Consider the following 68,094-nt stretch of genomic DNA (forward strand, 5'->3'; position numbering starts at 1 on the left):
GATAGGGATGGTTGAAGGGGCTGGAGGAGGTTACAGAGATAGGGAAGGGGTGTAGGGGCTGGAGGAGGTTACAGAGAAGGGAGTGTTGTAGGGGCTGGAGGAGGTTACAGAGATAGGGAGGGGTGTAGGGGTTGGAGGAGGTTACAGAGATAGGGATGGTTGAATGGGCTGGAGGAGGGTACAGAGATAGGGAGGGGTGTAGGGGCTGGAGGAGGTTACAGAGATAGGCATGGGTGTAGGGGCTGGAGGAGGTTACAGAGATAGGGATGTTTGAAGGGGCTGGAGGAGGTTACAGAGATAGGGACGGTTGTAGAGGCTGGAGGAGTTTACAGAGATAGGGATGTTGGAAGGGGCTGGAGGAGGTTACAGAGATAGGGAGGGGTGTAGGGGCTGGAGGAGGTTACAGAGATAGGGATGGCTGAAGGGGCTGGAGGAGGTTAGAGAGATAGGGAGGCTTGTAGGGGCTGGAGGAGGGTACAGAGATAGGGAGGGGTGTAGGGGCTGGTGGAGGTTACAGAGATAGGGAGTGTTGTAGGGGCTGGAGGAGGTTACAGAGATAGGGAGGGGTGTAGGGGCTGGAGGAGGTTACTAAGAGGGATGGTTGAAGGGGCTGGAGGAGGGTACAGAGATCTGGAGGGTTGTAGGGGCTGGAGGAGGTTACAGAGATAGGGAGGGGTGTAGGGGCTGGTGGAGGTTACAGAGAGGGATGGTTGAAGGGGCTGGAGGAGGTTACAGAGATAGGGAGGGGTGTAGGGGCTGGAGGAGGTTACAGAGATAGGGAGGGATGTAGGCAGTAGAGGAGGTTACAGAGATAGGGATGGTTGAAGGTGCTGGAGGAGGTTACAGAGATAGGGAAGGGGTGTAGGGGCTGGAGGAGGTTACAGAGATAGGGAGGGGTGTAGGGGCTGGAGGAGGTTACAGAGATAGGGATGTTTGAAGGGGCTGGAGGAGGTTACAGAGATAGGGAGGGTTGTAGGGGCTGGAGGAGGTTACAGAGATAGGGAGGGGTGTAGGGGCTGGAGGAGGTTACAGAGATAGGGATGGCTGAAGGGGCTGGAGCAGGTTACAGAGATAGGGAGGCTTGTAGGGGCTGGAGGAGGGTACAGAGATAGGGAGGGTTGCAGAGGCTGGAGGAGTTTACAGAGATAAGGGAGGGTTGTAGGGGCTGGAGGAGGTTACAGAGATAGGGAGGGGTGTAGGGGCTGGAGGAGGTTACAGAGATAGGGAAGGGGTGTAAGGGCTGGAGGAGGTTACAGAGATAGGGAGGGGTGTAGGCAGTGGAAGAGGTTACAGAGATAGGGATGGTTGAAGGGGCTGGAGGTGGTTACAGAGATAGGGAAGGGGTGTAGGGGCTGGAGGTGGTTACAGAGAAGGGAGTGTTGTAGGGGCTGGAGGAGGTTACAGAAATAGGGAGGGGTGTAGGGGCTGGAGGAGGTTACAGAGATAGGGAGGGGTGTAGGGGCTGGAGGAGGTTACAGAGATAGGGAGGGTTGTAGGGGCTGGAGGAGGTTACAGAGATAGGGAGGGGTGTAGGGGCTGGAGGAGTTTACAGAGATAGGGAGGGGTGTAGGGGCTGGATGAGGTTACAGAGATAGGGAGGGCTGTAGGGGCTGGAGGAGGTTACAGAGATAGGGAGGGTTGTAGGGCTGGAGGAGGTTACAGAGATAGGGAGGGGTGTAGGGGCTGGAGGAGTTTACAGAGATAGGGAAGGGGTGTAGGGGCTGGAGGAGGGTATAGAGATAGGGAGGGGTGTAGGGGTTGGAGGAGGTTACAGAGATAGGGATGGTTGAAGGGGCTGGAGGAGGGTACAGAGATAGGGAGGGGTGTAGGGGCTGGAGGAGGTTACAGAGATAGGGATGGGTGTCGGGGCTGGAGGAGGTTACAGAGATAGGGATGGTTGAAAGGGCTGGAGGAGATTACAGAGATAGGGAGGGTTGTAGGGGCTGGAGGAGGTTACAGAGATAGGGAGGGGTGTAGGGGCTGGAGGAGGTTACAGAGATAGGGAGGGTTGTAGGGGCTGGAGGAGGTTACAGAGATAGGGAGGGGTGTAGTGGCTGGAGGAGTTTACAGAGATAGGGAAGGGGTGTAGGGGCTGGAGGTGGTACAGAGATAGGGAGGGGTGTAGGGGTTGGAGGAGGTTACAGAGATAGGGAGGGTTGTAGGGGCTGGAGGAGGTTACAGAGATAGGGAGGGGTGTAGGGGCTGGAGGAGGTTACAGAGAGGGATGGTTGAAGGGGCTGGAGGAGGTTACAGAGATAGGGAGGGGTGTAGGGGCTGGAGGAGGTTACAGAGATAGGGAGGGATGTAGGCAGTGGAGGAGGTTACAGAGATAGGGATGGTTGAAGGTGCTGGAGGAGGTTACAGAGATAGGGAAGGGGTGTAGGGGCTGGAGGAGGTTACAGAGAAGGGAATGTTGTAGGGGCTGGAGGAGGTTATAGAGATAGGAAGGGGTGTAGGGCCTGGAGGAGATTACAGAGATAGGGAGGGGTGTCGGGGTTGGAGGAGGTTACAGAGATAGGGATGGTTGAAGGGGCTGGAGGAGGGTACAGAGATAGGGAGGGGTGTAGGGGCTGGAGGAGGTTACAGAGATAGGGAGGGGTGTAGTGGCTGGAGGAGGTTACAGAGATAGGGATGTTTGAAGGGGCTGGAGGAGTTTACAGAGATAGGGAGGGCTGTAGGGGCTGGAGGAGGTTACAGAGATAGGGAGGGGTGTAGGGGCTGGAGGAGGTTACAGAGATAGGGATGGCTGAAGGGGCTGGAGGAGGTTACAGAGATAGGGAGGCTTGTAGGGGCTGGAGGAGGGTACAGAGATAGGGAGGGGTGTAGCGGCTGGAGGAGGTTACAGAGATAGGGATGGGTGTAGGGGCTGGAGGAGGTTACAGAGATAGGGATGGTTGAAGGGGCTGGAGGAGGTTACAGAGATAGGGAGAGTTGTAGGGGCTGGAGGAGGTTACAGAGATAGGTAGGGGTGTAGGGGCTGGAGGAGGTTACAGAGATAGGGAGGGTTGTAGGGGCTGGAGGAGGTTACAGACATAGGGAGAGTTGTAGGGGCTGGTGGAGGTTACAGAGATAGGGAGGGGTGTAGGGGCTGGAAGAGGTTACAGAGAAGGGAGTATTGTAGGGGCTGGAGGAGGTTATAGAGATAGGGATAGTTGAAGGGGCTGGAGGAGGGTACAGAGATAGGGAGGGGTGTAGGGGCTGGAGGAGGTTACAGAGATAGGGAGGGGTGTAGGGGCTGGAGGAGGTTACAGATATAGGGATGTTTGAAGGGGCTGTAGGAGGTTACAGAAATAGGGAGGGTTGTAGGGGCTGGAGGAGGTTACAGAGATAGGGAGGGGTGTAGGGGCTGGAGGAGGTTACAGAGATAGGGATGGCTGAAGGGGCTGGAGGAGGTTACAGAGATAGGGAGGCTTGTAGGGGCTGGAGGAGGGTACAGAGATAGGGAGGGGTGTAGGGGCTGGAGGAGGTTACAGAGATAGGGATGGGTGTAGGGGCTGGAGGAGGTTACAGAGATAGGGATGGTTGAAGGGGCTGGAGGAGGTTACAGAGATAGGGAGAGTTGTAGGGGCTGGAGGAGGTTACAGAGATAGGGAGGGGTGTAGGGGCTGGAGGAGGTTACAGAGATAGGGAGGGTTGTAGGGGCTGGAGGAGGTTACAGAGATAGGGAGGGGTGTAGGGGCTGGAGGAGTTTACAGAGATAGGGTAGGGGTGTAGGGGCTGGAGGAGGGTACAGAGATAGGGAGGGGTGTAGTGGCTGGAGGAGGTTACAGAGAGGGATGGTTGAAGGGGCCGGAGGAGGTTACAGAGATAGGGAGGCTTGTAGGGGCTGGAGGAGGGTACAGAGATAGGGATGGGTGTAGGGGCTGGAGGAGGTTACAGAGATAGGGATGGGTGTAGGGGCTGGAGGAGGTTACAGAGATAGGGATGGTTGAAGGGGCTGGAGGAGGTTACAGAGATAGGGAGAGTTGTAGGGGCTGGAGGAGGTTAAAGAGATAGGGAGGGGTGTAGGGGCTGGAGGAGGTTACAGAGATAGGGAGGGTTGTAGGGGCTGGAGGAGGTTACAGAGATAGGGAGGGGTGTAGGGGCTGGAGGAGTTTACAGAGATAGGGAAGGGGTGTAGGGGCTGGAGGAGGGTACAGAGATAGGGAGGGGTGTAGGGGCTGGAGGAGGTTACAGAGAGGGATGGTTGAAGGGTCCGGAGGAGGTTACAGAGATAGGGAGGGTTGTAGGGGCTGGAGGAGGTTACAGAGATAGGGAGGGATGTAGGCAGTGGAGGAGGTTACAGAGATAGGGATGGTTGAAGGGGCTGGAGGTGGTTACAGAGATAGGGAAGGGGTGTAGGGGCTGGAAGAGGTTACAGAGAAGGGAGTATTGTAGGGGCTGGAGCAGGTTATAGAGATAGGGAGGGGTTTAGGGGTTGGAGGAGGTTACAGAGATAGGGATGGTTGAAGGGGCTGGAGGAGGGTACAGAGATAGGGAGGGGTGTAGGGGCTGGAGGAGGTTACAGAGATAGGGATGGGTGTAGGGGTTGGAGGAGGTTACAGAGATAGGGATGTTTGAAGGGGCTGGAGGAGGTTACAGAGATAGGGAGGGTTGTAGGGGCTGGAGGAGTTTACAGAGATAGGGATGTTTGAAGGGGCTGGAGGAGGTTACAGAGATAGGGAGGGGTGTAGGGGCTGGAGGAGGTTACAGAGATAGGGATGGCTGAAGGGGCTGGAGGAGTTTACAAAGACAGGGAGCGTTGAAGTGGCTGGAGGAGGTTACAGAGATAGGGAGGGGAGGAGGAGGACACAGAGAGATTTGAAAACAAGGTTGCATATTTTAAAATGGAGGGTTTTCCGGATCGGGAGCCAGTGTGGGTCAGCGAGCACGTGGTGGGGGTCGGGGTGATGGATGAACGGGACTTGGTGCATGTTCGAACACGGGGACAGCAGAGTTTTGGATGGGCTGAAGTTTATGGAGAGTAGAATGTGGGACAGTAGTCAGGAATGCGTTGGAATAGTCGAGTCTGGAGGTAACAGAGGGGTGGATGTGGGTTTCTGCAGTCGATGAGCTCAGGCAGCGGCAAAGTCAGGTGACACTATGGAGATGGAGGTGGTTTTGCAGATGTACAATGTCGGACATCTGAGGTAACAAGACTTTGCTTTACCTTCTATAGTTTGAACCTGAGGTGGATGACAGCAGCTGTGTTCCAGTTATCAGTTGTCAGGACCATTCTCTTCTTTGTCTTACTGGTGCTGTGGACAGATGAGAAGTACGATTATGGAGATGTAAGTATTCCTTCAAACCCCCAAGACAGACCGTCCCTCTCTATAGAGTCCCTGCTTACTCCCAGGACAGGTACAGCACGGGGTTAGATACAGAGTAAAGCTCCCTCTACACTGTCCCCATCAAACACTCTCAGGACAGGTACAGCACGGGGTTAGATATAGAGTAAAGCTCCCTCTACACTGTCCCCATCAAACACTCCCAGGACAGGTACAGCACGGGGTTAGATACAGAGTAAAGCTCCTTCTACACTGTCCCCATCAAACACTCCCAGGACAAGCACAGCATTGGGTTAGATACTGAGTGAAGCTCATTCTCCACTATCTCCATCAAACACTGACAGGGCAGGTACAGCACAGAGTTAAATTTCACATAGTCATGAAGCAAGGAAGCGGATGTAAGGTTGATTTTGTGAAGGCTATGTGTATAAAGAATGGCGAGATGAAGCAGTTCTATTGGTGGAAGAGGACTGAGGATGACTGCGCAACAGCAATCCATCATTCTCACTGTCCTCAGGTTCATAAAACACCTCAGATAAGAGCCCATCAGAGAGAATGTGCACCCAGCCACCTAGCAGAGGGTTATAGAAGAGACAATATGAAAGAGAGGAGGGTGTGGCTGGTGAAGAGAGAGAGTAGAGAGGGATAGAGTGTCAGAGGGGGGGGTCTCAAAGCAGAGGGCAGCTGACCCAGAACAAACAAATAGTAAAAACTGGGAATGGAGAGCACTGGTCTGAACTGGTCTTGTATACCTTAAAATGGAACACCAGTAAAAACTGGGAATGAAGAGCGCTGGTCTGAACTGGTCTTGTATACCTTAAAATGGAACACCAGTAAAAACTGGGAATGGAGAGCGCTGGTCTGAACTGGTCTTGTATACCTTAAAATGGAACACCAGTAAAAACTGGGAATGGAGAGCACTGCTCTGAACTGGTCTTGTATACCTTAAAATGGAACACCAGTAAAAACTGGGAATGAAGAGTGCTGGTCCGAACTGGTCTTGTATACCTTAAAATTGAACACGGGCAAAAACTGGGAAATAAGAGTACTGGTCCGAACTGGTCTTGTATACCTTAAAATGGCACACCACTAAATACTGGGAAAGAAGAGCACTGGTCCGAACTGGTCTTTTACACCCTGAAATGGAACTCCAGTAAAAGCTGGGAAATAAGACTACTGGTCCGAACTGATTTTCTATAAGGCATGCCACCCACTGGAAGTGGTTTTGGGCCAAGGATCTGAAATCGCAGACCGCAGGGACACAGGGAGATGGTGGAGCTGGTCATCTGGGGCAAGCTGGTCCCAGGATTGTTCAAGGCCAATGAGATGGAAGGTGGTTCCAAGGGAATGGGGTGCGGTGGGGAGGGGGCTACTGCATGGGTGAACATGTGATGTGACGTTTCTCTAACATTTGCAGGTCGCTTTCATCAACCCCAACTCCTATGTCAACATCATCATTGGTGTGTCCACGTTCCTCTCATTCTATGGCTACCTCTTGTACTACAAGGCCACAAAGAGTTCGCTTCGTGGCTACAGCCTCCAGGGGAAGTTCATCTGCATCATTGTGGTCCTGGTGCTGTTCGGACTGCAGAGTGGCATTCTGGAGACCATGGGGGCCCTCAACGTAATCCCCTGTTTCCCTCCCTTCTCGGTTGACATGCGCTCTCAGAGTAAGTCCACCGTCAACGCTGGCTTTGATCTTCAAGGGAAACCAGGCTGAGGAATGAATGTGTTGGGAGGGTGGTGGCTGGGGGGAGGGTTGTGGGGTGCAATGATTCACCATCACTGCACCCCCCCCCCCCCCACCCCCCCCAAAGGACAGGGTTGTGTTGGATTTGGTTCGTTTGAGTTAGGCTGTGATGGATTTGGTTGGGTTGGGTTGGGTTGTGCTGGATTTGGTTCGTTTGCGTTGGGCTGTGATGGATTTGGTTGGGTTGGGTTGGGTTGTGCTGGATTTGGTTCGTTTGGGTTGGGCTGTGATGGATTTGGTTGGGTTGGGTTGGGTTGTGCTGGATTTGGTTCGTTTGGGTTGGGCTGTGATGGATTTGGTTGGGTTGGGTTGTGTTGAGTTTGGGTTGGGCTGTGTTACATTTGGTTGGTTTGGGTTGTGTTGTGTTGGGTTGGTTTGATTTGGGTTGGGTTGTGTTGAGTTGGGTTACATTTGATTGAGTTGCGTTGAGTTGGGCTGTGTTGGATTTGGTTGGGTTGGGTTGGTTTGGGTTGGAATGGTTGGAATTTGTTGGTTTGGGTTGTGTTAGGTTGAGTTGGGTTTGCTTGTGTTGGTTTGGGTTATGTTGGATTTGGTTGCATTGTGTTGGTTTGGGTTGTGTTGGATTTGGTTAGATTGTGTTGGGTTGGGTTGGGCTTTGTTGGGTTGGTTTGAGTTGTGTTGGATTGTACTGAGTTGGGTTATGTGGGTTTGGTTTAAGTTGACCCCTTGATAGACTGAGTACATAGTCTGTGAGAAGAATAGTTTGAGAAGCCTAAAGCACTTATCCTCTTTCCTATTCCATCTGTAACTCTCTGCTCCTGTGTCTCTCGCAGTAATTTTCAGTTACGCAGTCATCGTCGAGATGTTCTTCATCAGCATGCTGGCTCGCTACTGCTTTAGAAAAGTGGAGCCGTGCGGAAACCCTGGTGATGATGTGCCCAAGCCCACGTCACACAAGTCCATACAGACAGATGATGCTGAGCTTGGCAGCAGTGACTGTGGCTTCTTAGACCCCGATGGGTTCTCCCTGGGAATGGGCCCAGCTTACAACAGTGACACAGAGGACACCCTGTGCAGGATTGAACATGCCCCATTGGATAGGTTTGACTTCAAGATGGATAAGCAACTGCTTGCGGACAACATATTTGTCTCGGTGCCTCTGAGCAAAAAGATAAATCCAACAGAGGAACTGAGCACCACTTGGAATGAATCCCGAGTTGTTAGCTCTGGAGCTGTTGAAATGAACAATGTGCAGGTGAAGGCACAGATTAACTATCAGGATCCCTGTAAAGATGTGACTATGGTCTAAAGCTGATGCCTGATGTAATATGTATATAAAGGATGTGTGGCTATTATGTGTCTGTCACAGGCATCACATTGTGATACAGACACTTAAACAATTCTACATATTCACCGCAGGGCACGTGGCCCCTTTCTGTGCTATAGTTCTGCGAATTTAAGACAAAAAGTTCCCAGAGAGAAAGCAAGAGTTTGTGCCTTAGTTCCCAACGAACTGCAATCTGAAGTTGACCTCAGTGACGTACCAGGGGGATGCATTCACCTGGATTCCTAGCAAGCTTATTGTTTAAGGTTAGCTGCTAAAGCAGACCATGGGCAATGCTGTGGGAGGGCCGGGGAAAAATAGCTCATTCAACCAGGGCCTCGCCTTCGACTCAGTGGAGCCCCTAGGGGCGACAGAGAGTAAAATATTCATGCAAACATCTCGCCTTAGACCTCAGTGGAGATCGCAGAGCGTGGCTGCGGTGATTCCTTCCCAGGAGCGAAAGCAGTTGAAGTCTGGCCACACTTGAGTGAAGCGGATGAGCGAGTGGTATTCCACACACGAAAGCTGATTGCGCTCCTAGGAACAGGAAGAGGTCACTCAACCTCTCGAGCATTTTCCAGCCATTCCATTAAATCACAGATGACCTGTACCTCAACTCTATTTACCTACCTTAGCTCCATGACCCCGATAACCCCTTACCGAACAAAAAATCTACCAACCCCAGCATTACGACCAGAGCCGGTGTTAATTGTTGCGCAATCCTAATCCCTGACTTGGCTTACGGGCTGCACCTTTATTTGTGTTCTGAAAATGAAAAGAATTCGCACTGATCTCAGCAGCAAGAAGTTCAGTAACACTTTTGGGATTTTAAATCTTAAAAAGTATAAGTTTTATTCACAAGAATAAAGGAAAACTTAAGCGTACAAGATTACAGTTACACAGTTAAAAATTAGTCTTACAAAACATTACCCCCCAAAAACTCTCTACTTGGTCAGACCTACAAGTGAACACCTTCCAGCCGACACTCCTAAACGATGTTTAACTATAAAAATCCAGTAATATTACCCAAGGCAAACATGACCTATAACTTTCTTCCACTCTGCTGTGGAAATCCAATTTTCAGAATAAAACTGCTTTTCGCAGCCCAAGATTTTTCTGGATTGACTGGATGGCTGTTTCAAGCCTGCATCTTCTCCCAGCCCACAGCCACAGCTCAGCAGCTATATCTCACAGCTCAACAACTAAAGCTCCCAGCTACAGTAACTCTAAAATACCTTTTTCCCCTTTCATCTCAGGTTCCATTGTTTTCACACCTCTTTGAAACTCAAATCCTTCCAAACATAAGATCTTTCATGTTTCCATCTTGCCTTTGCTTTCAGGTCAACAAAATATAACATCCCCACTTCTATTTACCTATGGAACTCCTACAAGATGCAAACATGTTTCTTGTCATCTCTGACTTCCCTTTGATATTCAGACAATTGTTCAACGTATCTAAAATTGTAAATGTTAGATCTAACCTATTCACTTGTACCTCAAACCTAACACCTCAATCCTTTTCATGTTTTAACCGCCACCTCCAGACAAGCTCCCTCCTATTAATCTCTGCCCAGTTTAATTAAATCATAAACACACGCACACCCTTCTTCACAGAATAACACAATATCCCCCAAAAATGTATTAAAAAATCCATTTCTCACACCCGGTCTACACCATTTGGATTGAGTCAGCATCCACAGTCTGCTGGGAGACAGGAAGTTCAAGATTTACACTGAAGTACCCTTTGCCTTCCTGACATCTTGAATAGTAGGCTTGAGGGGGTTAGATTGGATGTATAAACTGGTGTCAATAATGGAGATTGGTGTCAGGTTTGTAACCGTACTGAATAAATGTCTTGTTTTTTAAGAGGAAACTTGATGGGTGATCTGAATTTTTCACCAGGCTAGCACTCCATCAATTCTGGCACACTCGCTCCTGGCTTGGCCGTTGTAACTGTTTGCACTGGAGTTTGTAATGGGCAGGGTGGGGAAGTGACCAGGAAGAGAGGGCAGAAGGAAGATTTTTAACATCCTGTAGATACCGATCAATAAAATGCAGATGGCTGCCCAGAGGTGACGCGCGGAGTTCCTGCACCTTCAGTAAAAATAAATTCCATTACTTTCCCACAGCCAAATTATAATCTTTTGCGACCATTTTTATCTTTCAAATACACCACAAAACTTTCGGAATATGTTTTCTTTATACATTCACAGGGTGTGGGCGTGGCAAGGCCAGAATTTGTTGCCCATCCCCAATTGCATCCGCCCTCACGCCTTCTCCTCCCTCCCAGAAACATGATAGGGTCCCCCTTGTCCTCACTTATCACCCCACCAGCCTCCGCATTCAAAGGATCACCCTCCGCCATTTCCGCCAACTCCAGCATGATGCCACCACCAAACACATCTTCCCTTCACCCCCCCTATCGGCATTCCGTAGGGATCGCTCCCTCCGGGACACCCTGGTCCACTCCTCCATCACCCCCTACTCCTCAACCCCCTCCTATGGCACCACCCCATGCCCACGCAAAAGATGCAACACCTGTCCCTTCACTTCCTCTCTCCTCACCGTCCAAGGGCCCAAACACTCCTTTCAATTGAAGCAGCATTTCACTTGCATTTCCCCCAACTTAGTCTACTGCATTCGTTGCTCCCAATGTGGTCTCCTCTACATTGGAGAGACCAAACATAAACTGGGCGACCGCTTTGCAGAACACCTGCAGTCTGTCCGCAAGAATGACCCAAACCTCCCTGTCGCTTGCCATTTTAACACTCCACCCTGCTCTCTTGCCCACATGTCTGTCCTTGGCTTGCTGCATTGTTCCAGTGAAGCCCAACGCAAACTGCAGGAACAACATCTCATCTTCCGACTAGGCACTTTACAGCCTTCCGGACTGAATATTGAATTCAACAACTTTAGGTCGTGCGCTCCCTCCCCCATCCCCCCCCCTTTCTGTTTCCCCCTTCCTTTTTTTTCCAATAAATTATATAGATTTTTCTTTTCCCACCTATTTCCATTATTTTTAAATACTTTAAAATCTTCTATGCTCTCCCCACCCCCACTAGAGCTATACCTTGAGTGCCCTACCATCCATTCTTAATTAGCACATTCGTTTAGATAATATCACCAACTTTAACACCTATGTGTTCTTTTGCTGTTGACATCTTTTAATGATCTGCTTCTATCACTGCTTGTTTGTCCCTACAACCACACCAACCCCCTCCACTTCTCTCTCTCCACCCCCCCAACACACCTTAAACCAGCTTATATTTCAACTCTTTCTTGGACTCGAACTCAAGTTCTGTCGAAGCGTCAACTCTTTTCTTCTCCGCCGATGCTGCCAGACCTGCTGGGCTTTTCCAGCTAATTCTGTTTTTGTTTTGGATTTCCAGCACCCGCAGTTTTTTTGTTTTTGCCCTTGAACTTGCTCGGGGCCATCTCAGAAGGGCAGTTAAGAGTCAGCCACGTAGGATCGGGACTCACACGTAAGCCAGGTAACTGGGTGAGGAGAGCAGATTTCCTTCCCTAAGGGGCATTATTTTTCTACGACAACTGATGATAGTTTGATGGTCGCTATTCTATTCTAGATTCGTAATTGAATATAAATTTCACCAGCTGCAGTGGTGGGATTGGAACCCACGCTCCCTGGGCCTATACATTACTAGTCTAGTGACATTGCCACTACACCACCATTATGTCACCCCCCAATAGGCTGGGAAAGAGGGGAAATAATTACATATTGCAGGTTAAAATAGCTTTTAACAAAAATAAAACATTTGTAAAAATAACATAAAATATTAGTTTTATTTCATAAGTGCTGTGCACCCCCACCCCAATTATCCTCCCCATTACCTGAGTCAGGCTTCTAGGGTGGGGGCGGTAACTAAGGCCGCGCTTCCCCTTGGCAACCGGGAGGGGGCGGGGCCAGCCGGCAAACCGAGCCCGTTCCCTGAGCCGTTTCCGGTGAGGGAAAGAAGCCGGTGAGAAGGCATGATTTCCCCTGAGGGCAAGGTGGCACGTGACTGGGCACTGCCCACTTAAGGGCACGTGACAAGGGTGCGGTCTCCGTACGCGCAGCCGCAGTTCTGCCCGAGGCTGTCAGCCGGAGCGGCGAAGCTTCGCCGTGGGGCCCTCAGGCCCGATCTGGATTGGGGGAAAAAGGTGAGGTTTTTTTTTCAATTAAAATGTATTTATTAACATAAAATCGCAACGTTTCTATTCACCGAAACCGAAAAAGAATGCACGGCTCTCGTTTATTACCATTATCTTTGAAGCCGGGGCGCGGCCCGCCAATTAGCTGGCCGCACTGGTTTGATGGACGTGCGGCTGGACCAATCAGTGCCGTTGGGGGTATGCCCGTCGGTGGCGGTTACCAATCAACTGGCCTTCTCCACTTGATGGGCACGCTGCTGGACCAAATGGCGGCGCCGCGAGAGCAGGCCAATCAAAGGAGGAGAAGGGGCGGGACATTCGCCGGACATAGACTGAAAATGCGGAAGTGCCTCTTCCTTGACCACTACATTGTTGTGAGTGATACAGGAAGTGGGAACCTGGTTATGTTGATGTAATGAATTATTTAATCAGTTATTTAGTTTATCATTTTTTCCCCCATTTTTCTTTAACTTTTAAATCCAAAATATCTCTGAACACCCTGGGGAGGTTACCATTGACCAGAAACTGAACTGGACCCAGCCATATGAATACTGTGGCTACAAGAGCAGGTCAGAGGCTGGGAATCCTGTGGAGAGTAACTGACCTCCTGACTCCCCAAAGTCTGTCCACCATCTACAAGGCACAAGTCAGAAGTGTGATGGAATACCCCCCACTTGCCTGGACGAGTGCAGCTCCCACAACACTCAATAAGCTCGACACCATCCAAGACAAAGCAGCCCAGCTTGATTGGCACCCCGTCCACAAACATTCCCTCCCTCCACCACCGACGCACAGGGGCAGCAGTGTGTGTACCATCTACAAGATGCACTGCAGCAACTCGCCAAGGCTCCTTCGACAGCGCCGCCCAAACACACGACCACTACCATCTAAAAGGACCAGGGCAACAGACACACGGGAACACCAGGACTTGGAAGTTCCCCTCCGAACCCCGCACTATTCTGACTTTGGAATATATAGCGGCTGTTCCTTCACTGTCGCTGGGTCAAAATCCTGGAACCCACCCTCCCTAACAGTGCTGTGGGTGTACCTACACCACACGGACTTCAGTGATTCAAGAAGGCAGCTCACCACCACCTTCTCAAGGGGGCAACTAGGCCTAGCCAGTGATGCCCACATCCCAGGAATGAATTTAAAAAATCATGATCGTCATGTGCACTCAGCCTGGAGACAGCCCCTTGGCTCATAGTAATGTTCGTAAAGCTCTCTGTCCTGCAGGATGACCAGCTGCCCCCGCGATTTTCCGTGGCTTTCCCGTAACCTGGCCTTTTGTCTCATGGCTTCACTGGAAGCGATTTGTCACGGAATTCATCTGCGTTGGCTGCTCTGTCTGGGGAGGCTTCGGCCCATCTTCGATTTGCATGTCCCTCTGACGGTGTTTTAGATTTTGCCCGTACACACCCTTGGGAGTGTCTTGATTTGCGCTCAGGAGTAATCAGCGTGTGATGGGAGGAGGGGGCAGGGGACCGTGACTGAGCCTGCTGTTACAAATGCAATCAGTCCGCCCACCCCACCCCACCCCCCCGAGAGGCCCTAGCAAGCCACTCAGTTGTTTTCAAGAAGGCAACTCACCAACACCTGCTTAGGGGCAATTCAGGATGGGCAGTAAACGCTGGCCTAGCCAGTGATGCCCACGTCCGCTAAATGAATCAATCAATTGATTTTTTTGCCCTGTCGATAAACAAAACAGTCAGTTGGAGAATTGCACAGGTTTGGAGAGTTTGAGGGCCTGCAAATGTCTTTCAAAAGCCCTTTGAGAGTTTTGGGGCTCCTCACGGGCTTCAACTCTAGTCTAGAAAGTGAGAGAAGGCAGCATTGCACCCCCCCACCCCCCCCACTTCCAGGGCATGGGTTGGAACGTGCAGCCTGCTGTACTTGTGGTGACTGGATTGCAGTGTCCTTGAGACTGCGTTCTGAATCTGTGCTGAACGAGCTGCACCCAGCTGCTGCGTTTAGCCTCAGGACCATCCCACCAGGGTTGGGGAGGGGGATGAATGAGCCAGACTTCATCCACCCATTGACCTTTGCTTTAAGCTGAAAGAAAGATGCCAATTACTCCTCTGCCTTTCACCAGCATAGGAGGACCTCGCAGCCAATGAAGTACCTCTGCAGTTCTGTTGAAATGTAGGAAATGCAGCAGCCAATTTGTGCACAGCAAGCTCCCATGAACATCAATGTGATAATGACCCAGATCACCTGTTTTTCAGTGATGTTGGTTGAGGAATAAATATTGGCCATAGGACACTGGGGTGAACTCCCCGCCCACAGCCCGCACTTCTTCCAATAGTGGCCGTGGGATCTTTTACATTGACCTGAAAGGGCAGCTGGGGTCTCAGTCCCACTGACCCTCCGACAGTGCGGCGCCCCTTCGGCACTGACCCTCCGACAGTGCGGCGCCCCCTCGGCACTGACCCTCCGACAGTGCGGCGCCCCCTCGGCACTGACCCTCCGACAGTGCGGCTCCCCCTCGGCACTGACCCTCCGACAGTGCGGCTCCCCCTCGGCACTGACCCTCCGACAGTGCGGCGCCCCCTCGGCACTGACCCTCCGACAGTGCGGCGCCCCCTCGGCACTGACCCTCCGACAGTGCGGCGCCCCCTCGGCACTGACCCTCCGACAGTGCGGCGCCCCCTCGGCACTGACCCTCCGACAGTGCGGCGCCCCCTCGGCACTGACCCTCCGACAGTGCGGCGCCCCCTCGGCACTGACCCTCCGACAGTGCGGCGCCCCCTCGGCACTGACCCTCCGACAGTGCGGCGCCCCCTCGGCACTGACCCTCCGACAGTGCGGCGCCCCCTCGGCACTGACCCTCCGACAGTGCGGCGCCCCCTCGGCACTGACCCCTCCGACTCGAGTGTGACCCATGGAGCCATTTCACAGTGAATAATTACAGATATACCGTCCACCTCTCCACTGTTGCCCTGTGGCTATGCAAGTGGGCGCTCTGATCATCTGCGACCAGAGACCCAATGAAGATCCTGGGATTTTTCCAGGATCACAGTCAGGCGGGACTGAACAATTCCCAACTTGCCCTTTAAATTGTGCCAGATGCCGGGGGGAGGGGGGACACCTTTCCTGTGGAATGTGATTGTGGCTCTCTGTTAGCTTTTTGTTCCTCTCTCTTGCAGATGGTCCTGTGCTTCTGCAGAGGCCCCACAACTCCCTGAAGACTTGCCAGTGCCTGTGGGATGGCAGCTGTCTGGCAGCAGGTGTTAGCTGTGGATGCCAGGTGAGGTTTTGGCCATGCCAGCTTGGCAGTGTGTGTGGTGGGGGGGTGGGCGTTGGAAATAAGGGCCCCCGTCTGATGTGGTAAACCGGGTGTGCGCTTCGCAGGCCCCCACCCCCTCCACCGAGGCTCAACAACGTCTCATTCATGCCCCCAACCCCCAATCTCTCCACTACTTCCTCCGTGCTCTGCGGCATCTCAGTCTCCCATAGGGAAGTGTGACCCTGCTTTAACAGAGGCCAGTCAGGCCCATTGTGGCACTTTGAAAGTGCTCCCGGCCTCTGTCTCTCAAGAAACAGGAGCGTGAGTGGGCCGTTCGGCCCGTCAAGCCTGCTTCCCCATTCAGTACGATCTTGGGCTTCAACTCCCACTTTCCCGCCCTCTGCCCCATATCCCTCGATTCCCCGAGATACCAAAAATCCGTCTATCCCGGCCTTAAATGTCTTCAACGATGGAGCATCCACAACCCTCTGGGGGAGGGAATTCCAGAGATTCACAACCCTTTGAGTGAAGAAACTTCTCCTCATCTCAGTCCTGAACGATTGGCCCCCTTATCCTGAAACTGTGCCCCCTCTCGCCTTGTGTTTTAGATCCCCCCCGCTGAGCAGTGGAAACAATCTCTCCGCGCCCGCCCTGTCAAACCCCTTCAGAATCTTGTACGTCCCAATGTGATCGCCTCTCATTCTGCTAAACTCCAGAGAACATCGGCCCAGTTTACTCAGCCTCTCATCATAGGGCAACCCCCTCATCGCAGGGACCAATCGAGTGAACCTTCGCTGTACCCGCCTCTGATGCGAGTCTATCTTTCCTTAAATGTGGAGACCAAAACTGCGCACAGTTATTCCTGATGTGGTCTCACCAAAACCCTGTGCAATTGGCCCGGTAGCCCTGAAAGTATTCTACCCTTGAGGGTTTGAATTTAATCTCACCAGTAGATGCTTTGTCTTCACTCTGTTGACCTCAGTACTGACCCTCCGACAGTGCGGCGCTCCCTCGGCACTGACCCTCTGACAGTGCGGCGCTCCCTCAGCACTGACCCTCCGACAGTGCGGCGCTCCCTCAGCACTGACCCTCCGACAGTGCAGCGCTCCCTCAGCACTGACCCTCCGACAGTGCGGCGCTCCCTCAGCACTGACCCTCCGACAGCGCGGCGCTCCCTCAGCACTGACCCTCCGACAGTGCGGCGCTCCCTCAGCACTGACCCTCCGACAGCGCGGCGCTCCTTCAGCGCTGACCCTCCGACAGTGCGGCGCTCCCTCAGCGCTGACCCTCCGACAGTGTGGCGCTCCCTCAGCACTGACCCTCCGACCGTGCGGCGCTCCCTCCGCACTGACTCTCCGACAGCACGGCACTCCCTCGGCACTGATCCTCCAACAGTGCTGCGCTCCCTCGGCACTGACCTTCCGACAGCGTGGCGTTCCCTCAGCACTGACCCTCCGACCGTGCGGCGCTCCCTCCGCACTGACTCTCCGACAGTGCGGCACTCCCTCGGCACTGACCCTCCAACAGTGCAGCTCTCCCGCGGCACTGACCCTCCGACAGTGCGGCGCTCCCTCGGCATTGACCCTCCAACAGTGCAGCTCTCCCGCGGCACTGACATTCTGACAGTGCGGCGCTCCCTCAGCACTGACCCTCCGACAGTGCGGCGCTCCCTCGGCACTGACCCTCCGACAGTGCGGCACTCCCTCGGCACTGACCCTCCGACAGTGCGGCGCTCCCTCGGCACTGATCCTCCCACAGCGCGGCACTCCCTCAGCACTGACCCTCCGACAGCACGGCGCTCCCTCAGCACTGACCCTCCGACAGTGCGGCGCTCCCTCAGCGCTGACCCTCCGACAGTGCGGCGCTCCCTCGGCATTGACCCTCCGAGAGCGCGGAGCTCCCTCAGCACTTACCCTCCGACAGTGCGGCACTCCCTCGGCACTGACCCTCCAACAGTGCAGCTCTCCCGCGGCACTGACCCTCCGACAGTGCGGCGCTCCCTCAGCACTGACCCTCCGACAGCACGGCGCTCCCTCAGCACTGACCCTCCGACAGCACGGCGCTCCCTCAGCACTGACCCTCCGACAGTGCGGCACTCCCTCGGCACTGACCCTCCGACAGCGCGGCGCTCCCTCAGCACTGACCCTCCGACAGCACAGCGCTCCCTCAGCACTGACCCTCCGACAGCACGGCGCTCCCTCAGCACTGACCATCCGACAGCACGGCGCTCCCTCAGCACTGACCCTCCGACAGCGCGGCACTCCCTCGGCACTGACCCTCCGACAGTGCGGCACTCCCTCGGCACTGACCCTCCGACAGTGCGGCACTCCCTCAGCGCTGACCCTCCGACAGTGCGGCGCTCCCTCGGCACTGACCCTCCGACAGCGCGGCACTCCCTCGGCACTGACCCTCCGACAGCGCGGCACTCCCTCAGCACTGGCCCTCCGACAGCGCGGCGCTCCCTCAGCACTGACCCTCCGACAGTGCGGCGCTCCCTCGGCACTGACCCTCCGACAGTGCGGCACTCCCTCGGCACTGACCCTCCAACAGTGCAGCTCTCCCGCGGCACTGACCCTCCGACAGTGCGGCGCTCCCTCAGCACTGACCCTCCGACAACGCGGAGCTCCCTCAGCACTTACCCTCCGACAGTGCGGCGCTCCCTCGGCGCTGACCCTCCGACAGTGTGGCGCTCCCTCGGCATTGACCCTCCAACAGTGCAGCTCTCCCGCGGCACTGACCGTCTGACAGTGCGGCGCTCCCTCAGCACTGACCCCCCGACAGCGCGGAGCTCCCTCAGCGCTGACCCTCCGACAGTGCGGCGCTCCCTCGGCACTGACCCTCCGACAGTGCGACGCTCCCTCGGCACTGACCCTCCGACAGTGCAGTGCGCCCTTGGCATTGACCCTCCGACAGTGCGGCGCTCCCTCAGCACTGACCCTCCGACAGTGCGGCACTCCCTCGGCACTGACCCTCCAACAGTGCAGCTCTCCCTCGGCACTGACCCTCCGACAGTGCGGCGCTCCCTTGGCACTGACCCTCCGACAGTGCGGCGCTCCCTCAGCACTGACCCTCCGACAGTGCGGCGCTCCCTCAGCACTGACCCTCCGACAGTGTGGCGCTCCCTCAGTGCTGACCCTCCGACAGCGCGGCGCTCCCTCGGCATTGACCCTCCAACAGTGCGGCGCTCCCTCGGCATTGACCCTCCAACAGTGCAGCTCTCCCGCGGCACTGACACTCTGACAGTGCGGCGCTCCCTCAGCACTGACCCTCCGACAGTGCGGCGCTCCCTCGGCACTGACCCTCCGACAGTGCGGCGCTCCCTCGGCACTGATCCTCCCACAGCGCGGCGCTCCCTCAGCACTGACCCTCCGACAGCACGGCGCTCCCTCAGCACTGACCCTCCGACAGTGCGGCGCTCCCTCAGCGCTGACCCTCCGACAGTGCGGCGCTCCCTCGGCATTGACCCTCCGAGAGCGCGGAGCTCCCTCAGCACTTACCCTCCGACAGTGCGGCACTCCCTCGGCACTGACCCTCCAACAGTGCAGCTCTCCCGCGGCACTGACCCTCCGACAGCGCGGCGCTCCCTCAGCACTGACCCTCCGACAGCACGGCGCTCCCTCAGCACTGACCCTCCGACAGCACGGCGCTCCCTCGGCACTGACCCTCCGACAGTGCGGCACTCCCTCGGCACTGACCCTCCGACAGCGCGGCGCTCCCTCAGCACTGACCCTCCGACAGCACGGCGCTCCCTCAGCACTGACCCTCCGACAGCACGGCGCTCCCTCAGCACTGACCCTCCGACAGTGCGGCACTCCCTCGGCACTGACCCTCCGACAGTGCGGCGCTCCCTCAGCACTGACTGTCCGACAGCACGGCGCTCCCTCAGCACTGACCCTCCGACAGTGCGGCACTCCCTCGGCACTGACCCTCCGACAGTGCGGCGCTCCCTCAGCACTGACTCTCCGACAGCACGGCGCTCCCTCAGCACTGACCCTCCGACAGTGCGGCACTCCCTCGGCACTGACCCTCCGACAGTGCGGCACTCCCTCGGCACTGACCCTCCGACAGTGCGGCACTCCCTCGGCACTGACCCTCCGACAGTGCGGCGCTCCCTCAGTACTGACCCTCCGACAGCGCGGCGCTCCCTCAGCACTGACCCTCCGACAGTGCGGCGCTCCCTCAGCACTAACCCTCCGACAGTGCGGCGCTCCCTCAGCACTGACCCTCCGACAGTGCGGCACTCCCTTGGCACTGACCCTCCGACGGTGCGGCACTCCCTCGGCACTGACCCCCCGACAGTGCGGAGCTCCCTCAGCACTTACCCTCCGACAGTGCGGAGCTCCCTCAGCACTGACCCTCCGACAGCGCGGCGCTCCCTCAGCACTGACCCTCCGACAGTGCGGCGCTCCCTCAGCACTGACCCTCTGACAGTGCGGCGCTCCCTCAGCACTGACCCTCTGACAGTGCAGCGCTCCCTCAGCACTGACCCTCCGACAGTGCGGCGCTCCCTCAGCACTGAACCTCCGACTCAAGTGTGACACACACAGCCGTTTCACAGTGAATAATTACAGGTATACCATCCACCTCTCCACTGTTGCCCTGTGGCTATGCAAGTGAGCGCTCTGATCATCTGCGACCAGAGACCCGATGAAGATCCTGGGATTGTTTCAGGATCACAGTCAGGCGGGACTGAACAATTCCCAACTTGCCCTTTAAAATTGTGCCGGATGCCGGTGGGGGTGGGGGGAACACCTTTCCTCCGGAATGTGATTGTGGCTCTCTGTTAGCTTTTTGTTCCTCTCTCTTGCAGATGGTCCTGTGCTTCTGCAGAGGCCCCACAACTCCCTGAAGACTTGCCAGTGCCTGTGGGATCTCCCTTTCTCACTATCTCTCTCGCTTCCTGCTCTCCCTAGGTATAACGCGTACCGGACCTCCAACTTCCCGCAGTTCCGCACGCAGTACATCCGCCGGCGTAGCCAGCTGCTGCGGGAGAATGCCAAGGGCGGCTTCGACCCTCTCCTGCGGCGCCAGTACCTGAAGCTCCGCAGCCAGCTCCTGGCCCAGCGCTACGGGCCCCTGTCTGAGCAGAGCAGTTTCCGGACTTACAGTAACAGCATCCGGAGCAGCCGCACCACCCTGGACCGGATGGAGGTAATGGGGTGGGGGGGGGTGGGTGGGGGGTTGGGGGGGGCCCCGGGCGTTGGCGGAGAGTGGTGGGGGGGGGGGCAAGCCGAAACCGTTCACCTTGCGCGGGGTGTCACTCAGTCCCCGTGTGGGCCAGCAGCGCAGCTACATCCCTTCTCCCTCAGGCTGATTGCGGTTGGCGGGGGGGTGGTGTGAGGGTGCTGCCCTGTCTTCAGGAGAGGGAGAGAGAGAAGATCAGGTCTCGAGTGACCTCTGTGTGTGTCTGCGTGTGCGGGCGTGTCACGTGCGGACGCAGAATAAACGCGCACACGTGTGCTCACACGCGTGTATGTGTCCGCGTTTGTTCTGCGCTCGCTTATGCTTCAGAGACATGGACTGTCTACAGCAGGAGCCTCGACTCTCTGGAGAGTTACCAGCAGCAGGGCCATCGCTAGGTCCTCCGAATCCGGTGGCCAGAAAGGTGGTCCGACAACACCGTCCCCTGCTCAGCCATCGCCCCCAGCGTCGAGGTGTTAATCACTCAAAACCAGCTCCGCTGGGCGGGACATGTTAACCGTGCGCCCGACACTGGACTCCTGAAGCTACTGCTCCATATGGTTGTGGCGGGAGTCTCCCAGGAGGACAGTGAAAGCTCTTAGAGGGGTGCCCTCAAAGCATCCCCGAAGAGGTCAGACACCGCCTGCCGACTCGCTGGCTTGTGACTGACCGAAATGGGGAAGGTTCATTCAGGAGAGCGCAGACCGAACACATCAAGCGACTTCGCTGGGGACGTGCGGAGGTGAAGTGGAGGCATCAGAGGGAGTGCACAAACTTCCAGACAGCATATCTCCCCAACCCTTCAAGCACCACTGGCCTGCCTGTGGCAGAGCCTGCAGATCGCACATTGGACTCAAAACCCATTGAATTGGAGTGGGAGCAAGTCATCCTTGATACCTAGCTTTGTCTAAGAAGTGTGCGCACCTGTCTGCCTGTGCGTGCGTGTGCGCGCCTGTCTGCCTGTGCGTGCGTGTGCGCGCCTGTCTGCCTGTGCGTGCGTGTGCGCGCCTGTCTGCCTGTGCGTGCGTGTGCGCGCCTGTCTGCCTGTGCGTGCGTGTGCGCGCCTGTCTGCCTGTGCGTGCGTGTGCGCGCCTGCCTGCCTGTGCGTGCGTGTGCGCGCCTGTCTGCCTGTGCGTGCGTGTGCGCGCCTGTCTGCCTGTGCGTGCGTGTGCGCGCCTGTCTGCCTGTGCGTGCGTGTGCGCGCCTGTCTGCCTGTGCGTGCGTGTGCGCGCCTGTCTGCCTGTGCGTGCGTGTGCGCGCCTGTCTGCCTGTGCGTGCGTGTGCGCGCCTGTCTGCCTGTGCGTGCGTGTGCGCGCCTGTCTGCCTGTGCGTGCGTGTGCGCGCCTGTCTGCCTGTGCGTGCGTGTGCGCGCCTGTCTGCCTGTGCGTGCGTGTGCGCGCCTGTCTGCCTGTGCGTGCGTGTGCGCGCCTGTCTGCCTGTGCGTGCGTGTGCGCGCCTGTCTGCCTGTGCGTGCGTGTGCGCGCCTGTCTGCCTGTGCGTGCGTGTGCGCGCCTGTCTGCCTGTGCGCGCGTGTGCGCGCCTGTCTGCCTGTGCGCGCGCCTGTCTGCCTGTGCGCGCGTGTGCGCGCCTGTCTGCCTGTGCGCGCGTGTGCGCGCCTGTCTGCCTGTGCGCGCGTGTGCGCGCCTGTCTGCCTGTGCGCGCGTGCGCGCGCCTGTCTGCCTGTGCGCGCGTGCGCGCGCCTGTCTGCCTGTGCGCGCGTGCGCGCGCCTGTCTGCCTGTGCGCGCGTGCGCGCGCCTGTCTGCCTGTGCGCGCGTGCGCGCGCCTGTCTGCCTGTGCGCGCGTGCGCGCGCCTGTCTGCCTGTGCGCGCGTGCGCGCGCCTGTCTGCCTGTGCGCGCGTGCGCGCGCCTGTCTGCCTGTGCGCGCGTGCGCGCGCCTGTCTGCCTGTGCGCGCGCGCGCGCGCCTGTCTGCCTGTGCGCGCGCGCGCGCCTGTCTGCCTGTGCGCGCGCGCGCGCGCCTGCCTGCCTGCCTGCGCGCGCGCGCGCCTGCCTGCCTGCCTGCGCGCGCGCGCCTGCCTGCCTGCCTGTGCGCGCGCGCGCGCGCCTGCCTGCCTGCCTGTGCGCGCGCGCGCGCGCCTGCCTGCCTGCCTGTGCGCGCGCGCGCGCGCCTGCCTGCCTGCCTGTGCGCGCGCGCGCGCGCCTGCCTGCCTGCCTGTGCGCGCGCGCGCGCGCCTGCCTGCCTGCCTGTGCGCGCGCGCGCGCGCCTGCCTGCCTGCCTGTGCGCGCGCGCGCGCCTGCCTGCCTGCCTGCCTGTGCGCGCGCGCGCGCCTGCCTGCCTGCCTGTGCGCGCGCGCGCGCCTGCCTGCCTGCCTGTGCGCGCGCGCGCGCCTGCCTGCCTGCCTGTGCGCGCGCGCGCGCCTGCCTGCCTGCCTGTGCGCGCGCGCGGGCCTGCCTGCCTGCCTGTGCGCGCGCGCGCCTGCCTGCCTGCCTGTGCGCGCGCGCGCCTGTCTGCCTGCCTGTGCGCGCGCGCGCCTGTCTGCCTGCCTGTGTGTGTGCGCGCGCTCCTGTCTGCCTGTGTGTGTGTTTGTGTGTGCGCGCGCGCGCCTGTCTGCCTGCCTGTGTGTGTGCGCGCGCTCCTGTCTGCCTGTGTGTGTGTTTGTGTGTGCGCGCGCGCGCCTGTTTGCCTGTGTGTGTGTGTGTGCGCGCGCGCGCCTGTCTGCCTGTGTGTGTGTGTGCGCCTGTCTGCCTGTGTGTGTGCGCGCGCGCGTCTGTCTGCCTCTGTGTGCGCGCGCGCGTCTGTCTGCCTCTGTGTGCGCGCGCGCGTCTGTCTGCCTGTGTGTGCGCGCGCCTGTCTGCCTGGGAGCGCCCGCCTGCCATGTGTGTGCACGCGTCTGCCTGCCTGCGTGTGTGTGCCTCTCTCCCCGTGTGCCCGCCTGTGTGTGTGTGTGTGTGTATGTATGAGTGAGCGTCAGCCTGTGGGAATGCCTCCTGTAAAGTGCTAGACCTTGCTCGTCTGAGAGGCTCAAATTCCAATTCCAGCAGCAGTCTAGGTTGATGCAGGAGAAGTGCTGAACTGGGTCAGGAATTGGTGGGGAGCGTAACCTCAGTGGAAGCCAGCGCTTTCGGGCGAGGCGAGAACCAGAAAGGTCCGGCTCAGGGCAGGGTGTGGAAGTTGTGCTGTGCTTATGTTTTCATTGGTGTATCGCCTTGCCCCTCCAAACCACCGCAATTAATTTTTATCCCCTCCTTTCAGGAACCTGCACGCACCGTTCCGAGGCCGAACGGGCGGGTAAGTTCTGGGATCCCTGACGATGGTGTATTTGCTGGGAGCTGTGTGTGAGTGTATGAGTGAGTGTGTGCGTGCTTTTCTCTCTCTCCTCGTCTCTCAGCCACTTTTCGAAAATCACACCCACCCACCGCAATCTTGTAGCTGGGCAGCTCTACCCCTCCCTCCCATCAGGTGATTTCTCCCCTTTTACCCTCCCTCCCTCTCACCTCCTTTTGACCACCTGCTGGGTCCCTCCCCCGCCCCCTCCCCCCTGCCTCCTCTCCTCCCTACCCCACCCCTCCTCCTCAACCTCCCTCCCTCGCTCTGTTCGAACGCGGACCCGTCGATTCCTGAACCCTTGCCAGCCGCCTCCGACCGTCCCTCAAATCGACCCTCCCCGTCGGCGATCTCCAACCCCTTGGCCTTCCCCCAATCACTGCCTTGCCCTCGAAGAGCTCGAGGGTGGCCCGGAGCCGCTAAGCTTGCCTCTCCCTCCCCACGGCCGGGACACTCGGCCCCTTTGACGGCGAGGCAGGAGCGCGAAACTGACCGCGCGCCCACCTGACTCCCGGAATGGCTGTATTTTAGAATTTTAAGCTTTGGAAATTCTGTCCCCTGTGATTTATCCACTCCCCCCCCCCCACCCACTTCCTCTCCACCTCTCTCTCGTGTGTCTGTGCGCGCACGCAGCTCGGGTGTGTCCGTGTGAGACAATGTTTCTTTCACCGCCTCTTGTCCGGTTTCTCTTTTTAATAACTGGCCCAGGATTTTGAGGACGACCTACGCGCCCAGGGAGCGAGGGGGCACAGACGCTCGGTCAGCCGCGGGTCCTACCAGCTGCAGGCGCAGATGAATCGCGTGACATACGAGGATAAGTGAGTAACCGCTCCTCCTCCCCCCCCGCCCCACCCCACCTCCCCAACCCTTAACCGTCGGCGTCGCTTAAAGAGCGGAACGTTTCGTCGGCTTTCGGAAAACCCCCGAGGCAGGAGGGTCTCCACACCCCCCCCCCCCGCCCCCACAACTCCCCCTGCCCCCGGCCCCGCGGGAATGCGAATTTCACTGTCCCGTGTCCTTCTCCCTCGCAGGTCACCAGGCAGCGTGGTGCCCACCTCGGTGGCAGAAGCTAGCCGGGCCATGGCGGGTGACACCACCCTCAGCGAGAACTACGCCTTCGCAGGGATGTACCACATCTTCGACCAGCACGTGGACGAAGCAGGTGAGGGAGGGACGGGGCGCGGGCAGGGGTCCCCGCAGGGCTGGTTGTTTGGGGGGTTGGGGGGGGTGCGTTGCAGACGAAGAGAATCCGCTTGGTCGCCAGTGCCCGCCTCATCTCGGAGATGGGAACCCGTGGGCTCGAGGCTCTACCCCCCCCGCTGGATCTCCCCAATGCAAGCCCGATAACGCCCCTCGGAGGGTCAGCGCTGAGGGAGCGCCGCGCTGTCGGGGGGTCAGCGCTGAGGGAGTGCCGCACTGTCGGAGGGTCAGTGCTGAGGGAGAGCCGCGCTGTCGGAGGGTCAGTGCTGAGGGAGCGCCGCACTGTCGGAGGGTCAACACTGAGGGAGCGCCGCACTGTCGGAGGGTCAGTGCTGAGGGAGCGCCGCACTGTCGGAGGGTCAGTGCTGAGGGAGCGCCGCACTGTCGGAGGGTCAGTGCTGAGGGAGCGCCGCACTGTCGGAGGGTCAGTGCTGAGGGAGCGCCGCACTGTCGGAGGGTCAGTGCTGAGGGAGAGCCGCGCTGTCGGAGGGTCAGTGCTGAGGGAGCGCCGCACTGTCGGAGGGTCAGCACGGAGGGAGCGCCGCGCTGTCGGAGGGTCAGTGCTGAGGGAGCGCCACATTGTTGGAGGGTCAGTGCTGAGGGAGCGCTGCACTGTCGGAGGGTCAACGCTGAGGGAGCGCCGCGCTGTCGGAGGGTCAGTGCTGAGGGAGCGCCACATTGTTGGAGGGTCAGTGCTGAGGGAGCGCCACGCTGTCAGGGGGTCAGCGCTGAGGGAGCGCCGCGCTGTCGGGGGGTCAGTGCGTTTGGGAGGGGTTGGAGGTGCGTGGAAGCCGGGTGGGAGTTCTTCACGATGCCCTTGATTAAAGGAACCAGAGGGAGTGGCGGGGGGAGGTGGTGGGGGTGGGGGGGGGGGCGGATGTGGAGAATTTTATTCTTTTTGACCCAGCGAGTTGTTGTGATCTGGAAGGCGCTGCCTGAAAGGGCGGCGGAAGCAGATTCAATAGGGGGAATTGGAGAAATACCCGAAGGGGAAAGAAATTGCAGGGCAGTGGGGTAGAAGATCTGGGGTGTGGAATAGGTGTGGGACTAATTGGAAAGCTCTTTCAAGCAACTGGCACAGGCACGATGGGCTGAGTGGCCTCCTGCGCTGTGCGATTCCATCAATGTCTGACCTGAGCCCGCGAGCCTCCCCCTTCTCGTGCCCACCTTTTTAGTAAAGCCAATTGCGCTGCCCTGGTGCTGCCTTGTTGACCTGATCTTCTCGGCTTCCCGCTCAGTTCCGAAGGTGCAGTTCGCCAACGATGACAAGAACCGGCTGGCCTGCTGCTCCCTGGACGGGACCGTCTCCATCTTCCAGCTGGTGCCCACGCCGCCTGCGGTGCTGAGGGTGCTGCGGGGTCACAGCCGAGGGGTCACCGACTTCGCCTGGTCCCTCTCCAACGACGTGATCGTCACCACCTCGCTGGACGCCACCATGAGGATCTGGGCCACTGAGGACGGCAAGTGCATCCGGGAGATTCCCGATCCCGACAGCTCCGAGCTGCTCTGCTGCACTTTCCAACCCATGAACAACAACCTGACCGTGGTAGGTGACCCGGGGAAGGGGGCGGGGCGAAGGAGGCCGTCCTCTGCCAGCTGGGCCGGCCCTGAGTGTGAGGTCGTGGGTTCGAGCCCTGGTGCCGAGACGGGAGCTCCGCAATCCGGGCTGCCAGTCTGCGGCTGCAGCGCTGAGGGAGCGCCGCGCGGTCGGAGGGTCGGCGCCGAGGGAGCGCCGCGCGGTCGGAGGGTCGGCGCCGAGGGAGCGCCGCGCGGTCGGAGGGTCAGCGCCGAGGGAGTGCCGCGCGGTCGGAGGGTCGGCGCCGAGGGAGCGCCGCGCTGTCGGAGGGTCAGCGCTGAGGGAGTGCCGCACTGTGGGAGGGTCAGCGCTGAGGGAGTGCCGCTCTGTCGGAGGGTCAGCGCTGAGGGAGCGCCGTGCTGTCGGAGGGTCAGTGCTGAGGGAGCGCCACGCTGTCAGAGGGTCAGTGCTGAGGGAGCACCGCTCTGTCAGAGGGTCAGCGCTGAGGGAGCGCCGCGCTGTCGGAGGGTCAGCGCTGAGGGAGCGCCGCACTGTCAGAGGGTCAGTGCTGAGGGAGCGCCGCACTGTGGGAGGGTCAGCGCTGAGGGAGTGCCGCGCGGTTGGAGGGTCAGCGCTGAGGGAGTGCTGCGCGGTTGGAGGGTCAGCGCTGAGGGAGCGCCGCACTGTCGGAGGGTCAGCGCTGAGGGAGCGCCGCACTGTCGGAGGGTCAGCGCTGAGGGAGCGCCGCACTGTCAGAGGGTCAGTGCTGAGGGAGCGCCGCACTGTCGGAGGGTCAGCGCTGAGGGAGCGCCGCGCGGTCGGAGGGTCAGTGCTGAGGGAGCGCCGCACTGTCGGGTCCTGATGGCCCGAGCCTAAAACTACAGTGTGACTGTTGACATAGCAAAACTAAATGCAGTAGTGACAGCTTTACAATGGGAGATCTTGTTAAAGCTGACAGTAGCAGTGTGGCTGGTAGGCTGGAAATGCAGAAGGATTTTTATTCACTTCTCCACCCCCTGCCCTGCCTCACCCGTACCCTGGATTACTAGCCCAGTGATATAACCGCTACACTCCCGTACCCAGGATAACTAGCCCAGGGATATAACCTCTGCACTCCCGTACTCCGGATTACTAGTCCAGCGATATAACCCTACACTCCCGTACCCAGGATAACTAGCCCAGTGATATAACCACTTCAGTCCCGTACACCGGATTTCTGCCTCGGGTTTCTGCAGCAGACATTGGGGACCGGAAGCTGACAGCTTTGTCCTTGTGTTCGGTCTCAGGTCGGGAACAACAAGCATAACGTTCACGTCATGAACATTTCCACTGGCAAGAAGGTGAAGGGAGGCTCCAGCAAGCTGACAGGCCGTGTCCTTTCCTTATCCTTCGACTCACCCGGGAGAATCCTCTGGGCAGGTGACGACCGGGGCAGCATTTTCTCTTTCCTCTTCGACATGGCCACAGGTGGGTGTCGGGATCTTCCTCTGCGCATTGGGAGTGCACTCCCTCCCCCCACCGCAACTCTGGTTTCCTCAGCACACACTCTCTCCGGCTCGCTCTCTCTGTCTCTCCTTGTCTCTCTCTTTCTCTCCCTGATCTCTCTCTCTCTCGTCTCTCCCTCTCTCTCTCGCTCTCTCTCTCTCTCTCTCTGTCTCTCTCTCCCTGATCTCTCTCTCTCGTCTCTCCCTCTCTCTCGCTCTCTCTCTGTCTCTCTCTCTCTCTCGTCTCTCCCTCTCTCTCACTCTCTCTCTGTCTCTCTCTCTCTGTCTCTCTCTCCCTGATCTCTCTCTCTCGTCTCTCCCTCTCTCTCGCTCTCTCTCTGTCTCTCTCTCTCTCTCTCTCCCTGATCTCTCTCTCTCTCGTCTCTCCCTCTCTCTCGCTCTCTCTCTGTCTCTCTCGCTCTCTCTCTGTCTCTCTCGCTCTCTCTCTGTCTCTCTCTCTCTCTCCCTGATCTCTCTCTCTCTCTCTCTCTCTCTTGTCTCTCCCTCGTCTCTCTCTCTTGTCTCTCCCTCTTGCCTCTCTCTGTCTCTCTCTCTCTGTCTCTCTCTCTTGTCTCTCTCTCGTCTCTCCCTCTCTCTCGTCTCTCCCTCTCTCTCGCTCCCTCTGTCTCTCTCGCTCCCTCTGTCTCTCTCGCTCTCTCTGTCTCTCTCTCTCTCTCTCTCTGTCTCTCTCTCTCTCTCTGTCTCTCTCTCTCTCTCTGTCTCTCTCTCTGCCTCTGTCTCTCTCTCTGCCTCTGTCTCTCTCTGCCTCTCTCCCTCTCTGTCTCTCTCCCTCTCTGTCTCTCTCCCTCTCTGTCTCTCTCCCTCTCTGTCTCTCTCCCTCTCTGTCTCTCTCCCTCTCTGTCTCTCTCCCTCTCTGTCTCTCTCCCTCTCTGTCTCTCTCCCTCTCTGTCTCTCTCCCTCTCTGTCTCTCTCCCTCCCTCTCTGTCTCTCTCTCCCTCTCTGTCTCTCTCTCTCTCTCTCTGTCTCTCTCTCTCTCTCTCTCTGTCTCTCTCTCTCTGTCTCTGTCTCTCTGTCTCTCTCTCTCTTTCTGTCTGTCTCTCTCTCTCTCTCTCGCTCCGTCTCTCGCTCTCCCTTTAATAGACTCTTTGTTTTGCTGCCTCTGTTCCCAGGTAAACTGACCAAAGCAAAGCGCCTGGTGGTGAGTGAGGGGAGTTCGATAACGAGCATCTCTGCCCGATCCTGGATCAGTCGGGAGGCACGTGACCCCTCCCTCCTGGTGAACGCCTGCGTCAACAAACTGCTGCTGTACAGGTGAACAGGGAGCTGGGACCTGGCTGAGCACCTGTCTGTCTTGTGGGGGTTTGTGAGAGGATGATAGCTGGGCTGTGGGAGGAGTGTTTGTGTGTGTCTCTGTGTCTGTTTGTGAGCGTGTGCCTGTGCGTGGGTGAGCGTGTGCCTGTGCGTGGGTGAGCGTGTGCCTGTGCGTGGGTGAGCGTGTGCCTGTGCGTGGGTGAGCGTGTGCCTGTGCGTGGGTGAGCTTGTGCCTGTGCGTGGGTGAGCTTGTGCCTGTGCGTGGGTGAGCGTGTGCCTGTGCGTGGGTGGACGTGTGCCTGTGCGTGGGTGAGCGTGTGCCTGTGCGTGGGTGGGCGTGTGCCCGTGCGTGGGTGGGCGTGTGCCCGTGCGTGGGTGGGCGTGTGCCCGTGCGTGGGTGGGCGTGTGCCCGTGCATGGGTGGGCGTGTGGGTGGGCGTGTGCCCGTGCGTGGGTGGGCGTGTGCCTGTGTGTGGGTGGGCGTGTGCCTGTGCATGGGTGAGCATGTGCCTGTTTGAGAGGATGATAGCTGGGCTGTGGGAGGAGTGTTTGTCTGTGTCTCTGTGTCTGTTTGTGAGCGTGTGCCTGTGTGTGGGTGGGCGTGTGCCTGTGCGTGGGTGGGCGTGTGCCTGTGCGTGGGTGTGAATGTGCCTGTGCGTGGGTGGGCGTGTGCCTGTGCGTGGGTGAGTGTGTGCCTGTGTGCGTGTGTGAGTGACTGAGCGAACCTGTGCGTGCGTGCATGTGTTGTGGAGGTGGGTGAGAGAGTGTGAATGGACTCTGGGGGCCTGTGCGCGTCTCCAATATTTTCAGTGTCCGTATCCTGTGTTCACAGGGTGGTGGATAATGAGGGTACACTGCAGCTAAAGAGGACCTTCGAAATTCAGCAGAGCGCGAATCCAGTCCACAGTATCTTCTGTCCCCTCATGTCATTCCGGCAGGGGGCCTGTGTCGGTGAGAATCCTCCTCGTTTCACAGAATGACCTGGGCAATGACAGATTCATAGAAATGGCAACATGTGGCACATTCTACTCAGTCTGAGCATCTTTATCTTGATAACCTGTGTGTATCTAACCCCGTGCTGTACCTGTCCTGGGAGTGTTTGATGGGGACAGTGTAGAGGGAGCTTTACTCTGTATCTAACCCCGTGCTGTACCTGTCCTGGGAGTGTTTGATGGGGACAGTGTAGAGGGAGCTTTACTCTGTATCTAACCCCGTGCTGTACCTGTCCTGGGAGTGTTTGATGGGGACGGTGTAGAGGAAGCTTTACTCTGTATCTAACCCCGTGCTGTACCTGTCCTGGGAGTGTTTGATGGGGACGGTGTAGAGGGAGCTTTACTCTGTATCTAACCCCGTGCTGTACCTGTCCTGGGAGTGTTTGATGGGGACGGTGTAGAGGGAGCTTTACTCTGTATCTAACCCCGTGCTGTACCTGTCCTGGGAGTGTTTGATGGGGGCAGTGTAGAGGAAGCTTTACTCTGTATCTAACCCCGTGCTGTACCTGTCCTGGGAGTGTTTGATGGGGGCAGTGTAGAGGAAGCTTTACTCTGTATCTAACACCGTGTTGTACCTGTCCTGGGAGTGTTTGATGGGGACGGTGTAGAGGGAGCTTTACTCTGTATCTAACCCCGTTCTGTACCTGTCCTGGGAGTGTTTGATGGGGACGGTGTAGAGGGACCTTTACTCTGTATCTAACCCCGTGCTGTACCTGTCCTGGGAGTGTTTGATGGGGACAGTGTAGAGGCAGCTTTACTCTGTATCTAACCCTGTGCTGTACCTGTCCTGGGAGTGTTTGATGGGGACAATGTAGGGGGAGCTTTACTCTGTAATCACTGTGCACGCTGCTGACGGTTCCTTCTTTCTTTCTCTCTCTTTCTCTCTCTCTCTCTCCCCCTCCCTCCCTCCTTCCTCACCCCTGCAGTCACCGGCAGTGAGGACATGTGCGTCTATTTCTTTGACGTGGAGCGGGCTACGAAGGCGATTGTGAACAAGCTCCAGGGTCACAGCGCAGCCGTGCTGGACGTCAGCTTTAACTGTGACGAGAGTTTGCTCGCCTCCAGTGACGCCAAGGGAATGGTCATCATCTGGCGACGGGAGCAGAAGTAACAAGGCTCACCTCCCACTCGAGACAGCCCTCTGCATGATGGGCTGTTAGCTGCTAGATATTTTATATCTATAATATATTATATATATATATAAATATAAATATGTGAAAACCTTAAAGAGAGATAGACTTTTATTTGCAGCAGCTGCAAGATTCGGAGTTATTCAGAATCGACTTCGGCTGCATGTCTGGCCTCCCCTGGTGCCCTGTTCCCAGGTTTCCCCCCCCAGCACCCACCCCCACCGCCTGACCCAGGTTGCTATGAGCTGGTTGCTAGGGTGTGCGTAAAGGTGTCCCAGGTGATCCCCCTCCCTCCTTGTTCCCCCCCCCCCCCCCCCCCCCCCCCCCCCCGCAAAGACCCCCTCCTCCTCCTCTTCTGCTCCCTCACCCTTCTCATCTCTGCCCTGCTCACCCCCCCCTCCCTCCCCAGGAGAGGCAGACGAAGGGCGTCCCCAGGCCTGCTTGCTTGTCCCACCTTGTCCCCCCCCTCCCCCCTGCTGCTCGAAACGTCTACACATTGCCCGCCACCCGTAGGGGTTGCCCTCCTGTCACAATGCCAGCTAGGCCTTCAGCGGGAGCAGGCTGCAGGCAGATCTGGGGGTGCAGGGACCCCACGTCCGCTATTTACCAGTCCGGGAGCTGCTAACTCGGCTCCACAGCAGGAATCCGCGCCCCCTATGAGCGTGCGGGGGTGGGGAGGGTGTGTGAATTTTTCACTGCCGCGCCCTCAAGAGCAGCTCGAAACAGGAACGTTGTTTGTACATTGATTCTCCCGCTCTCTGGAATCTCCCAATCTGCCCGGCGACACCTCCCACCCTGGACACTGCCATTGGACATGTTTTTCGCCTGCGCCCCCAGCTTTAGCCAATGAGGGGCTGTTGCCTTATTCTCACGGGGTGGAAATGTTTAAACGAAACCCCAAACCCTGCCACCCCCACCAACGCCCTGCCAAAATCCAACCTGAATAAATTCCCTGAAGCTTGTCTTAAGATGAGAATCGGCAGCCATAGGGCTGGCTCTGATTCCAGGGGTAAGTCTCCCCCTCCCACCACCCACGAGAACTTCCCGTTATCCCAGCTGACACTCCTCAGTGCACTGCTGAGGGAGCGCCGCACTGTTGGAGGGTCAGTGCTGAGGGAGCGCCGCACTGTCGGAGGGTCAGTGCTGAGGGAGAGCCGCACTGTCGGAGGGTCAGTGCTGAGGGAGCGCCGCACTGTCGGAGGGTCAGTACTGAGGGAGCGCCGCACTGTCGGAGGATCAGTGCTGAGGGAGCGCCGCACTGTCGGAGGGTCAGTGCTGAGGGAGCGCCGCACTGTCGGAGGGTCAGTGCTGAGGGAGCGCCGCACTGTCGGAGGGTCAGTGCTGAGGGAGCGCCGCACTGTCGGAGGGTCAGTGCTGAGGGAGCGCCGCACTGTCGGAGGGTCAGTGCTGAGGGAGTGCCGCACTGTCGGAGGGTCAGTGCCGAGGGAGCGCCGCACTGTCGGAGGGTCAGTGCTGAGGGAGCGCCGCACTGTCGGAGGGTGCCATCTTTCCGATGAGAGATTTAAACAGATGGCAAACACTGAAGCGGTGTTTCAGTTGGAGGTTGAAGACTGCACTGCACTGTTGACCACTATCACTGGTCAAACCTCTTGGTAGTGTATCCAGCCACCTAACTCCCTCAGTCAAGTGGCCGTTCCTCTGTGGCATCTTTCTGTGTGTAAAGAGACTCAAGCATTTGCCTGCGCACCCTTCATGTAGATTAATTTTGTGGAAGTCACTTTGATGTGTTTGCACGTGCTACACTGCCTTCAAGGTCTGAGGAGGGCAGATGAGATATTTAACATAAGCAGGATGAATTATGTTTGTAACTGCTTAGTTAGTGTTTTTTTTAAAAAAAAAGGCAGTTTCTGTTTTATTTAACGAAATCTTTGTAAACACTACTTTATCTTGCAACGTGCAGATGTGGCCCAGATTTCCCATTTACCGGCTGCAATTCTCGCAGACTGCAATCCCCTAAAACGCTGGTTAAATATTCTGCAAATTAAAGGCAGGATTTGACCAGTGTTTGTGACACCCCCTCTGGAATTAATATATCGTTGTTACTCGGGATCTTCCTCGCTGTGTGAGGGTCCTGCAGGGATCCATGCTGGGCTGCCTGAATTTTGTGAGCTTGTACGTGTTTGAAAGGGGTTTTGTAGGATGGAGTTTGTGGTGGGTCTACCACAGCAGACTGGGTTAGTTGTGGCTGAGGCTGTGCACAAGGTGCTGTGTGGTTGCACAACTACTTGTAAAGCTGTGCCACTAATATTTAACAATGAAAATTAAATTATACAATTGACTCTCTATTCTCTCTCTCCTTAATGGTTCCTTCTCTCTTCGTTGTGGTGTCTAAAGTCCTCCTGCTACCCCCCAATGATCGTACCCGAGTGCCAGTCAGTGATGAGCTATTCAACTGCACAAGACATCACAGCTGCTCCTTCAACACCAGCTCTCCCTTCAAGCTTCAGCTCGTCTGCTGTGGTCCAGAGGCTAGGAGATGGGAGTCTGCAGTTTATGTTCAGTTTACACCAGAGGCCATTCGGCCCTTCTGCTCCAGGCCAGCCTCCTCCCACCCTCTCTTCATCTCCCCCTACCCTTCTACCCCTTTCTCCCTCGTATGTTTATCCAACCACCCCCCCCACTTAAGCACGTCAACACTATTCATCTCGACCCCCTCCCTGTGGGAGCGAGTTCCACATTCTCCCTGCTCTCTGGGTAAAGATGTTTCTCCTGAATTCCTCTCACCCCCCCCCCCCCACCACCCTCCACCGATTGGATTTATTAGTGACTGTCTTATATCGATGGCCCCCTAGTCCTGGTCTCTCTTCCACAAGTGGAAACATCTCTATGTCCACCCTATCGAAACCCCCTTCATCATTTTAAAGAGCTCGATCAGGTCACCCCCTCAGCCTCCTCTTTTCTAGAGTAAAAAGCCCCGGCCTGTTCAATCTTTCCTGATGGTTTAATTCCTCTAAACTAAGAGGTTATAAATAAGTTAGAATCTGAAGGGGGTTACGCCATCTGAGTCCCCACCCACCCCGTTAAACCCCGAATATTAATGCTTCCCCACACACGCATTTATTTGCACTTTTAATTAATTGCTCATCAGTTTTTAAAAACAGCAGATGTGTAGTTGTGACTGAAACATTAAACTCAAAAGTTGGTCCTGGATTTTAAACGGGCTGGGTTACAGACAAGCCTCCGAATGCTCCGGCGATGTCACTCTCCTTGGCCAGGGGCAGCTCTGTCGGCTCCAAAAGCGAGGGAGGCTGCTCTGAGGGTGGGTCGGGCCTCCCCGAGGGTGAGGGGGACTCCTCGGAGGGTGGATCGAGTCTCTCCGAGGGCGAGGGGGCTCGCTCCTTGGCCAGAAGGTTATTCTTCTTCAAGAAACATGCCTCCTGATAGGGAGGGCGGATGGGAGGCTGGGTGGGTGGCGTGTAGGTGTACTCCTTACTGGGATCCAGCTACAGGGCAGAGAACAGAAACGGAAGAGTTACAACCGAAACGTGAACCAACCAGACCCTTCCCACCGTCCCTCAGGTGTTGGCTGTGGTGCGTGGCTGACTCAGGATGCCATGGGATTCAGGCCCTCGCTCCAGAGACCTGATTGTATAATATGGACTCGCCATGCTGATGGGCGCAGTGCTGCGTGAGGGTCAGTGTGGAGGGGGCGTGGCGCTGCGGGAGGGACAGTGTGGAGGGGGCGTGGTGCTGCGTGAGGGTCAGTGTGGAGGGGGCGTGGCGCTGCGGGAGGGTCAGTGCGGAGGGGAGGGGGCGTGATGCTGCGGGAGGGTCAGTGTGGAGGGGAAGGGGGCGTGGCGCTGCGGGAGGGTCAGTGTGGAGGGGGGCGTGGCGCTGCGGGAGGGTCAGTGCGGAGGGGAGGGGGCGTGATGCTGCGGGAGGGTCAGTGTGGAGGGGGCGTGGCGCTGCGGGAGGGTCAGTGTGGAAGGGGGCGTGGTGCTGCGGGAGGGTCAGTGTGGAGGGGGCGTGGCGCTGCGGGAGGGTCAGTGTGGAGGGGGCGTGGTGCTGCGTGAGGGTCAGTGTGGAGGGGGCGTGGCGCTGCGGTAGTGTCAGTGTGGAGGGGGAGGGGGCGAGGCGCTGCAGGAGGGTCAGTGTGGAGGGGGCGTGGCGCTGCGGGAGGGTCAGTGTGGAGGGGGCGTGGCGCTGCGGGAGGGTCAGTGTGGAGGGGGGTGTGGCGCTGCGGGAGGGTCAGTGTGGAGGGGAGGGGGCGTGATGCTGCGGGAGGGTCAGTGTGGAGGGGAGGGGATGTGGCGCTGCGGGAGGGTCAGTGTGGAGGGGGAGGGGATGTGGCGCTGCGGGAGGGTCAGTGTGGAGGGGGAGGGGATGTGGCGCTGCGGGAGGGTCAGTGTGGAGGGGGACGTGGCGCTGCGGGAGGGTCAGTGTGGAGGGGGCGTGGCGCTGCGGGAGGGTCAGTGTGGAGGGGAGGGGGCGTGGCGCTGCGGTAGGGTCAGTGTGGAGGGGGTGTGGCACTGCGGGAGGGTCAGTGTGGAGGGGGGTGTGGCGCTGCGGGAGGGTCAGTGTGGAGGGGAGGGGGCGTGATGCTGCGGGAGGGTCAGTGTGGAGGGGGGTGTGGCACTGCGGGAGGGTCAGTGTGGAGGGGAGGGGGCGTGGTGCTGCGGGAGGGTCAGTGTGGAGGGGACGTGGAGGGGGTGTGGCACTGCGGGAGGGTCAGTGTGGAGGGGGGTGTGGTGCTGTGGGAGGGTCAGTGTGGAGGGGGCGTGGCGCTGCGGGAGGGTCAGTGTGGAGGGGAGGGGGCGTGGCGCTGCGGGAGGGTCAGTGTGGAGGGGGAGGGGGCGTGGCGCTGCAGGAGGTTCAGTGTGGAGGGGAAGGGGGCGTGATGCTGCGGGAGGGTCAGTGTGGAGGGGGGCGTGGCGCTGCGGGAGGGTCAGTGTGGAGGGGGCGTGGCGCTGCGGGAGGGTCAGTGTGGAGGGGAAGGGGGCGTGATGCTGCGGTAGTGTCAGTGTGGAGGGGGAGGGGGCGAGGCGCTGCAGGAGGGTCAGTGTGGAGGGGAAGGGGGCGTGGCGCTGCGGGAGGGTCAGTGTGGAGGGGGGCGTGGCGCTGCGGGAGGGTCAGTGTGGAGGGGGGTGTGGCGCTGCGGGAGGGTCAGTGTGGAGGGGAGGGGGCGTGATGCTGCGGGAGGGTCAGTGTGGAGGGGAGGGGATGTGGCGCTGCGGGAGGGTCAGTGTGGAGGGGTAGGGGATGTGGCGCTGCGGGAGGGTCAGTGTGGAGGGGGAGGGGATGTGGCGCTGCGGGAGGGTCAGTGTGGAGGGGGCGTGGCGCTGCGGGAGGGTCAGTGTGGAGGGGGCGTGGCGCTGCGGGAGGGTCAGTGTGGAGGGGGCGTGGCGCTGCGGGAGGGTCAGTGTGGAGGGGAGGGGGCGTGGTGCTGCGGTAGGGTCAGTGTGGAGGGGGTGTGGCACTGCGGGAGGGTCAGTGTGGAGGGGGGTGTGGCGCTGCGGGAGGGTCAGTGTGGAGGGGAGGGGGCGTGATGCTGCGGGAGGGTCAGTGTGGAGGGGGTGTGGCACTGCGGGAGGGTCAGTGTGGAGGGGAGGGGGCGTGGTGCTGCGGGAGGGTCAGTGTGGAGGGGACGTGGGAGGGGGTGTGGCACTGCGGGAGGGTCAGTGTGGAGGGGGGTGTGGTGCTGTGGGAGGGTCAGTGTGGAGAGGGCGTGGCGCTGCGGGAGGGTCAGTGTGGAGGGGAGGGGGCGTGGCGCTGCGGGAGGGTCAGTGTGGAGGGGGAGGGGGCGTGGCGCTGCAGGAGGTTCAGTGTGGAGGGTAAGGGGGCGTGATGCTGCGGGAGGGTCAGTGTGGAGGGGGGCGTGGCGCTGCGGGAGGGTCAGTGTGGAGGGGGCGTGGCGCTGCGGGAGGGTCAGTGTGGAGGGGAAGGGGGCGTGATGCTGCGGGAGGGTCAGTGTGGAGGGGACGTGGCGCTGCAGGAGGGTCAGTGTGGAGGGGACGTGGCGCTGCGGGAGGGTCAGTGTGGAAGGGGAGGGGGCGTGGCGCTGCAGGAGGGTCAGTGTGGAGGGGGCGTGTCGCTGCGGGAGGGTCAGTGTGGAGGGGACGTGGCGCTGCGGGAGGGTCAGTGTGGAGGAGGTGTGGCGCTGCGGGAGGGTCAGTGTGGAAGGGGAGGGGGCGTGGCGCTGCAGGAGGGTCAGTGTGGAGGGGGCATGGCGCTGCGGGAGGGTCAGTGTGGAGGGGATGTGGCGCTGCGGGAGGGTCAGTGTGGAAGGGGAGGGGGCGTGGCGCTGCGGGAGGGTCAGTGTGGAGGGGGCGTCGCGTTGCGGGAGGGTCAGTGTGGAGGGGGCGTGATGCTGCGGGAGGGTCAGTGTGGAGGGGATGTGGCGCTGCGGGAGGGTCAGTGTGGAGGGGGTGTGGCGCTGCGGGAGGGTCAGTGTGGAGGGGGCGTGGCGCTGCGGGAGGGTCAGTGCGGAGGGGAGGGGGCGTGGCGCTGCGGGAGCGTCAGTGTGGAGGGGGCGTGGCGCTGCGGGTGGGTCAGTGTGGAGGGGAGGGGGCGTGGCGCTGCGGGAGGGTCAGTGTGGAGGGGGCATGGCGCTGCGGGAGGGTCAGTGAGGAGGGGGTGTGGTGCTGCGGGAGGGTCAGTGTGGAGGGGGCGTGGCGCTGCGGGACGGTCAGTGTGGAGGGGAAGGGGGCGTGATGCTGCGGGAGGGTCAGTGTGGAGGGGACGTGGCGCTGCGGGAGGGTCAGTGTGGAGGGGACGTGGCGCTGCGGGAGGGTCAGTGTGGAAGGGGAGGGGGCGTGGCGCTGCAGGAGGGTCAGTGTGGAGGGGGCGTGGCGCTGCAGGAGGGTCAGTGTGGAGGGGACGTGGCGCTGCGGGAGGGTCAGTGTGGAGGAGGTGTGGCGCTGCGGGAGGGTCAGTGTGGAAGGGGAGGGGGCGTGGCGCTGCAGGAGGGTCAGTGTGGAGGGGGCGTGGCGCTGCGGGAGGGTCAGTGTGGAGGGGATGTGGCGCTGCGGGAGGGTCAGTGTGGAAGGGGAGGGGGCGTGGCGCTGCGGGAGGGTCAGTGTGGAGGGGGCGTGGCGCTGCGGGAGGATCAGTGTGGAGGGGGCGTGGCGCTGCGGGAGGGTCAGTGTGGAGGGGATGTGGCGCTGCGGGAGGGTCAGTGTGGAGGGGGCGTCGCGTTGCGGGAGGGTCAGTGTGGAGGGGGCGTGATGCTGCGGGAGGGTCAGTGTGGAGGGGATGTGGCGCTGCGGGAGGGTCAGTGTGGAGGAGGTGTGGCGCTGCGGGAGGGTCAGTGTGGAGGGGGCGTGGCGCTGCGGGAGGGTCAGTGCGGAGGGGAGGGGGCGTGGCGCTGCGGGAGGGTCAGTGTGGAGGGGGGCGTGGCGCTGCGGGTGGGTCAGTGTGGAGGGGAGGGGGCGTGGCGCTGCGGGAGGGTCAGTGTGGAGGGGGCATGGCGCTGCGGGATGGTCAGTGTGGAGGGGGCATGGCGCTGCGGGAGGGTCAGTGAGGAGGGGGCGTGGCACTGCGGGAGGGACAGTGTGGCGGGGATGTGGCGCTGCAGCAGGGTCAGTGTGGAGGGGGCGTGGCGCTGCGGAAGGGTCAGTGTGGAGGGGGAGGGGATGTGGCACTGCGGGAGGGTCAGTGTAGAGGGGGCGTGGCGCTGCGGGAGGGTCAGTGTGGAGGGGGCGTGGCGCTGCGGGAGGGTCAGTGTGGAGGGGGCGTGGAGCTGCGGGAGGGTCAGTGTGGAGGGGGCGTGGCGCTGCGGGAGGGTCAGTGTGGAGGGGGCGTGGCACTGCGGGAGGGTCACTGTGGAGGGGGCGTGGCGCTGCGGGAGGGTCAGTGTGGAGGGGACGTGGCGCTGCGGGAGGGTCAGTGTGGAGGGGGCGTGGCGCTGCGGGAGGGTCAGTGTGGAGGGGAGGGGGCGTGGCGCTGCGGGAGCGTCAGTGTGGAGGGGGCGTGGCGCTGCGGGTGGGTCAGTGTGGAGGGGAGGGGGCGTGGCGCTGCGGGAGGGTCAGTGTGGAGGGGGCATGGCGCTGCGGGAGGGTCAGTGAGGAGGGGGCGTGGCGCTGCGGGAGGGACAGTGTGGCGGGGATGTGGCGCTGCAGCAGGGTCAGTGTGGAGGGGGCGTGGCGCTGCGGAAGGGTCAGTGTGGAGGGGGAGGGGATGTGGCACTGCGGGAGGGTCAGTGTAGAGGGGGGCGTGGCGCTGCGGGAGGGTCAGTGTGGAGGGGGCGTGGCGCTGCGGGAGGGTCAGTGTGGAGGGGGCGTGGAGCTGCGGGAGGGTCAGTGTGGAGGGGGGCGTGGCGCTGCGGGAGGGTCAGTGTGGAGGGGGCGTGGCGCTGCGGGAGGGTCAGTGTGGAGGGGGCGTGGCGCTGCGGGAGGGTCAGTGTGGAGGGGACGTGGCGCTGCGGGAGGGTCAGTGTGGAGGGGGCGTGGCGCTGCGGGAGGGTCAGTGCGGAGGGGAGGGGGCGTGGCGCTGCGGGAGCGTCAGTGTGGAGGGGGCGTGGCGCTGCGGGTGGGTCAGTGTGGAGGGGAGGGGGCGTGGCGCTGCGGGAGGGTCAGTGTGGAGGGGGCATGGCGCTGCGGGAGGGTCAGTGAGGAGGGGGCGTGGCGCTGCGGGAGGGACAGTGTGGCGGGGATGTGGCACTGCAGCACGGTCAGTGTGGAGGGGGCGTGGCGCTGCGGAAGGGTCAGTGTGGAGGGGGAGGGGATGTGGCACTGCGGGAGGGTCAGTGTAGAGGGGGCGTGGCGCTGCGGGAGGGTCAGTGTGGAGGGGGCGTGGCGCTGCGGGAGGGTCAGTGTGGAGGGGGCGTGGAGCTGCGGGAGGGTCAGTGTGGAGGGGGCGTGGCGCTGCGGGAGGGTCAGTGTGGAGGGGGCGTGGCGCTGCGGGAGGGTCAGTGTGGAGGGGGCGTGGCGCTGCGGGAGGGTCAGTGTGGAGGGGACGTGGCGCTGCGGGAGGGTCAGTGTGGAGGGGGCGTGGCGCTGCGGGAGGGTCAGTGCGGAGGGGAGGGGGCGTGGCGCTGCGGGAGCGTCAGTGTGGAGGGGGCGTGGCGCTGCGGGTGGGTCAGTGTGGAGGGGAGGGGGCGTGGCGCTGCGGGAGGGTCAGTGAGGAGGGGGCGTGGCGCTGCGGGAGGGACAGTGTGGCGGGGATGTGGCGCTGCAGCAGGGTCAGTGTGGAGGGGGGCGTGGCGCTGCGGAAGGGTCAGTGTGGAGGGGGAGGGGATGTGGCACTGCGGGAGGGTCAGTGTAGAGGGGGCGTGGTGCTGCGGGAGGGTCAGTGTGGAGGGGGCGTGGCGCTGCGGGAGGGTCAGTGTGGAAGGGGCGTGGAGCTGCGGGAGGGTCAGTGTAGAGGGGGCGTGGCGCTGCGGGAGGGTCAGTGTGGAGGGGGCGTGGCGCTGCGGGAGGGTCAGTGTGGAGGGGACCTGGTGCTGCGGGAGGGTCAGTGTGGAGGAGGTGTGGCGCTGCGGGAGGGTCAGTGTGGCGGGGTGGGGGCGTGGCGCTGCGGGAGGGTCAGTGTGGCGGGGAGGGGGCGTGGCGCTGCAGGAGGGTCAGTGTGGAGGGGAGGGGGCGTGGCGCTGCGGGAGGGTCAGTGCGGAGGGGAGGGGGCGTGGTGCTGCGGGAGGGTCAGTGTGGAGGGGGCGTGGTGCTGCGGGATGGTCAGTGTGGAGGGGAGGGGGCGTGGCGCTGCGGGAGGGTCAGTGTGGAGGGGGCGTGGCGCTGCGGGAGGGTCAGTGTGGAGGGGGAGGGGGCGTGGCGCTGCAGGAGGGTCAGTGTGGAGGGGGTGTGGTGCTGCGGTAGGGTCAGTGTGGAGGGGGCGTGGCACTGCGGGAGGGTCAGTGTGGAGGGGGGTGTGGCGCTGCAGGAAGGTCAGTGTGGAGGGGGCGTGGCGCTGCGGGAGGGTCAGTGTGGAGGGAAGGGGGCGTGGCGCTGCGGGAGGGTCAGTGTGGAGGGGGCGTGGCGCTGCGGGAGGGTCAGTGTGGAGGGGAGGGGGCGTGGCGCTGCGGGAGGATCAGTGTGGCGGGGATGTGGCGCTGCAGCAGGGTCAGTGTGGAGGGGGCGTGGCGCTGCGGGAGGGTCAGTGTGGAGGGGACGTGGCGCTGCGGGAGGGTCAGTGTGGAGGGGGCGTGGCGCTGCGGGAGGGTCAGTGTGGAGGAGGTGTGGCGCTGCGGGAGGGTCAGTGTGGAGGAGGTGTGGCGCTGCGGGAAGGTCATTGTGGAGGGGAGGGGGCATGGCGCTGCGGGAGGGTCAGTGTAGCGGGGAGGGGGCGTGGCGCTGCGGGAGGGTCAGTGTGGCGGGGAGGGGGCGTGGCGCTGCGGGAGGGTCAGTGTGGAGGGGAGGGGGCGTGGCGCTGCGGGAGGGTCAGTGTGGAGGGGGAGGGGGCGTGGTGCTGTGGGAGGGTCAGTGTGGAGGGGGAGGGGGCGTGGTGCTGCGGGAGGGTCAGTGTGGAGGGGGAGGGGATGTGGCACTGCGGGAGGGTCAGTGTGGAGGAGGTGTGGCGCTGCGGGAGGGTCAGTGTGGCAGGGAGGGGGCGTGGCGCTGCGGGAGGGTCAGTGTGGAGGGGGACGTGGCGCTGCGGGAGGGTCAGTGTGGAGGGGGCGTGGCGCTGCGGGAGGGTCAGTGTGGAGGGGAGGGGGCGTGGCGCTGCGGGAGGGTCAGTGTGGAGTGGGCGTGGCGCTGCGGGAGGGTCAGTGTGGAGGGGAGGGGGCGTGGCGCTGCGGGAGGGTCAGTGTGGGGGTGGCGTGGCGCTGCGGGAGGGTCAGTGTGGGGTGGCGTGGCGCTGCGGGAGGGTCAGTGTGGAGGGGCGTGGCGCTGCGGGAGGGTCAGTGTTGAGGGGGGTGTGGCACTGCGGAAGGGTCAGTGTGAAGGGGGAGGGAGCGTGGCGCTGCGGGAGGGTCAGTGTGGAGGGGGGTGTGGCGCAGCGGGAGGGTCAGTGTGGAGGGGGAGGGGGCGTGGCGCTGCGGGAGGGTCAGTGTGGAGGGGGAGGGGATGTGGCACTGCGGGAGGGTCAGTGTGGAGGAGGTGTGGCGCTGTGGGAGGGTCAGTGTGGCGGGGAGGGGGCGTGGCGCTGCGGGACGGTCAGTGTGGAGGGGGACGTGGCGCTGCGGGAGGGTCAGTGTGGAGGGGGCGTGGCGCTGCGGGAGGGTCAGTGTGGAGGGGGAGGGGATGTGGCACTGCGGGAGGGTCAGTGTGGAGGAGGTGTGGCGCTGCGGGAGAGTCAGTGTGGCGGGGAGGGGGCGTGGCGCTGCGGGACGGTCAGTGTGGAGGGGGACGTGGCGCTGCGGGAGGGTCAGTGTGGAGGGGGCGTGGCGCTGCGGGAGGGTCAGTGTGGAGGGGAGGGGGCGTGGCGCTGCGGGAGTGTCAGTGTGGCGGGGGTGTAGCGCAGCAGGAGGGTCAGTGTGGAGGGGGAGGGGGCGTGGCGCTGCGGGAGGGTCAGTGTGGAGGGGGGTGTGGCGCTGCGGGAGGGTCAGTGTGGAGGGGGTGTGGCGCTGCGGGAGGGTCAGTGTGGAGGGGGGTGTGGTGCTGCGGGAGGGTCAGTGTGGAGGGGGGTGTGGCGCTGCGGGAGGGTCAGTGTGGAGGGGGGCGTGGCGCTGTGGGAGGGTCAGTGTGGAGGGGGCGTGGCGCTGCGGGAGGGTCAGTGTGGAGGGGGAGGGGATGTGGCACTGCGGGAGGGTCAGTGTGGAGGGGGCGTGGCGCTGCGGGACGGGTCAGTGTGGAGGGGGCGTGGCGCTGCGGGAGGGTCAGTGTGGAGGGGGCGTGGCGCTGCGGGAGGGTCAGTGTGGAGGGGGGCGTGGCGCTGCGGGAGGGTCAGTGTGGATGGGGAGGGGGCGTGGTGCTGCGGGAGGGTCAGTGTGGAGGGGAGGGGGCGTGGCGCTGCGGGAGGGTGTTTCAGATGAAATGATAAAGCCGAGTGCCCTCTAAAATGGATGCTGAAAATTCCACTATTAGCGAGTCCCTCAACAGCACCTCGGGGGTGTCGGTCTGCATTCTTATGATCTAGATTCTCTGGGGTGGGACCTGTGACCCCCGAGTCCTGCACCCACTCTTCCGGCTCCTGAAGCATTCCGACATTCGGAACAGCAGGAGGCCACTCAGCCCCCCCGAGTGTGCTCTGCCCCTCAGCAGCCATGCCTGATCCGCTGAACCCCACATACCTGCCTTCGACCCCACATACCCGCCTTCGACCCCACATACCCGCCTTCGACCCCACATACCCGCCTTCGACCTCACATACCCGCCTTCGACCTCACATACCCGCCTTCGACCTCACATACCCGCCTTCGACCTCACATACCCGCCTTCGACCTCACATACCCGCCTTCGACCTCACATACCCGCCTTCGACCCCACATACCCGCCTTCGACCCCACATCCCTCAATTAAAAAAAACGCTCAGATTTAAGATCAGCGATTGAGCCGTGGTTTGAAACTCTGACCACCCTTTTAGACTCTGCTCCCTCGTCCCAGACTCCCCCAACCAGCGGAACTGGCTTTCTTTCAGTGTTCTGGCCTGTTGTCGTTCTGTCAGCGTGACAGCGGCTCCCTGCTCCCACCTGTAGGGGATAGGTCTTGTCGGAGTCATAGGCACTGAGGTCACCACATGCGAGGAATGGCACGATGAACCTATTGGGGCCTTCAAGCTGGTTAAAGTCCACATCTGGGGAAAGAGGGAGGAAAACACCGAGTGTAACGACAACTTACATTTATGTAGCGCCCTTAACACAATGAGACATCCCTGTGGCGCTTTACCAGAGTGTCATGAAACAAAGTATGACCCCCCCCCACCCCCCGTGAGCCACATGAGACCTTAGGGACAGGTGGCCAAAAGCTGAGTTTTAAGGTGCGTCTTAAAGGAGGGCAGAGAGAGGCGGAGAGGTTTGGGGAGGGAATTCCAGAGCTCAGCTGCACCCCCCCCCAACCCCAGGCAGCTGAAGGCCCGGCCGCCAATGGTGGAGCGATGGGAATCGGGGGATGCTCGAGAGGCCGGAATTGGAGGAGCGCAGAGATCTCGGAGGGTGGTAGGAGCTTACAGAGATAGGGAGGGTTGTAGGGGCTGTAGGAGGTTACAGAGATAGGGAGGGTTGTAGGAGCTGGAGGAGGTTACAGAGATAGGGAGGGTTGTAGGGGCTGGAGGGGGTTACAGAGATGGGGAGGGTTGTAGGGGCTGGAGGAGGTTACAGAGATAGGGTTGTAGGGGCTGGAGGAGGTTACAGAGATAGGGAGGGGTGTAGGGGCTGGAGGAGGTTACAGAGATAGGGAGGGGTGTAGGGACTGGACGAGGTTACAGAGATAGGGAGGGGTGTAGGGACTGGACGAGGTTACAGAGAGAGGGGTGTAGGGGCTGGAGGAGATTACAGAGATAGGGGTGGGTGTAGGGACTGGAGGAGGTTACAGAGAGAGGGAGGGGTGTAGGGACTGGACGAGGTTACAGAGATAGGGAGGGGTGTAGGGGCTGGAGGAGGTTACAGAGATAGGGAGGGGTGTAGGGACTGGACGAGGTTACAGAGAGAGGGGTGTAGGGGCTGGAGGAGGTTACAGAGATAAGGAGGGGTGTAGGGACTGGACGAGGTTACAGAGAGAGGGAGGGTTGTAGGGGCTGGAGGAGGTTACAGAGATAGGGAGGGGTGTAGGGTCTGGAGGAGCTTACAGAGATAGGGAGGGGTGTAGGGACTGGGGGAGTTTACAGAGATAGGGAGGGGTGTAGGGGCTGGGGGAGTTTACAGAGATAGAGAGGGGTGTAGGGGCTGGAGGAGGTTACAGAGATAGGGAGGGTTGTAGGGGCTGGAGGAGGTTACAGAGATAGGGAGGGGTGTAGGGTCTGGAGGAGCTTACAGAGATAGGGAGGGGTGTAGGGGCTGGAGGAGGTTACAGAGATAGGGAGGGGTGTAGGGGCTGGGGGAGTTTACAGAGATAGAGAGGGGTGTAGGGGCTGGAGGAGGTTACAGAGATAGGGAGGGTTGTAGGGGCTGGAGGAGGTTACAGAGATAGGGAGGGGTGTAGGGGCTGGAGGAGGTTACAGAGATAGGGAGGGGTGTAGGGACTGGACGAGGTTACAGAGATAGGGAGGGGTGTAGGGGCTGGAGGAGGTTACAGAGATAGGGAGGGTTGTAGGGACTGGACGAGGTTACAGAGATAGGGAGGGATGTAGGGGCTGGAGGAGGTTACAGAGAGAGGGAGGGGTGTAGGGGCTGGAGGAGATTACAGAGATAGGGAGGGTTGTAGGGGCTGGAGGAGGTTACAGAGATAGAGAGGGTTGTAGGGACTGGACGAGGTTACAGAGATAGGGAGGGGTGTAGGGGCTGGAGGAGGTTACAGAGATAGGGAGGGGTGTAGGGGCTGGAGGAGTTTACAGAGATAGGGAGGGTTGTAGGGGCTGGAGGAGGTTACAGAGATAGGGGTGGGTGAGTGCCACAAGGGGATTTGAAAACGAGGATAAGAGTTTTAAAATGGAGGCGTTTCTGGACCGGGAGCCAGTGTGGGTCAGCGAGCACCTGAGGCGGGGGGGGGGTGTGACAGGTGAACGGGACTCAGTGTGTTTGGACCCGGGGGCAGCTGAATTTTTGGATGACCTCACGGTTAGAGAGCGGAAGCAGCCAGAAGTGCGTCGGAATAGTTGAGTTTGGAGGTAAGAAACGTATGAACGAGGGTTTCAGCAGCAGATCAGCTAAAGAGAAACTGTTTCCGACGGCTGCAGGGTCCATAAGCAGAGATCGATTGGCAAAAGTAGCAGAGGCAACAGCAGCAAAACGTTTTCCCGGCAGCGCGTGGTTAGGATTTGGGATGTGCTTCCTGAAAGGGCGATGGATACAGATTTTTTAATTCCTTCCAAGCGGAAATTAGATAAATAATTGCACAAGAAAAACTTGCAGGAATCTGAGGCAGGAGCAGGGACTAACTGGACTGCTGTTCAGCACAGCCAGCACAGAATCGAGAGCCCAAATGTCCTCCTTTTGATTGTGAAGTGTCGTGACTGGTTGCCGCGCTTCAGGGAGACAGGCTGGGAGGGATACTCAAATGGCGAATCCTGTTCCAGGGTATGGACCCCGTGCATCCTTACCGTAGCAGTGGTCCAGGAGGGGGTTAGACATGTTTGGAATGTACCCCTCGGGTGGAGAGTAGCCACGACACACCACAAACGCTTCTGCGGGAGAATAAAGCATTCGTCAGTCCTGCGCCCCAAACACCAAACATCGCTGAGGAGAGAGACACACGTTACCGTCTTGCACTCATCTGAACAAACACAAGAGTGCCAAATTTCAGACGATCACGCCAATTTATACTACAGGAGAAAACGGGGGGTGGGAGGGTGTCCGGAACAAGGAGACAGAACCTTAAACTGATAGCCAGGCCGTTCAGGGGTGATATCAGGAAGCACTTCTTCACACAAAGGGGAGTGAAAATCTGGAAACTCTCTCCCCCCAAAATGCTGTTGAGGGTGGGTGGGGTGGGGGTTTCAGGGTTGGGGGTAGGTCAATTAGAAATTTCAAAACTGAGGTTGATTGATTTTTGATTCAGTTCAGAAGAGTCATATTGGACTCAAAATGTTAACTCTGTTTCTCCACAGATGTTGCCAGACCTGCTGAGTTTTTACAGCACTTTCTATTTTTATTTCAGATCTCCAGCATCAGCAGTATTTTGTTTTTATTTGATAGTTTTGTTGGGTAAGAGGTATGAAGAGCTACAGTAGATAGAGGGAAGATACAGATTAGCCACAATCCAAATGAATGGTGGGACAGGCTCGAAGAGTAGTTCAGCACCTCCCTACCATCAAGGCAAATCTCTTCTGATTTATAAGCATCCGTCCACCTACAGACATTTCACATAACGATTAGACTCTAAGTGACCGCATGGTGAGCCCGATTACAACGACTCAACCTGAAGCTCGAACACTTACCAATGCTGGAGTTACGGCTGCTCCGTGGCTTTGCGCACGTGACCTCGTTGAAGAAGATCTTCAGCTGCGAGTACAACAGCGTGATGTCCTTCCCACGGAAGATCTGTTGGAATTGCAAAGCTGCAGGACTTAAACGCTGGCATAAACCTCCTCGTCTGAGTGACCGGTTTCCGTACAGTAAGTACTATTTATCTTGCATTAATATAGTACCTTTGACAACATAAAACACCCCAAAGCATCCACAGGACCATTATCCAACACACTCCACACTGAGTCAAAGCAGGATTAGGGTTAGGGATTGGTCAAGTGAAGTTATAAGGAGCGGATCAAAGAAAGAGAGAGATGTGGAGAGGTTTTATCCATTTATTCATTCGCGGGATAAGTGTTCACCCTTAATTGCCCTTGAACGAGTGATGGTGAGAAGCCCTCATAGTTTGAATTGCCTTTGAACTCCATGACTTGCTCGGCCATTTCAGAAGGCAGTTAAGAGTCAATCCCATTGCTGTGGAGTCTGGAGTCACATGTAGGCCAGACCGGGTGAGGACGGCAGATTTTCTTCCCTAAAGGACATTAGTGAACCAGATGGGGTTTTTACGACAATCCGGTAGTTTCGCAGTTACTGTGACTGAAATGAGTTGTAAAATTCAGAATGAATTAATTAACGGAACTTCAATGCCCCCCGCTATGTGGAAACTCATGTCCAAGGATCACTAATCCAGGCTTCCAAATTTCTAGTCCAGTAATACAAACACTGTCGGTGGGTCAGCGCCGAGGGGAGCGCCGAGCTGTTGGAGGGTCAGTGCCGAGGGGAGCGCCGTGCTGTTGGAGGGTCAGTACTGAGGGAGCGCCGCACTGTCGGATGGTCAGCACCGAGAGAGCGCCGTGCTGTCGGAGGGTCAGCGCCGAGGGGAGCGCCGTGCTGTTGGAGGGTCAGTGCCGAGGGGAGCGCCATGCTGTTGGAGGGTCAGTGCCGAGGGGAGCGCCGTGCTGTTGGAGGGTCAGTGCCGAGGGGAGCGCCGTGCTGTTGGAGGGTCAGTGCCGAGGGGAGCGCTGTGCTGTCGGAGGGTCAGTGCCAATGGGAGCACCATGCTGTTGGAGGGTCAGTGCTGCACGATTGGGAGGGTCAGCGCCGAGGGAGCGCCGGCTGCGCCGTTGGAGGGTCAGCACCGAGAGAGCGCCGCGCTGTTGGAGGGTCAGTGCCAAGGGAGCGCCGCACTGTCGGACGGTCAGCACCGAGAGAGCGCCACACTGTCGGAGGTTCAGCGCCGAGTGGAGCGCCGTGCTGTTGGAGGGTCAGTGCCAAGGGGAGCGCCATGCTGTTGGAGGGTCAGTGCCAAGGGGAGCGCCGTGCTGTCGGAGGGTCAGTGCCGAGGGGAGCGCCATGCTGTCGGAGGGTCAGTGCTGCATGATTGGGAGGGTCAGCGCTGAGGGAGCGCCGGCCGCGCCGTTGGAGGGTCAGCACCAAGAGAGCGCCGCGCTGATGGAAGGTCAGTGCTGAGGGAGCACCGCACTGTCGGAGGGTCAGCACCGAGGGAGCGCCGCACTGTCGGAGGGTCAGTGCTGAGGGAGCGCCGCACTGTCGGACGGTCAGCACCGAGGGAGCATCACGCTGTCGGACGGTCAGTGCCGAGGGAGCGCTGCACCTTCGGAGAGTCAGTGCCAAGGGAGCGCCGCACTGTCAGACAGTCAGCACTGAGGGAGCACCGCACCATTGGCGGGTTAGTGGCGAGGTGGCACCGCGCCGTCAGACGGTCAGCACCGAGGGAGCGCCACACTGTCGGAGGGGCCATCAGGTGATGTTAACCTGCCTGTTGTGGGGGTGCGGTTGGATGTTAAGCATTCAGAGAGAAAAATTGTCCTGTCTGGTGATTCATCAAGTTTGTGGGTTCTGTCTGGCTGCAAAAAGGGGACCACATTTGCCCGTACAGTTTCCCTGTTTAATATCACGGCGTCCCCAGCCCTCCGATTGGATGCTCCCCATTGCCTCTCCCGTTCTGACCATCGCCTCCCAGGTTATACAGCCTGGGCCGATAATCGGTTACCAGTTTTCACCCTGGTTTCAGCTTTGCTTCGAACCAGACAGAAGGACATAAGCGCGACCCCGAGGGAGAGGGTTTCGGTCAAAGAAACAGTGGCAGTCCCGTCGGGCCCCTGTCGAACCCACGAAAATCTGCCCTTTAGGGCCAAAATAAAGCGCCGTGTGGGGGAGACCTCCGAGCGGAGGCATACCTTTGCTACGAAGGTCCCTCCATGTTTCAGCACGTGCGTGGTGATATTCAGAGCCTGCGAGATCAAACAAGCCACATGGTTAACATTTTCCCGCAAACACAATTATCACCAAAGACTAACCATCACTCCCATTATCGACTGGAATCCCTGCCGACGGTTTGTTTGAACGAATGGGGCTTTACTGAGTTCAAAGGTTACCTGCAAGATGGCTGCCCTCTTGTTTCCCTCATTTAAAAAGGCTGCCCGCTCAGAGGTGCTCCAATGCTGCTTCTCAACATTCTGCGAGGTTACAACTATCCGCAGAGACTGAACAGGTCAGGGCTCTTTAGAAATGAGAAGGATGAGTGTGGGGGTGGGGGTCGGGGTGAGGGGGAAAGGGGTGACCTGATCAAGGTCTTTAAAATGATGAAGGGGGTTTCCATAAGGTTGACGTGGAGAAGATGTTTCCACTTGTTGGCAGGCGATGGGAGACCAGAACTAGGGGGGGGGGACATCAATATAAGACAGTCACTAATAAATTCGAAAGGGGGGCAGAATTCAGGAGAAAGGTCTTTACCCAGAGAGCGGGGAGAATGTGGAACTCACCCCCACAGGGAGGGGTTGAGGTGAATCGTGTTGATGTGTTTGAGGGGGAGGCTGGATAAACACATGTGGGAGAAAGGGATAGAAGGATATGGGAATAGGGGGAGATGAAGAGGAGGCTGGTGTGGATCAGAAACACCAGCATGGAGCAGAGGGGCCGAATGACCTGCCTCTGTGGTGTAAATACTACCCTAAGGTGACTGTCCTTGTTTCCCGAATCTAAGACAGCCTTGTGTTTTAGAACCAGTGATAAATATCCCTAACTATTTCGCACTCTGGCTCTATCCCACGCCTACCCGAGCGTCCTGGACAGAGATATTCATAAGGAAACGATCCCAAACTAGGCCCCACAGAGACATCATAGGACAAACATGCACTCTGTCTGTCTGGTGACAGGACACCGTATGAACACGTTAACAGTGAGAAAGCTGGTTTGAAGAGCACTTACTGCGAGCAGGAGCTGTGCCTGAATGTACTCATCGATGTCATGGAGCCCAGTCACTGGAATGGACAGGAATACTGAAATAATTCTGTTAGACATCACATTAGTAACTCTGTACTGGTTCAAACCACACCGTCCCCATCAAACACTCCCAGGACAGGTACAGCACGGGGTTAGATACAGAGTAAAGCTCCCTCTACACCGTCCCCATCAAACGCTCCCAGGACAGGTACAGCACAGGGTTAGATACAGAGTAAAGTTCCCTCTACACCATCCCCATCAAACACTCCCAGGACAGGTACAGCACGGGGTTAGATACAGAGTAAAGCTCCCTCTACACCGTCCCCATCAAACATTCCCAGGACAGGTACAGCACGGGGTTAGATACAGAGTAAAGCTCCCTCTGCATTGTCCCCATCAAACACTCCCAGGACAGGTACAGCACGGGGTTAGATACAGAGTAAAGCTTCCTCTACACTGTCCCCAAGAAGCACTCCCAGGACAGGTACAGGACGGGGTTAGATACAGAGTAAAACTCCCTCTACGTTGTCCCCATCAAACACTCCCAGGACAGGTACAGCACAGGGTTAGATACAAAGTAAAGCTTCCTCTACACTGTCCCCATCAAACACACCAAGGACAGGTACAGCACGGGGTTAGATACAGAGTAAAGCTCCCTCTGCATTGTCCCCATCAAACATTCCCAGGACAGGTACAGCACGGGGTTAGATACAGAGTAAAATTCCCTCTACATTGTCCCCATCAAACACTCCCAGAACAGGTACAGCACGGGGTTAGATACAGAGTAAAGCTTCCTCTGCATTGTCCCCATCAAACACTCCCAGGACAGGTACAGCACGGGGTTAGATACAGAGTAAAACTTCCTCTACACCGTCCCCGTCAAACGCTCCCAGAACAGGTACAGCACAGGGTTAGATACAGAGTAAAGCTCCTTCTACACCGTCCCCATCAAACACTCCCAGGACAGGTACAGCACGGGGTTAGATACAGAGTAAAGCTCCTTCTACACCGTCCCCATCAAACACTCCCAGGACAGGTACAGCACGGGGTTAGATACAGAGTAAAACTTCCTCTACACCGTCCCCATCAAACACTCCCAGGACAGGTACAGCACGGGGTTAGATACTGAGTAAAGCTCCCTCTACACCGTCCCCATCAAACACTCCCAGGACAGGTACAGCACAGGGTTAGGTACAGAGTAAAGCTCCCTCTACACCCTCCCCATCAAACACTCCCAGGACAGGTACAGCACGGGGTTAGATACAGAGCAAATCTCATTCTAAAGCTTTGAACATCCTGCCTCAACTCCCAGCCTGGCCAATGTGGGGTCAGATTAGGATTGGGAATTGGACCATGAACCCACCCCCGCTGGGGGCCATCCTGGGACTGCACTGAAATCTGAGACACAGACTGACTCTCTGGATCTGAAATCGTACCATCTGGTGCTCCATCACAAACCACCAAGTCCGCCGTCTGCCCCTCAAAATGTTTGATAATCTCTTGAGCTGTGGAGACCTACAAGACAAGAAGGAAAAGCAGGGCCTCAATGTTTAGTTTGTCAAAGGTGATATGAACGTCTTTGCAACGCCAGCATCTGTTGCCCATCCCTAATTGCCCCTCAAGAAGAATTGAAGGAATGGGAGCGGGCCATTCAGCCCCTCGAGCCTGCTCCGCCATTCAATAAGATCATGGCTGATTTGATTGTGGCCTGAACTCCAATTTCCTGTCTGCTCCGCACCCCCCCCCCTACCCCCCACCACCCCCTTTGCATAACCCTTAACTCCCTCGTTGATCAGAAATCTGTCTAACTCAGCCTTGAATATATTCAGTGACCCGGCCTCCACTGCTCTCTGGGCAGTGGTTGGGGGGGGGGGGGGGAATTCCACAGACTGACCACCCTCTGAGGGAAGAAATTCCTCCTCGTCTCCGACTTCAATGGGAAACCCCTCATTCTGAAACTGTTTCCCCCCCGCCCCGTTCTAGATTCCCCCCCACGAGGGGGAGAAACATCCCCTCAGCATCCACCCTGTCAAGCACCCCCCTCTTCCCAACCCCCCGAATCTGACATGTTTCAATAAGATCACCTCTCATTCTTCTAAACTCCAATGGGTAGAGGCCCAACCTGCTCAACCTTTCCTCATCAGACAAATCCCCTTCGTCCCAGGAATCAGCCGAGTGAACCTTCTCAGTGAACGGCTTCCAGTTCGGGTATATCCCTTCTTAAGTGAGGAGACCAAAACTGTACACAGTGTTCCAGGAGCGGCCTCACCAACGCCCTGTACAGTTGGAGCAAGACTTCCCGACTGTTACACTCCATCCCTCTCGCAATAAAGGCCAACATTCCCTTTGCCTTCCTAATGACTGGCTGTACCTGCAAACTCAACTCCTACAGCCTGTGTTGGTCCAACCTAGACTGCTTCCTGGGACGAGAGTGCAGCCCAATGAGGAGATCGGAGATTGAGTAGATTGGAACAATATTTTCTTTAATTCGTTTACGGGATGTGAACGTTGGTTGCCCGTCCCTAATTGCCCCTTGAGAAGCTGGGGGTGAGCCGCCTTCTCGAACCGTTGCAGTCCGTCTGGTGTAGGTACACCCACAGTGCTGTTAGGGAGTTCCAGGATTTTGACCCAAGCTCACAAGCATTCCTGAATGTGTTCCGTCCCCCAGCTTACCTTGGTGATGTCTCCCTGGATCTGGATGACCCCAGGGAGCGGAGCCATGACCTGTAGATCCACAGCGACGATTTTGATTTCTGAGCTGTTGGGATCTTCCTTCCTGGGGGGTGGGGTGAAGCAACAGAATAGGAAAGTCAGGTGGGGGGGTTTATTTGTCAAATATTCTAGCAAACCTCCTGTAGTGTCGGCCATGGTTAGTCAAGGATTTGGCAGCAATTTGGAAAACTCTACTTCACAGAGCCATCCACTGGTCAGCTCCAACACCTATACCGTGACGGTTTACATAGCAAAAATAACTCGGCTCTTCAAAGCCTCCCAGTGGCCATCACCCGCAACTATACCGTGACGGTTTATATAGCAAAAATAACTCGGCTCTTCAAAGCCTCCCAGTGGCCATCACCCGCAACTATACCGTGACGGTTTACATAGCAAAAATAACGTGGCTCCTTAGAGCCTCCTAATGGCTATCACTCGCAACTGCATCTTGACGGTGCACATAGCAAAAGTATCTCTGCTCCTCGGAGCCATCCAGTGGCAGCAGCCGCAGTTACGCCGTGATGGTTGACACAGGAAAAAAAGCTCTGCTCCACCCATGGCCAATGATCGGATATGCACAGGTCGGGCGAGTGGTCAAGAATGTGGCAGATGGAATATAACGTGGCAAAGCGTGAAGTTATCCACTTTGGTCAGAAAAATAAAAAGCAGAGTATTTTTTGAATGGTGGGAGACTGGGGAATTTCAGTACTCAGCGGGGTCTGGGTGTCTTTGTACATGAATCACAGAAAGTTAACATGCAGGTACAACAAGCAATTAGGAAGGCAAATGGTATGTTAGCCTTTATTGCAAAGGGATTGGAGTATAAGAGTAGGGAAATCTTGCTGCAGTTATACAGTGAGACCACCCTTGGAGTACTGTGCGCAGTTGTGGTCTCCTAATCTAAGGAAGGACATACTTGCCCTAGAGTGAGTGCAAGAAAGATTCGCTGGACTGATTCCTGGGATGCGGTGATTGTCCTATGAGGAGAGGTTGAGTGGAATGGATTGATATTCTCTGAAGAAGAATGTGAGATTGAAATGTTTAGGGTATAGGTTTTAGAGGGGGTTTGACAGGGTCGATGCTGAGAGGCTGTTTCGTTCCCCCTGTCCCGGCTGGAGAGTCTAGAACACGGGGGGAGTCACAGTGTCAGGATAAAGGGGCGGCCATTTTGGACTGGGATAAGGAGGAATTTCTTCACTCCGAGAGGGTTGTGAATCCACAGAATTCCTCGATCCCAGAGGATGCCCAGTCGTCGAGTATGTCCGAAGCGGAGATCGAGGGGCAGGGGCGGGAAAGTGGAGTCGAGGTAGTAGGTCAGCCGCGATCGTATTGGACGGCGGAGCAGGCTCGAGGGGCCGAATGGCCTCCTCCTGTCCCTGGGTCTTACAGTTGACAGCAAGACTGAATCAGCAAGTTTGACGTAGCCGTTTACAGTGGTAAAGGAAGACAATGCGGACCAAGGGTAGTGACCGAAGGTGGGGTCGGCGGACAGGAGTTGAGGCGGAGGGTTTTTGAAATGACACGCAGAAAAATGAGGTGGCTGAAAATGGGGGAAGACCCCTCGTCTGAAACTTACTTGAGTTTACGGCTCAGGACTTGACTCCAGCTTCCAGGAGCGGCACACAAATCGACTGCCCTGCATACCCCTGGTGGGAGAAACATTTAATCTGTGCACTAGAAACTACAGTGTGAACTGTTTCTGTTAAAGAGTCAGAAGACCGAAGGAAAACAAAATGTGTCGCTTCCTCCGCCCGCGCCCCTTGCTTTTCCGGCAGACAGCGCCGCATCCTGCCCCGCTGTGATTCTACGTGGGATCTTCCTTTTCCTGGCGGCCCTTCCCACCTCGAAAGCGCCCGCCTCGACCACCAGGTCCACTTGGGTGGGGTGGGGTGGGGGAAGGGGTTCACTCCCACCGAATGCCCTCCTGTCCCATGCCAGCGTGGGCGTTTCCTCACGCAAAGCCACTCCAACACCGCCCCCAACCCCTCCCATCTCCACTGGGGCGGTGAGCAGAGGGCTATTTGACTACAACAGCCTCCACAGCCCGTTCTGATCCTCGCCCTCTCCTGCACTTCCGGCAAGGTGGTGGGGGGGGGGGGGGGGGTGCAAGCTACAACTAGTGAAGGGGACGGTTTTCTGAGGCAGACCGAGGCAATGGCAACAGCAGCCTGCATTTATATAGCGCCTCAGACTTTGTGAATTGTCCCGACTTCACAGGGACATCATCAAACAAAATTTGTGGCCGTTTTGGCACGCGGCGGGGGGGGGGGGGGCGCGGCGTTCAGCCCTTTGAATCTGTGCTGGCTCTCTCTATCAAGCAATCTAGTCCCATTTCCCACCCTCCTCCCTGTCCCCCTCGGCTCTCTCCCCGTAGCCCTGCAAGTTTGGTTCCCTCAAGTGCCTGCCCGCTTTCCTTTTGAAACTGTCCACCGTCTCCGCCACCCTCGTGGGCAGCGAGTTCCAGGTCGTTACCTCTCGGTGTGTAAAAAAGAAAAAGTTCTCTCTCACATTCTCTCCACCACCTTACCCAAAACCTTACATCTGCGTTCCCCCCCGGCTCCTTGAGAACGGCTTTCCCTTGTCTACCTTACCCAAACCTGTCCTAATCTTCCGCGCCTCTATCAAATCTCCTTTGCTCCCCCAGCTTCTCCAACCTAACCCTGGAGCCAAAGACGTCCTCCCCGCCCCCGTCTCTGGAAACCGTTCTGGTAAATCTCCCCCTGCACCCTCTCGCATCCTTCCTCAAGTGTGGAGACCAGAACTGGACGCTGTACTCTCTCAGCAGAGCTTCACAAAAGTTTCATCCTAGCTTCTGAAGAGCAGTCACCTTCGTTGGACTCGAAACGTTAGCTGTTTCTCCCTCTCCACAGAGGCTGCTGAGTTTTTCTCCTGGCACTTACTGTTTGTATTTCAGAATAACCACCCCCACCCCCGCCCCCCAAGCTTTTGTACACAATATCTCGACATAAGAAGCTCAAGGCCCCATGTGCTCTGGTGAATGCGGAGTTTGCCTCGGTTTCTCTAATAGAGATGCATTACCCTGAAAAAGGTTATACTCTTCGTCCAGCTGCAGCAACTTAAAGGCGCTCCTCGCTCTCCATCCCTCCTCTTTCGCCAGGCGATAGTAGATGTCGCGTTTATCCTTCGAGGAACGTCCCATCTTTACTCAGGAACTGAAAGGGACAGGTCACGGCATTAGCACGTTGACAACAGGTTTTGCATCACAGGCCCAGCGCAGCCCTGTCTGCCGCTTTCTAGCCCAATCATCGAACCACCCTAACGCCTTCCACAGACCCTTATAGGTTCATAGACAATGTGCAGCACAGGAGGAGGCCACTCGGCCCATCTTGTCTGTGCCAGCTGGAAAAGAACCGTCCAGCCGAATCGCACCCTTAGTTCCGAGTGCAATTTTTAGATGCAATGGGGGTTCCTGCCTCCACCACCCTGTCAGACGGAGAGTTCTGGACCCTGCCAGTGCCCATATCACCACCCAGTGCCCATAACCCCATCCAATGCCCACCATCCCCATCCAGTGCCCAAAACCCCCATCCACTGCCCACCATCCCCATCCAGTGCTCATATCCCCATTCAATGCCCACCATCCCCATCCAGTGCCCAAAACCCCCATCCACTGCCCACCATCCCCATCCGGTGCCCACCATCCCCATCCAGTGCTCATATCCCCATTCAATGCCCACCATCCCCATCCAGTGCCAATCTCCCATCCAGTGTCCATCCCCAGCCTGTGCCCACCATCCCCATCCGGTGCCCACCATCCCCATCCAGTGCTCATATCCCCATTCAATGCCCACCATCCCCATCCAGTGCCCAAAACCCCCATCCACTGCCCACCATCCCCATCCGGTGCCCACCATCCCCATCCAGTGCTCATAACCCCACCCAATGCCCATCATCCCCCATCCAGTGCCAATCTCCCATCCAGTGTCCATCCCCAGCCTGTGCCCACCATCCCCGTCCAGTGCCCATCAAAAATAACGTCATTCCCCCTGTCCCCACCCCTCCCTAATCCTTCTACTAATTACTTTAAATCTATGCGTGCTGCTGATTTTTCTGCTAAGAGGAAATAGATCCTTCCAATCCACGCTTTCCAAGGCCCCTTAAAATTTTATAAACCTCGACTAAATCACCCCTCAGCCTCCTCTGTGCCAAGGGAAACAACTCTAGCCTACCTAATTTTTCCTCTTCAATAAACCTCCCCATTCCTCCCAATATCCTCAAAAAATCTCTGCACCAGAGACTGGGGAGGTTACCATTGATCAGAAACTGGACTGGACCCAGCCATATAAATACTGTGGCTACAAGAGCAGGTCAGAGGCTGGGAATCCTGCGGAGAGTAACTGACCTCCTGACTCCCCAAAGCCTGTCCACCATCTACAAGGCACAAGTCAGGAGTGTGATGGGACACTCCCCACTTGCCTGGATGAGTGCGGCTCCCACAGCACTCAAGAAGCTCGACACCGTCCAGGACAAAGCAGCCCCGCTTGATCGGCACCCCATCCACAAACATTCACTCCCTCCACCACCGACGCACAGGGGCAGCAGTGTGTGTGTACCATCTACAAGATGCACTGCAGCAACTCGCCAAGGCTCCTTCGACAGTGCCGCCCAAACACACGACCTCTACCATCTAGAAGGACAAGGGCAGCAGACACATGGGAACACCACCACCTGCAAGTTCCCCTCCGAGCCCCTCACCATCCTGACTTGGAAATATATCAGCCATTCCTTCACAGTCGCTGGGTCAAAATCCTGGAACCCCTCTTCCTAACAGCACGGTGGGTGTACCTACCCTATACCACACGGGGACTGCAGCGGCTCAAGAAGGCAGTTCACCACCACCTTCTCAAGAGGCAATTAGGGATAGACAATAAACGCTGGCCCAGCCAGCGACGCCCACATCCCATGAAAGAATAATGTAACAGCAACCACGAAACTATCATCGATTGTTGTTAAAAACCCATCTGGTTCACTAATGCCCTTCAGGGAAGGAAATCTGCTTGTCCTTACCCGGTCTGGCCTACATGTGACCCCAGATACACAGCAATGGGAGCGGGGTGACTCTTACCTACCCTCTAAAGTGGCCCCAGCAAGCTACTCAGTTCAAGGGGCAATTAGGGATGGGCAACAAATGCTGGGCTAGCCAGCGATGCCCACGTCCCATGAAAGGTTAATCTAAAAAAGCCCCTCCCTTGTGCGGTCACACCCTTCGAAGCCAGAGAAGCGCAGTACGTTAGCTGCAGGTCCAACGAGTGTTTTATACGGTTTGTAGCGCACCCTGCCCCTTGCTCCATCCATCCTGCGCCTTGACCCATGAAGGAAATCGCCAATGGGCATGTGCCCCCTGACCACCTTCATGTACCTCCCTGCTTCCTTCTTCCTCACCCAGCTTTTACAAATAAAAATAAAAATCAATGCCCCTGAAGCCTTAACCCCATCTCCCCCAGCCCAGGTGCTGCCTGAGCTGCTGAGTGCTCCCTGCATGAAACTATCCTGAATTGACTGAAAAAAGCATGCTCCTCTACCTAGACCAGTCAGCCATTTTGATCCAATGCCCCTCAGCCTCCCTGTCCGCCCGCCCCCTTTCTCTGTTGCCCAATCAGCGGCGCCCCGCCCCGCAAGGAGGCCCCCGGTTTTGCCAGGCGTCTGCTGCGCGCCTGAGTGAAATCGCGACCTGAGCCCTCTAAATGTCCGGGAGAGGGATTTTTTTGAAAATCACCTTGAAGATGATTTTAATTTTTAAAAAAAAAAAAGCCGTCTTAAAAATCCAGCATTTTTTTTGTTGGTTTTTGGCTTCTGAAGGTTTGCTTTGCTTTTGCTGCCCTGTGCGTGGGGATGGGGGCTGGGGGTTGCAGTACCACCTCTGTCCAGCGGGAGAGGCAGGGAGCGCTATAGAGCACAGGCGCGCGACGCCCGCGGCGGTTGGTGCCTCCTCGCCACCAGCGCGCGCTCAATACAAACGGCCGGCGGCGCGAGGGCGACCGTTAGGCTCCTACAATCAAAATGGTGGCGGGAGGAGCGGAGGATGGACACGGGATGGGATGATGGACACTGGGGTGGGGACGTGGGCACTGGGTGAGGGTGGGCACTGGATGGGATGGTGGGCACTGGGTGAGGGTGGACACTGGATAGGATGATGGACACTGGGGTGGGGACGTGGGCACTGGGTGAGGGTGGGCACTGGATGGGATGGTGGGCACTGGGTGAGGGTGGACACTGGATAGGATGATGGGCACTGGATGGGATGGTGGGCACTGGGTGAGGGTGGACACTGGATAGGATGATGGGCACTGGATGGGATGGTGGGCACTGGGTGAGGGTGGACACTGGATGGGATGATGGGCACTGGATGGGATGGTGGGCACTGGGTGAGGGTAGACACTGGATGGGATGGTGGGCACTGGATGGGATGATGGGCACTGGGTGAGGGTGGGCACTGGATGGGATGATGGGCACTGGGTGAGGGTGGGCACTGGATGGGATGGTGGGCACTGGATGGGATGATGGGCACTGGGTGAGGGTGGGCACTGGATGGGATGATGGGTGAGGGTGGGCACTGGATGGGATGGGCAGGCACTGGATGGGATGGTGGGCATTGGGGGGTTGATGGGCACTGGATGCAGATGCACACTGGATGGGGATTTGAAGGAACAATCTCTTTTTTAAAATATAAAAATGGCCAAAATGAAGAAGGGTTCTTCGAAGGCTTGCCCTAATTCTTTGCGGCAATTGGCATTGGCCCTTTGGCATCTCCTGGGCCAAGCCTGACCTTCCTTGCCAACTTCGCCCTCTCCCCCTCGAAAACATTAAACCTCTCCAAGACTCCGACCGAGGCCAGTTTCTAGTAATTTGGTTTTCTCACTGATGGTGACCATGATAACTATTCATCAGTTGTTTCCTTTTGGGAAGGAAAGCTGCCATTCTTACCCAGTCTTGCTTGCATATGACTCCAGACCTACATCAGTGTGTCCATGAAGAATGGGTGCCCTGATGTGAGGATCAGATGGGATCCCGACAAGAGCCCTGGCCTCCCTGTGGTTGCCTCCACCTCCTGTCACTTCTTCCTCTGAACCCACCCCAACCGGTGTTTGAGAAGAATGAGGTTTGTAGAAAGAATGAGAAAATGAATATAAACTAAATGAAGGTGGCAGTACAGGTTGAAAAAGCTATTTTAAAAAGCGGGATTTATCAATGGAGATGCAGAATACATAAGTGAGGAAGTTCTGCTAAAACATTGGTTGGGCCCCAGCTGGAGTATTGAGTCCAATTCCAGGCCCTGCACTTTAGAAAGGATGTCTTGGAGAGGTTGCTTGAGGGGAGATTTACCAGAATGGTTCCAGGATAATGTGGAGAGGCTGGAGAATCTGGGATTGTTCTCCTTAGAGCAGAGAAGGTTAAGGGGGAGATTTACTCAAAGCGTTCAAAATCACGAGGAGTTCTGATAGAGAAAATAAGGAGAAACTGTTTCGAATGGCAGGAGGGTGGGTAACCAGAGGGGATAAAGGTTGAAGAGAATTGGTAAAAGAAGCAGAGGGGGAGATGAGGAGAATTTTTTACTTTACACTGCAAGTTGTTGTGATCTGGAAGGCACTGCCTGAAAGGGCAATGGAAGCAGATTCAATGGAAATGCTCAAAAGGGGGAATTGGATAAATATTTAAAGGGGAAAAAATTGCAGGGCTGTGGTGGGGGGAGGGGAGAGCTTGTGGGTGGATGGGGGTGGAGATGTGCAGATCCTGTCTACAAAACCCTGCCTTCCTCAAATGTTGATGTCTTCCTATTTGATGTTGCTGATGTCCACGTTTACACTGGGAACTGCCAATGTAAACATGTCACACTGTAATGACACCTCCCTGCCAGTGGCAGTGCTAGAGAGCCTCACATCACAGTACAAGAGAAACGCCTGTGCTCCAACCAGCTTCTACTTCTGCACTTCACGATAACTGTAAGTTTTGCGATTTTAATCGTTCAACTAATATTGTCAACAATTTTTGTGTTTAACCATTTATAGCAATGATGGAATGAGTTTGGCAAAAGAATTGATTTATCTCTGTGAGCCCTGGTTCAACTATCTCTTGGCACATAATCCCACGTCTACTGAATATTTGCTTTACACTTCCATTGATGACCTTCACACATGTTCAGCCAACAAGAACAAATTGTATTAAAGTCACACCTTGAACATAACAAAGCATCTCAAGATGTTTCACAGGAATCTTCTCAATTTGGACACCCAGCCGAGTAAGAAGAAATTGAAACAGATGAGGTATGTTTCAGAGAGTATCTTAAAGGAGGAGAGAGCAAGAGGCGGAGAGGTTTACGGAGGGAATTCTAGAGCTTAGGGCCCCAGGCAGCTGAAGGCACGGCTGCCAATGATGGAGCGTTGGGAATCGGGGGATGCTCCAGAGGCTGGAATTGGAGGAGTGCAGAGATCTCGGAGGGTTGTAGGAGGTTACAGAGATAGGGTTGTAGGGGTTGGAGGAGGTTACAGAGATAGGTCTGTAGGGGCTGGAGGAGGTTACAGAGATAGGGTTGGGACTGTATGAGGCTGTAGAGATAGGGAGGCTTGTAGGGTTTGGATGAGGTTACAGAGGTAGGCAGGGTTGTAGGTGCTGGAGGAGGTTACAGAAATAGGGAGGGGTGTAGGGGCTGGAGGAGATTACAGAGGTAGGGAGGGTTGGGGCTGGAGGAGGCTACAGAGATAGGGAGGGTTGTAGGGTTTGGATGAGGTTACAGAGGTAGGCAGGGTTGTAGGTGCTGGAGGAAGTTGCAGAGATAGGGAGGGGTGTAGGGGCTGGAGGAGATTACAGAGGTAGGGAGGGTTGGGGCTGGAGGAGGCTACAGAGATAGGGAGGGTTGTAGGGTTTGGAGGAGGTTACAGGTAGGCAGGGTTGTAGGTGCTGGACGAGGTTACAGAGTTAGGGAGGGTTGTAGGGGTTGGAGGAGGTTACAGAGATAGAGAGGGTTGAAGGGGCTGGTGGAGGTTACAGAGATAGGGAGGGTGTAGGGGCTGGTGGAGGTTACAGAGATAGGGAGGGGTGTAGGGGCTGGTGGAGGTTACAGAGATAGGGAGGGTGTAGGGGCTGGAGGAGGTTACAGAGATAGAGAGGGTTGGGGCTGGAGGAGGCTACAGAGATAGGGAGGGTTGTAGGGTTTGGAGGAGGTTACAGGTAGACAGGGTTGTAGGTGCTGGAGGAGGTTACAGAGATAGGGAGGGATGTAGGGGTTGGAGGAGGTTACAGAGATAGGGAGGGTTGTAGGGGTTGGAGGAGGTTACAGGTAGGCAGGGTTGTAGGTGCTGGAGGAGGTTACAGAGATATGGAGGGTTGTAGGGGCTGGAGGAGGTTACAGAGATAGGGTTGTAGGGGGTGGAGGAGGTTACAGAGGCAGGGAGGGTTGTAGGGGCTGGAGGAGGTTACAGATATAGGGAGGGTTGTAGGGGCTGAAGGAGGTTACAGAGATAGGGAGGGTTGTAGGGGCTGGAGGAGGTTACAGAGATAGGGAGGGAGAGTCAGGAGGGATTTGAAAACGAGAATGAGAATTAAAAATTGAGGTGTTGCTTAACCAGGAGCCAGTGTGGGTCAGCGAGAACAGCAAGGGGGATGATGGGTGAACGGAACTTGGTGTGAGTTGGGACATGGAGGCAGCAGAGTTTTGGAGGAGCTGAAGTTTATGGAGGGTGGGAGGACGGTCAGGACAGTGTTGGAATAGTCACGTCAAGAGGTAAAAGAGGCACAGAAGAGGGATTTTTTAGGATGATGGTGGCATCATGGTCATGTCACTGGACTAATAATCCAGAGGCCCAGGCTAAATAGGTTCAAATCCTACCACAATAGCTGGTGAAATTTAAATTCAGTTAATTAGTTTAATTACTTAATTAGTTAGTTTCATTAATGGGGACTATGATCTATCATCAACTATCATCAATTGTAAAAAATCCAGGGGGAGGCAGTAGCTAATGCTCTGGGGACCTAGGGTTCAATTTGCACCACAGCAGATGGTGAAATTTGAATCTAATAAAAACCTGGTTCACTAATACCCTTTAGGGAAGTAAATCTGCCATCCTTACCCGGTCTGGCCTACATGTGACTCCAGACCCACAGCAACGTGGTTGACTCTTAACTGCCCCTCTGCAGGCAATTAGGGATGGGCAACAAATGCTGGCCTTGCCAGAGATGCCCACATCCCTTGAAAGAATAAAACAATTAGCAGGGGGTGCCTGTGAGCAAGATCTCTTGGTTTTGCCTGTTTGGTTTCTTGGTTCCTCATTGAGTGAACTTTATTTAATTATTTTTAAAAATCTTCTACCTACTTTATTTTAAAATGACGCAGGATCAAAAAGACTGAATCTGTATGATTGGGAGGTTTCTTTCATTCTCTGTTCCTCCTTACACCACACATCTGGAGCGATAGAAGCTGACAAGAATTGTTTCTTGTGTAAAGGCTTTTCATCATGTGGCCTGCATTTTAAAATACCACAGAAACCTGTAAATAAAATGGCTGCCACACATGCCTACCCAAGAACAGTGCACACACACTGTCTCACTCTCTCCTTGTGTGTTCCTTTCTGGAATGTGAAACTGAAGATCATAACAGATAGGAGGCGGAGTAGACCATTCAGCCCCTTGAGCCTGCTCTGCCGTTCAATACGTTGACCTGCTGCCTCAATCCTGCCCTCTCTCCATATCACTTAATTCCCTGAGAGATCAAAAATCAAACAATCTCAGTCTTCAAAATATTCAACGATGGAGCATCAGGGATAGGAAATTCCAAAGATTTCACTCTCTGTGTGAAGGTGTTTCTCCTCTTCTCAGTCTGAAATAATTAATTCCTTACCTTGAGACTGTGCCCCCGTATTTTAAATGCCCCGACCAGCAGAAACAATTCTCAGCATCCACTCTGTCAAATCCCTTTAGAATCTCATATGTTTCAAAGCAATTGTCTCTCATTCTTCTAAACTACAGAGAAGCAATTGTCTCTCATTCTTCTAAACTACAGGGAATATGGACCCAATTTATTCAGCCTCTCATCATAGGACAGCCCTCTCATCCCAGGGACCAATCTAGTGACCCTTCGCTGTTCCGCCTCCAGTGCAAGAATATCCTTCCTTAAATATGGAATATCCCAGGTGTGGTCTCACCAAAACCCTGTACAACTGTAGCAAGACTTTTCTATTCTTGTACTCCCTTGCAACTAAGGCAAACATGCCTTTGCTGTAGCTGCATGCTAACTTTCTGTGCTCCTCATACGAGTACACCCAAGTCTCACTAATCATCGCATTTAAAACAAAAACAGAATTACCTGGAAAAACTCAGCAGGTCTGGCAGCATCGGCGGAGAAGAAAAGTGATGACGTTTCGAGTCCTCATGACCCTTCGACAGAACTTGAGTTCGAGTCCAAGAAAGAGTTGAAATATAAGCTGGTTTAAGGTGTGTGGGTGGGGGTGGGGGGGGGGGGTGGAGAGAGAGAGGAGAGAGAGAGAGAGAAGTGGAGGGGGTTGGTGTGGTTGTAGGGACAAACAAGCAGTGATAGAAGCAGATCATCAAAAGATGTCACAAACAAAGGAACAAAAGAACACATAGGTGTTAAAGTTGGTGATATTATCTAAACGAATGTGCTAATTAAGAATGGATGGTAGGGCGCTCAAGGTATAGTTCTAGTTGGGGTGGGGAGAGCATAAAAGATTTTAAAATATTTAAAAATAATGGAAATAGGTGGGAAAAGAAAAGTCTATATAATTTATTGGAAAAAAAAACAAAAGGAAGGGGGAAACAGAAAGGGGGGGGGGGATGGAGGAGGGAGCTCAAGACCTAAAGTTGTTGAATTCAATATTCAGTCCGGAAGGCTGTAAAGTGCCTAGTCGGAAGATGAGGTGTTGTTCCTCCAGTTTGCATTGGGCTTCACTGGAACAATGCAGCAAGCCAAGGACAGACATGTGGGCAAGAGAGCAGGGTGGAGTGTTAAAATGGCAAGCAACAGGGAGGTTTGGGTCATTCTTGCGGACAGACCGCAGGTTTTCTGCAAAGCGGTCGCCCAGTTTAGGTTTGGTCTCTCCAATGTAGAGGAGACCACATTGGGAGCAATGAATGCAGTAGACTAAGTTGGGGGAAATGCAAGTGAAATGCTGCTTCACTTGAAAGGAGTGTTTGGGCCCTTGGACGGTGAGGAGAGAGGAAGTGAAGGGGCAGGTGTTGCATCTTTTGCGTGGGCATGGGGTGGTGCCATAGGAGGGGGTTGAGGAGTAGGGGGTGATGGAGGAGTGGACCAGGGTGTCCCGGAGGGAGCGATCCCTACGGAATGCCGATAGGGGGGGTGAAGGGAAGATGTGTTTGGTGGTGGCATCATGCTGGAGTTGGCAGAAATGGCGGAGGGTGATCCTTTGAATGCGGAGGCTGGTGGGGTGATAAGTGAGGACAAGGGGGACCCTATCATGTTTCTGGGAGGGAGGAGAAGGCGTGAGGGTGGATGCGCGGGAGGTGGGCCGGACACGGTTGAGGGCCCTGTCAACGACCGTGGGTGGAAAACCTCGGTTAAGGAGGAAGGAGGACATGTCAGAAGAACTGTTTTTGAAGGTAGCATCATCGGAACAGATGCGACGGAGGCGAAGGAACTGAGAGAATGGGATGGAGTCCTTACAGGAAGCGGGGTGTGAGGAGCTGTAGTCGAGGTAGCTGTGGGAGTCGGTGGGTTTGTAATGGAAAATGGTGGACAGTCTATCATCAGAGATTGAGACAGAGAGATCAAGGAAGGGAAGGGAAGTGTCAGAGACGGACCACGTGAAAATGATGGAGGGGTGGAGATTGGAAGCAAAATTAATAAATTTTTCCAAGTCCCGACGAGAGCATGAAGCAGCACCGAAGTAATCATCGATGTACCGGAGAAAGAGTTGTGGAAGGGGGCCGGAGTAGGACTGGAACAAGGAATGTTCCACATACCCCATAAAGAGACAGGTGTAGCGGGTACCCATAGCCACACCTTTTATTTGGAGGAAGTGAGAGGAGTTGAAGGAGAAATTGTTCAGTGTGAGAACAAGTTCAGCCAGACGGTGGAGAGTAGTGGTGGATGGGGATTGTTCGGGCCTCTGTTCAAGGAAGAAGCTAAGGGCCCTCAGACCATCCTTGTGGGGGATGGAGGTGTAGAGGGATTGGACATCCATGGTGAAGAGGAAGCGGTTGGGGCCAGGGAACTGGAAATTGTTGATGTGACGTAAGGTGTCAGAGGAATCACGGATGTAGGTGGGAAGGGACTGGACAAGGGGAGAGAGAAGGGAGTCAAGATAACGAGAAATGAGTTCTGTGGGGCAGGAGCAAGCTGAGACGATCGGTCTACCGGGGCAGTTCTGTTTGTGGATTTTGGGTAGGCGATAGAAGCGGGCCGTTCAAGGTTGGGCGACTATCAGGTTGGAAGCTGTGGGAGGAAGATCCCCAGAGGAGATGAGGTCAGTGACAGTCCTGGAAACAATGGCTTGATGTTCAGTGGTGGGGTCATGGTCCAGGGAGAGGTAGGAGGAAGTGTCTGCAAGTTGACGCTCAGGCTCCGCGAGGTAGAGGTCAGTGCGCCAGACAACAACAGCACCACACTTGTCAGCGGGTTTGATGACAATGTCAGGGTTGGACCTGAGAGAATGGAGTGCAGTAAGTTCAGAGAAAGAGAGATTAGAATGGGTGAGAGGAGCAGAGAAATTGAGACGACTAATGTCACGCCGACAGTTCTCAATGAAAAGATCAAGAGACGGTAAGAATCCAGAGGGAGGGGTCCAGGTGGAGGGAGAATATTGGAGGTGGGTGAAAGGATCCGTTAAATGGGGAGAGGACTCCTGCCCAAAGAAGTGAGCCCGGAGACGAAGATGGCGGAAGAAGAATTCAGCATCATGCCGAGCCCGAAATTCATTGAGGTGAGGGCGTAAGGGTATGAAACTAAGTCCTTTGCTGAGCACTGAACGTTTAGCATCGGAGAGGGGAAGGTCAGGGGGTATAGTGAATACACGGCTGGGGCTGGGATTGGAAGATGGGGTGGGGACGGAGGGACAGGCAGGGGTGGAGGGTCCTAGATGGGTGTTGGTGTCGATGAGTTGTTGGAGCTTGCGTTCCTTAGCACTTGAGAGAAAGAGAAAAAGTTTCTTGTTGAGGCGTCAGATGAGCCGAAGAATAAAATGAAACTGGGGGCATGCGCAGCTTTGAAAAAGGGTACGGCGGTGCTGCTGGAGGGAGAGGCACTTAAAAGCCTTTTGAAAATATTCTTCTTTTCTCACACTTCTCCACATTATACTGCAAAATTGGATACATTACTCTCGGCCTCTTTGTCTTAAGTTATTAATGTAAATTGTAAATAGTTGAGGCCTCGGCATTGATCCTGGTGACACTCCATGACATCCTGCCGGTCCTTGCACAGTCTTCTCACTAGATGGCAGTGTGTGATGGAAAATGCCATGTTTACCTCAACATGGTCTCCATGCTGTTAATTGAGAAGAAGAAAGGCTTGCATTTCTGTAG

General features: G+C 57.3%; 3 protein-coding genes across 6 annotated transcripts; 2 read left to right on the forward strand and 1 right to left on the reverse strand.

Annotated features, from left to right (window-relative positions):
• The first annotated feature begins 5,048 nt into the window (after window positions 1-5,048).
• On the forward strand, window positions 5,049-8,287 carry LOC121272790 (organic solute transporter subunit alpha-like). Its single transcript, XM_041179562.1, has 4 exons — window positions 5,049-5,074; window positions 5,159-5,270; window positions 6,685-6,937; window positions 7,812-8,287. Exons 1-4 carry the CDS (start codon window positions 5,049-5,051, stop codon window positions 8,285-8,287), a joined length of 867 nt encoding a protein of 288 aa, XP_041035496.1.
• A 4,015-nt stretch (window positions 8,288-12,302) lies between these two features.
• On the forward strand, window positions 12,303-31,834 carry wdr13 (WD repeat domain 13). 4 transcript variants are annotated; one of them, XM_041179642.1, is made up of 11 exons: window positions 12,303-12,460; window positions 15,598-15,698; window positions 20,591-20,828; window positions 24,072-24,107; window positions 24,846-24,961; window positions 25,175-25,305; window positions 26,582-26,889; window positions 28,146-28,326; window positions 29,474-29,615; window positions 30,447-30,565; window positions 31,533-31,834. In XM_041179642.1, exons 2-11 carry the CDS (start codon window positions 15,658-15,660, stop codon window positions 31,715-31,717), a joined length of 1,497 nt encoding a protein of 498 aa, XP_041035576.1. In that variant the 5' UTR covers window positions 12,303-12,460; window positions 15,598-15,657; the 3' UTR covers window positions 31,718-31,834. The 4 variants fall into 4 exon arrangements, with proteins under 4 accessions (XP_041035576.1, XP_041035577.1, XP_041035578.1 ...); XM_041179643.1 differs by having other exon boundaries at window positions 24,852-24,961; XM_041179644.1 differs by lacking the exon at window positions 24,072-24,107.
• A 2,979-nt stretch (window positions 31,835-34,813) lies between these two features.
• Window positions 34,814-59,188, reverse strand: ftsj1 (FtsJ RNA 2'-O-methyltransferase 1). Its single transcript, XM_041179602.1, has 11 exons — window positions 59,130-59,188; window positions 56,626-56,759; window positions 55,163-55,232; window positions 53,548-53,650; window positions 52,311-52,389; window positions 50,860-50,912; window positions 49,830-49,883; window positions 47,601-47,703; window positions 46,764-46,847; window positions 44,260-44,363; window positions 34,814-35,200 (listed from the first exon to the last, which is right to left on the reverse strand). Exons 2-11 carry the CDS (start codon window positions 56,744-56,746, stop codon window positions 34,910-34,912), a joined length of 1,062 nt encoding a protein of 353 aa, XP_041035536.1. The 5' UTR covers window positions 56,747-56,759; window positions 59,130-59,188; the 3' UTR covers window positions 34,814-34,909.
• Window positions 59,189-68,094: the final 8,906 nt, after the last annotated feature.

This window comes from Carcharodon carcharias, chromosome 35 (assembly GCF_017639515.1).
Source record: "Carcharodon carcharias isolate sCarCar2 chromosome 35, sCarCar2.pri, whole genome shotgun sequence".
NCBI lineage: Eukaryota > Metazoa > Chordata > Chondrichthyes > Lamniformes > Lamnidae > Carcharodon > Carcharodon carcharias.

What these genes read in the sequence shown, in the direction of transcription:
- LOC121272790 (XM_041179562.1), top strand. Translation starts at nt 5,049, where the DNA reads ATGAGCTCAGGCAGCGGCAAAGTCAG. An exon ending in TCAGGCAGCGGCAAAGTCAG is followed by an intron (nt 5,075 to 5,158) that starts GTGACACTATGG and finishes TACCTTCTATAG; the next exon opens with TTTGAACCTGAGGTGGATGA. An exon ending in GGTTGACATGCGCTCTCAGA is followed by an intron (nt 6,938 to 7,811) that starts GTAAGTCCACCG and finishes TGTCTCTCGCAG; the next exon opens with TAATTTTCAGTTACGCAGTC.
- ftsj1 (XM_041179602.1), bottom strand. Translation starts at nt 56,746, where the DNA reads ATGGGACGTTCCTCGAAGGATAAACGCGACATCTACTATCGCCTGGCG. An exon ending in AGGCACAGCTCCTGCTCGCA is followed by an intron (nt 49,884 to 50,859) that starts GTAAGTGCTCTT and finishes TTGATCTCGCAG; the next exon opens with GCTCTGAATATCACCACGCA. An exon ending in CCTCCTGGACCACTGCTACG is followed by an intron (nt 44,364 to 46,763) that starts GTAAGGATGCAC and finishes CTCTTTCCCCAG; the next exon opens with ATGTGGACTTTAACCAGCTT.
- wdr13 (XM_041179642.1), top strand. Translation starts at nt 15,658, where the DNA reads ATGGCAGCTGTCTGGCAGCAGGTGTTAGCTGTGGATGCCAG. An exon ending in TTCCGAGGCCGAACGGGCGG is followed by an intron (nt 24,108 to 24,845) that starts GTAAGTTCTGGG and finishes TTTTAATAACTG; the next exon opens with GCCCAGGATTTTGAGGACGA. An exon ending in CCGGCAGGGGGCCTGTGTCG is followed by an intron (nt 30,566 to 31,532) that starts GTGAGAATCCTC and finishes TCACCCCTGCAG; the next exon opens with TCACCGGCAGTGAGGACATG.